This window comes from Sphaeramia orbicularis, chromosome 11 (genome assembly GCF_902148855.1).
Source record: "Sphaeramia orbicularis chromosome 11, fSphaOr1.1, whole genome shotgun sequence".
NCBI classification, from domain to species: domain Eukaryota; kingdom Metazoa; phylum Chordata; class Actinopteri; order Kurtiformes; family Apogonidae; genus Sphaeramia; species Sphaeramia orbicularis.
Genome location: NC_043967.1, coordinates 3,147,949 through 3,220,037, shown reverse-complemented (window position 1 = coordinate 3,220,037; position 72,089 = coordinate 3,147,949). Strand labels below are relative to the sequence as shown.

The 72,089-nt window shown below is 39.8% G+C and overlaps 1 protein-coding gene and 1 long non-coding RNA gene across 2 annotated transcripts in view; both read right to left on the bottom strand.

The window, feature by feature from the left end:
- LOC115428004 (uncharacterized) overlaps nucleotides 1-10,206 on the bottom strand; it is an 11,758-nt gene extending 1,552 nt beyond the window's left edge. The window contains exon 1 of the long non-coding RNA XR_003936570.1: nucleotides 10,196-10,206. This is a non-coding gene — a long non-coding RNA (uncharacterized LOC115428004). The remainder of the gene's footprint in view (nucleotides 1-10,195) is intronic.
- A 33,487-nt stretch (nucleotides 10,207-43,693) lies between these two features.
- Nucleotides 43,694-51,623, bottom strand: LOC115428785 (high affinity immunoglobulin gamma Fc receptor IB-like). Its single transcript, XM_030148003.1, has 4 exons — nucleotides 51,467-51,623; nucleotides 46,604-46,846; nucleotides 44,723-44,856; nucleotides 43,694-43,721 (listed from the first exon to the last, which is right to left on the bottom strand). Exons 1-4 carry the CDS (start codon nucleotides 51,621-51,623, stop codon nucleotides 43,707-43,709), a joined length of 549 nt encoding a protein of 182 aa, XP_030003863.1. The 3' UTR covers nucleotides 43,694-43,706.
- Between the last annotated feature and the right edge of the window lie 20,466 nt (nucleotides 51,624-72,089).

Sequence of the window (72,089 nt, the reverse complement as noted above, 5' to 3'; positions counted from 1 at the left end):
CCCTGACCTGTAGTGGGCCAGTGGTGTTTTAGTCTATATATGTGTGTGCTGAAGTCCAGGTGGCTGTATCAGATTGGTGGAATGCGTGTCCTGGGGATTGGCCAGCCTGGAGCGCATGGACCACTAATTGGTGGTTGGAAGACGGAGTCCGCCTTTAAAACAGCCTGTGGACAACCCAGCCCCGCTCCTCAACCTCGCCCTGCTCCCAACTAATGCCGCCAGTTTTGTGTTATGAGAGAGAGAGTTTTTAGGCATTTTGAATTCTGTATTTAATCACATTGTAATTAGTTTATGGACACCGCAGCACTTGTTTAGGGTGAGAAGTCAATTTTATTTTCATTACCTTTTCTCCTGTTTTTGAGTTAGGAGGCCAGGTTAGTCCTGTGTATTTTCATTTTATTTTTACTAGGGAAGTATAGAGTGTTCGAGTTGACTTTGTTTGTTATTTTTGTCACTGCTCACCCTACATTAAATAAACTGCTGCTCGGTTTTAATTTAACATTATCTGTCATGGTCTTCCTTGGGAGTGGGAATCGAGTGGGGAGTCATTTTATGTTATGCCTTTTTTTTTTTTACCCCTAGACTAGGGCGTAACAATATATATTGCTAATATTATAGAACCCCTAAAAGGGCCCTTAGCAGACAAAACCAGATTAAACATATTACACATAGAGTTTATTCAGCATTTATTTTGGAAACTAATTCCATTCAGTTTGGAAAGTAATTGATTCTTTTGATGAAAACTTGTAAACATTTATTTTACAAATTAAAAAATTAACTTATCATTTATGAAACAGTTCTGACCAGGTCATACCAGATCTCTTCATTTCCTATGTCCTTGTGGGACCTTCACTAACCCGTCCAGCTTAAACTCCACCTCCACAAGCTGCTGAGATGAAAATGACCTTTGACCTTTTCAACATGGCAGAGACCGAGGGATTGACAATGAGGATGATTTTATACATTTATAATATAGATAATCTGATAAAAATGCTGTATCAGATGAATTAAAACATCCAAAACTCTTTCACCCCAGTATCGGGTCACCATAAATTGTTTCAGCCATTTTTCATTTCACTACAACAAAAGCACTTGAACACATCACACTTGTAAATTTGAATTCACTAGTGGAAAGGTTCCTCTTCCTGACAGCAGCTGCATTAGCAGCGTTAGCAGCATTAGTTCATATTAAACTCACTAACTGAACTGAATCTCAACACAAACAGGAATTCAAGTCAAATTATTTTTTTTATCATTACACACTTCCTGTCTCTCTGTTCATACAAGTATTACAAGGCATGATAACAGCATCAGCCAATCAGATATCTACAAGTTTACATCTATTACTGTGATCACCATGGCAACCAGGAACCACTGTGGGATCAGTTCAAGTCTTTCCATCCTGTGATGCGGATCAGAAAAGTGATGAGTATCATTAAAAGAGCAGATGTATTTGTGAGAAGTGTTGTTTTGTTTGGATTTGTTCCTGATCAGCAGCTCAAAGGCACAAAGTGAGGAGTAATCCAGACACCAGTTGAGCAGGTGAAAGTCACATCTACTGCACTGACTCCAGGTTTCAGTCCTGAACATCAGTGGAAAACATGAAATGGGACTGAGGCTGAACTGGTCCTTCTATTTCCCACAATGCACTGCAGCTAAAGCTGAGGAGACCACAGAAGAAGACGCAGCCTGTGGATGAGGCTGAAGTCACGTATGCAGTGAAAACTTAGAGAAACAGTGATGAGTGATATTCAGCGACTGTTTGTGCATTTGTGCGTCAGTGGTGGTTTTAGAGTCAGAAACTTCACATTCTTTCAAAGACACTGTGATGTGAACAGGATCTGTCTGCGTTTACACTTTATATGAACTCACACACATTCACCATTAACTAGTGAGTCAACACACACACATCAGTAACACATGGGCTCTGTATGAGTCATTATAAAACACTTATGAATGTCTTAATGTGTACGAGCATGTTTTACAACGACCCTGCATTAAACTGACCCATGTTGAGCTGAACCACGTCCATTATCTGTTTTCTCCACTGAACCCTGAACACATTCATGAACTGAATGAGCTCTAATCTCCGTGTACATCTATAAGTTGTGGCTGTGCTGCTCATATCTGTGCACGTTCATCTACATGTGAATATTAATAACACTGTCATTAATGTGACAAACTGTGCACAACCCCACACACCAGAAGGATGATAAATGACCTCTGATCACATCTAAATTTAAAAAAATGAATATTACATTGACTGAAAACCTGTGGTTTATGTGTGGATCTGTTCTACCCTGGTTCCAGTGGTGTAGTGGTCCCTGGAGAAGTGGGTATACACTCAAGTTTTGCCTTTTTTTTTTTTTTTTTTTTGAAGTAGTCCAGAAAAACCCTGTTTTACAAACAGTGACATGTCAGACTACTCTATTTTACCCACAAACCCATCAGTAATATTTGCTTACTATTATAAAATGATCAGGACTTGATCAGGAGCAGTTTGTAGGTTTTACTGAAACATAAACAGCTGCATGAACGGAAATGGATTCAACATGAGGCCAGCATAGGATAACGTTAACCTTTCATAACGTTAGCCTATCATAACATTAGCCTTTCATAACCTTAGCCTTTCGTAACTTTAGCCTTTCAGAACGTTAGCCTTTCATAACATTAGCCTATCATAACATTAGCCTTTAATAACTTTAGCCTTTCAGAACTTTAGCCTTTCATAACATTAGCCTATCATTACATTAGCCTTTCATAACTTTAGCCTTTCATAACGTTAGCCTTTCATAACATTAGCCTATCATAACGTTAGCCTTTCAGAACGTTAGCCTTTCATGACATTAGCCTATCATAACATTAGCCTTTCATAACATTAGCCTATCATTACATTAGCCTTTCATAACTTTAGCCTTTCATAACATTAGCCTACTCACTCAGTTTAACTATTAGTGACAACATCTCTTCTCCTCTAAATGTGCAGTCATGTGACCAGTTGTTTAAAACAGTGACTCATTCTGAAACCACCTGAAAATTTACCTCAGAATTTTGCATTCCATTAAAGTAGGTTCTCTCGATATGTACCACTCACTTCAAACATGTTTATTCTGCCTTTCTTGTTCACATTTCCAATAATTGTGGTGACCTGTCAATCAACTGGGGTGGCACTGGTACCTGAGGTATCCAATCAGGTTCCAGAGGAGGACAGCACTAATCAGCAAGATTTTCATCAGCATGACCCGCCCTACTCTGCCTCTGATTGGCTCATCAGTCCTCATGCCTAAAGTCAACCAATCTAATCAGTGAAGGAGTGAGTACTAGCCAATTAGAGGTAGAGTAGGGCGGGTCATGGCTTCACCATCCTAGGGGAAAAAATGAGTAATTTGGTGCGCATCGGGGGGATTTAGAAGTGGGTATATGCAATGTTGACTGAAACATAAGTAGGTATACGCCGTATACCCTGGACTCCACCACTGCCTGGGCTACATGTTTGGATGTGAGGAACATGTGTGTGCGTATGTTCAGTTGACAGCCACACTAACTATTGTATGAATCAAACAGATTTAGTCTGGTTCAGTTCTGGTCCACACTGACTGGTCTTTACAGGAGATCTGGTCTGATCTGGTCCTCTCACATCACAGTGATTAACACTGAAATGAACTGGAAACGACTGTACATGTAGTCAGAGGTGTCCAAAGTATTCCCATTGATTCCTCAGGTAGAAGTATAGACACTAGGGTTGAAACAGACTTCTGTAAGAGATGAAGTATCAACTCAAATTTTTACTCCAGTAAAAGTACTAGTTTCAAAGCTACTTAAAGTATAAAAGTAAATGTAATGGGGAAAAAAATGCTGTTATGACAAAAGCTTAGGCCGTGCCACAGGGGAGGGGCCTATAGTGCACTACCCCACCTCCCCAGAAAACATTTTTCTAAAGACCATAATGACTTTAATGTTATATTAAAATCAATCAATCAATCAATCAAACTTTATTTCTATAGCACTTTTCATACATGTTACATGTAGCACAAAGTGCTTCACAACAAAACCCCCCACTGTCCCGCGGTTGCAAATAAAAATACAAGCAACAAAGTAAAGTTTACAGTAAGGGTTTAATTAAAAGCTAGACTAAAAAGATAAGTTTTAAGTTTACTTTTAAAAATATGAACACTCGTACTGGACCTCAGATCCTCAGGTAGGCTGTTCCATAATTTGGGGCCATAAAAGCTGAATGAGGCCTCACCATGAGTCTTAGTGTGGACCCTAGGAACAGTTAAGACAGGTGTCAAACATGCGACCCGGGGGCCAAATCCAAAGGGTCCAGTCCGGCCCTTAGGAGGAATTTGTAAAAATGCAAAAATTACACTAAGATATTAACAATCCTTTTAGTTCAGGTTCCACATTCAGACCAATTCAATCTCAAGTGGGCAGGATTCAGAAAAAACCCTATCATAATAACATATAAATAATGACAACTCCAAATTTTTCTCTTTAGAAATGTAAATATTTTCATGTATTTACACTAAAACAAAGTATAATTTTGCAAAAAAAAAAAAAAAAAGTGAATCACCTGAACAAATATGAACAACCCGAAATTTCTTAAGAGAATTAAGTGTAATTTTAGTAATATTCTACCTGTTACTAAATGTTTTGTGTATTTGTAGATCCACTGTGATCTGTAAGTTAAAATGTACATGTGTAAATGATAAACTGAGGCAGAATATTGTTAAAATGACACTTATTTTTTTCAGTTTGTTCATGTGATTCACATCTTTTGAAAGGATAGTTTGTAGATGTAAACCTTTTCATAATGTAAATTTACTTTTTTCACTCTAAAACATAGAGAAAAGTTTGGAGTTGACATTATATATATATATATATATATATATATATATATATATATATATATATATATATATAATGTAATTATTTTACTGGTCCGGCCCACTTCAGGTCAAATTTAGCTGAATGTGGCCCCTGAACTAAAATGAGTTTGACACCACTGAGTTAAGAGATTACTACCTGAGGACCTGAGGGTCCGAGAGGGCTCATACGTTAAAAGCAAATCAGATAAATAAATAGGGCTAAGACCATTAAGAGTTTTAAAAACCAATAAAAGCACTTTAAAATCGATCCTGAAGCTCACGGGATAAAATGTTAATGTTGAAACATTTGGGATGCACTAGGCAACCTGTTTGAGCCGCAAATATGAACATTAACAATAAAGGCATTTGAGTCTAATGCAAATGTAATAAAGAATCATATATGTGTCCTACTGAGTATAAACAGGTGTTTCATGGACCATATATGTATCCTGCTGAGTATAAACATGTGTTTCATGGAGCTGTAGATATGATGACTAGTTGAATGTAAGTATTGAAATGGTGCATAAAGTCAGGTGGATGGATCACATACAAACCAACAGGTTGTCAGAATGGTATATGTTGATACTTCTCATCCAACCACAATCAAATAAACTCTATCCAGATGGAGCGATTTATCTGGATAGTTTTTTTTTTTTTTTTGAACAATGACAAGCTGGAATGAAATTGGAGTAATGAGGCTATTTCTAAAATGTAAGCAGTAGAAGTGAAAAGTTGGCTGAAAAATAATTACTCTTGTAAAGTCTAGATAACCAAAATTTCTGCTTAAGCAAGGTAACAAAGTATTTGTACTTTGTTTCTTGACACATCTGCATCTAGTTCATCGTCACAGGTTTGTTTCATGAATGAGGTCCATCATATCTGGTCTGTAAACATTTGTGTGATACTTTAAATTGAGTAATCATTGATCCTTTAGTTTCCTTCATTTCCCTGGTGTCTAACACAGGTTGGTTGTACTTTACAGACTCCACATTTAGTCCACTGGTGGATTTTCTGTGGATTACACTCTGATTCCACAACAGAACAGTTCAAAGCTGCTGCTGTTTGTGCTTCGTCCCGTTGCTTTTGTCGTTTGTACCAAACTTTTAAGTGTCAGTTACTCATTGTGGTGGTAGAGCTGCGTCACATTCATCAGGACAGTTTTTGTGTTGAACTTTGCATTAACATGTTTAATGTGATGAAATGTTTGAGGTCAACTGTGACACTGAGCAGCCGGAGCACAGATGAGGAGATAATGAGGAGAACAGGAGTAGAGTCCTGATAAAAGACAGAGACAGTAAAGACGACAACTCAGACAAGAGAAGACCATCTGACTGGACATGGACCACACCGTCTACATCCTGGTTTTCATTTCCATGTGGATTCCAGGTAGGAACAGGATGGATGACACTGAAGTCTGGGACACAAACAGAGTGTGTGTGTGCTTTGACTGATGACAGGGTTTGAATAAACCACACTGTGGACAGACTGATGCATAACAGTGTCTACAGTGGAAACAGTGTTACTGCTGTTGGTTAGCTGGTCTATTTAATGTATTTGTCAGATGATAGAGAATGATGGGATGTTGTTTTGAGCCCATGTTTGAGCTCATGTTTGGATGTTGGATGTTTCACGGTGACTTATGAAGCTGATGTCGTGGTGTATTGACATCAGTTTGTGTTTTTCTTCCAGTTAGTGTTGATTTTCTATTGCAGTTGTGTTTGTTGGATGTAGACTCAGTGAGAAGTACCTGTGTTTGGGAACTGGTCACTTTTTTTGACCATATAAGGAGGTGTTTTCGACTGATGAACCCAATGTGTTCATGCGATATCCCACCTACATTCTGTTTCTGAGAAATGATATGAATGTACAAACACAGGTTTATCTCCATGGTTGCAGACGTGTTGTGTGTGTTTGATATAAATCACAGCGTGCGCTGATGGTCATGTGACTCATGATGTGCAAAGCCACCACTGATCTCGCACTCACTTACAGAGCAGGATGTAAATGTTTCTGTAGCGGGTATGGTAAGGACCCAAATGCAGTACAACAGGCAACAGAATCGGTTCAGAAATGTGTTTGTTAAAGACACACAGCACAGAAATCAGGGTAAAGCCTCAGTCACAAAGCTTCTTACGAACGATGGGTTTGTACGAAGTTATAAAGTTGTCGTACAGTTGATCGTACAGTAGAGGTTTAATGATTCTTCCTGTTTTTCTGATACTTGAACTTGATCAAACTAAACTGTTTTAGTTTCATCTTCTCATTGTTCATCTACTGCTGTTTATTCATGTCATATATTTGTATTTGAACCTTCATCAGTGTCACATGTGCTGGTTTGGTACTTAGACGACCTTTCTAAAAGTCAAACCACAAACACAGTTCATCCTGATCAGCATCAGTGTCCTGTTTCCTTACTAATGACAACATGTTTTATTTGTAATCAGTACTGTAGAGCTGCAACCGATTAATCGTTTAGGTACTTGGAGTGAATGCAAAAATTCACAATTTGATTAATCGACTCAAACTGATTGAAGGGAAATATTCTGTTGCAGTTTTTCTGAATTGAAGCTTCTTTGTGTGTCACAATGAGCGTCCGTGTGAAACACAACAGTGGAACCAGTGTTTAACAGCAGAGAAGTGAAGGAAACCAAGCTGTGATTCAGGAGAATTGTGGTTGAATGATTTTTTTGGATCACTTTGAGTCGATTAATCAGTTGCAGCTCTAGAAATCAGAATATTGTCCTGTTTTCATGGCTGTCCTTTGTGTTTTTCCTGCAGGGCTCCTGTCTGAAAACAACAGCACTTCAACAGGTAAGAAATGCATAAAGGAGGGATGTGAACTGGGCTGAAGCTGAACATCCTGGTTCAGGTGGTTTTCACCTGAACAAACTGGGGCCAATGCAGAGGATTCAGGAAGGATGGGTTTACAGAAGCTCCACTGAGCACGCTCAGCTCCTGTTCCTGACATTTGGACAAGTGTGGCTTTAAAGATCCACAAGTGAAGGAAACACAGGAAACAGGAAACAGGAGCAGACTGACTGATTGAATGACTCAGTATTTACACAGAAAATCTGTCAGTGGGACTGAAAACACTGTTCAGACATGGAAACCATATGTGGTCAATAATCCAGTCCATGTGGTCCAGATGGGGTGTTGTGGTTCTGGACTGGACTCTGACTGGTGTGTCTTATTTCTACAGAGTCCGTCCACTTCAGGTTGGTGGGAGGAGCCAGTCATTGTCACGGTAACCTAGAGATGAAACGACAGGATGGAAAGTGGAAACCAGTGAATGGATTACACTGGTACAGGAAGTTAGGAAACAGAGTTTGTGCAGAACTGGACTGTGGATCTGCAGTTTCAGTGAGACAGAGAAGGAGGAGATCAAGTCTATATTCTTGGATGATCAAACAAAACTGTGATGAATCTGCACTGAGTGACTGTTTCACATCTGATAAACACCACTTTTCATCCCTGGAGCTGAATTGTTCAGGTAAGAGCATTAACACTGAACCCTAATCCTTCCACTGTCACTAAGGGCTCCAGACTCTGTGGACTCTGTGGACGGTCCAAGACTTCAACTCAGATTTAATGTGAACTCACACAAATAGATCAAAAGAATTAGTCAGTCAATCAATAATATCCATGTCCACAAACAAACAGCTGATTTCACATTGTTTCACACACAGAAGAAACAAACACATACGGGTTCATCTCAAAAAATTAGAATATCATGAAAAGGTTCAATATTTTTTGTCATTCATTTCAGAAAGGTAAACCCATATATTATATCGACTCATTAGACATAGAGTGAAATATTTCAAGCCATATTTCTTGAAATTTGGATGTTTATGGCTTACAGATAATGAAAACCCAAAATTCAGTGTCTCAGAACATTAGAATACATAAAATCAATAAAAAACTAGTAGCACTTGGAGAGCGCAGACCTCCGCCAAGGCTGATCAGTGGGCCCCCCCACCCCCGATCACCACCAAAATTTAATAATTTCTTCCTTATCCCATTTCCAACAAACCCTGAAAATTTCATCCAAATCTATCCATAACTTTTTGAGTTATGTTGCACACTAATGGACAGACAAACAAACAGACAAACAAACAAACAAACAAACCCTGGCAAAAACATAACCTCCTTGGCGGAGGTCACAAATATTTTAAACATAAATGTCATTCTTCTGTAAAGTCTGTTCATTTGTATGAACTCAATACTTGGTTGGTTCTACTTTGACATGAATTCCTTCATCAGTGTGTGGTGTCATGGAGGTGCTCAGCCTGTGGACCTGCTCAGGTGGAATGGAAGCCCAGGTTGGTTTGATGGTGTCCTTCAGCTCATCTGTCATTGGTGGATCTGCTGTCTCTGATCTGCCTCTGGACAGTCCTCCATAGATTCTCTCTGGAGTTCAGGTCAGGTCGGTTTTCTGCTCCATCAGTCCCAGTAACACCATGGTCACTGAACCAGCTTTTGGTTCCTTTGACAGTGTGGGCAGGTGACAAGTTCTGCTGGAAGATGAAATCAGCATCTGCATAAAGTTTAAAGTCAGCAGAAGGAAGCATGAAGTGTTCTAAAATGTCCTGGTAGATGGGGGTGTGGACTGTGGACTTCAGAAAACACAATGGACCAACACGAGCAGATGCCATGGCACAACAAACCAGCACTGACTGTGGAAACTTCACACTGGACTTCAATGTGGATTCTGTTCCTCTCCACTCTCCCTCCAGACTCTGGGACCTGGATTTCCAAATGACATAGAAAATGGACTTTCATCTGAACAGAGGACAGTCAGTGCTGATTTGTTCTGCCATGGCATCTGAAAAGCTGGTTCAGTGACCATGGAGTTACTGGGACTGATGGAGCAGAAAACTGACCTGACCTGAACCCCAGAGAGAATCTATGGAGGACTGTCCAGAGGCAGATGAAAGACAGCAGATCCACCAATGACAGATGAGCTGAAGGACACTATTAAACCAACCTGGGCTTCCATTCCACCTGAGCAGGTCCACAGGCTGAGCACCTCCATGACACCACACACTGATGCAGGAATTCATGTCAAAGTAGAACCAACCAAGTACGGAGTTCACAGAAATGAACAGACTTTACAGAAGAATGACATTTATGTTTAAAATATTTGTTTTTACTGATTTTATGCAATCTTCTAATTTTCTGAGACACTGAATTTTGGATTTTAATTATCTGTAAGCCATAATCATCAAAATTTCAAGAAATGAGGCTTGAAATATTTCAGTCTATGTCTAATGAGTCGATATAATATATGGGTTTACCTTTCTGAAATGAATGAACAAAAAATATTGAACTTTTTCATGATATTTAAATTTTTTGAGATGTACCTGTATAAATGTGAGTCCACTACAGTCCAATAAAATCCACTATATAGTCCAAGCCCCCATACCCCGGTCTACTCCAGTCCACTAGAGTCCCTTAGAGTCCACTTCAGACTCTAGTCTCATTCCAGTCTTCTTCCATCTGTGTCCACAGACTCTGTCAGACTGGTCCATGGGTCCAGTGTGTGTTCAGGCAGACTGGAGGTCTGGTCTAACCAGTCCAGGTCCTGGTCCTCAGTGTGTGAAGGACACTTGGACCTTCGTGGTGCCCAGGTGGTCTGTAGGGAGCTGGGCTGTGGGGCTCCTGGGCTCCTCCAGGGGGCGCTCTCTGGAGCAGCGGAGGCTCCTGTGGTGCAGACGTTCACCTGTGAAGGCCATGAGTCTGCTCTGCTGGACTGTGGAAGCTCAGGGGCACAGACCTGCTCATCTGGAACAGCTGAGGACCTTACCTGCACAGGTGGGCGGAGCTTTGACTCACACCAGCTGACATCAGTTCACTCACTTTGAGCTCATTTATCTGTCACTTGTATTTGATCAGATCCTGATGATGTCAGACTGGTGGGAGGAGCCAGTCGCTGTAACGGTGAAGTAGAGATGAAACATCATGGAGAATGGAGAGACGTGGGAAGTGATTATTATTCTGACCCCTGGACCCTGAAGGCAGCAGATGTCATATGTCATCGACTGGACTGTGGATCTGCTGTTTCTGGTAGAGGGTCTCATTCACCTGGTCCTCAGTGGTCCATCAGCCCCATCTGTCTTCTGTCTACATCTACACTGATGGACTGTGTGAGAACAAAGCCTGAGTTTCAGGGCCCCACCCTGTTCCTCACCTGTTCAGGTAAATCTACTGATGATCCTGATTCTGTCAGAGTTCTTCCATGTATTCAGGTGTGTTTTATCTGAGCTGGGTCAAACCAAACCCAGTCAGACCAGGTCCACACATTGGACAGTTGGACTGAACCATCAAACACATGCAGCTGAATTCAGTTCCAGTCCATGAACGTGGTCACATGACTCTGCTTTCCAACAGGCTGTTGAACAGCTCAGAAGGACTGAGTCCATTAGTTTTAACTGGACTTTATGTTGGTCCATGTGCTCTTTTTCCAGCTCTATGTGGGTCTGCTGGACTCTGAGGACACCATGGAAACATCACTGACACTAAACCATCTCCTTAAATGCAGATGTTTGACATGAGCCACATGTTTCCAGTGGTCTGAGATGAACCAGTGCACAGGTCACTGATCAAACCCACTGCATTATGGTGCATTTACTGACCACTGGGATTCTGTGTGTGCATCAAACCCACTGCCTTTGAACAGACCCCACTCACACATACTGAATGTTCAGTCTGACTTCAGAATGACTGTGTCTCCTCCAGCGCTGACGTTAAACTAACTCTAACCTGTGACTGAGGATCCACAGAGTGGACCTGAGGCCTGTTTGAGTCCAGTCTGAATGTAGACAGCGCCCTCTGTTGGAATAGAGTTAAAAAAACAGCACACACTCACTGTGTCCTTCAGCTCCACATTCAACACTAAAGGGCCTTTTATTGGTGTGTTCTTAGTTCTGCTGTTTTCTTTGAGGACATTGTGGCTCTGGTTGAACTGGTCCATGAGTCCAGTTTAGTTCCTGTGTCACTGATGACTGACAGGAGGCTTTGAAAGAGTCCACCCCCACACTCCTGTCTGTCCAGGGGCTTTTGTGTCTTTAAACATGTGTGTGTTGTTGTGTGTCCACAGACTCTGTCAGACTGGTCCACGGTTCCAGTCGGTGTTCAGGCAGACTGGAGATCCGGTCCAACCAGTCCTGGTCCTCAGTGTGTGAAGAAGATTTGGTCCTTAACGACACCCAGGTGGTCTGTAGGGAGCTGGGCTGTGGGGCTCCTGGGCTCCTCCAGGGGGGCCTCTATGGAGAGGGGGAGGCTCCAGTCTGGACCAGTGAGCTCCAGTGTGAAGGACATGAGTCTGCTGTCCTGGACTGTAGAAGGTCCAGCTCAGGTGGGAAGACCTGCTCACCTGGAACAGCTGCTGGACTCACCTGTGCAGGTACCAAGGGGGCGTGGCTTTCATATGACAGACTTTTACACCGGCAGTGAAGGAAGGAGTGATACACAGGTCATTCCTTCAGTAACCCCCCCCCCCACACACACATATCACACCATGTGCATCTGCAAATATATAGTAAATATGAATATAATATTTAAATCTACATATAAATACTGTACTATAAATGTCAGATTTATTTATTTTTTTCTTTAAGATTTACATTCAATAATTTTCCCTTGGGATTAATAAAGTATTCTGATTCTGATTTCATGTTTCATAAGTGTATGTTTTCAGCCTGTCCTCCATGCAGTTTACTTTTATTTTCGTATTTGCCGCTGTCAGCTGTTTAATTTCCCCACTGTGGGGTCAATAACGTCTTGTCTTGTCTTTCTTAGTCTTTTTGTTTGTGTCTCTGCTCAGACCTAGGTGGTGTCAGGTTGGTGGGACAGCCGAGCCGCTGTGCTGGTACTTTGGAGATCCAACACCAGGGACACTGGAGACCAATAGGAGACCACTATGAACTCTGGGACCTGAAGTCTGGATCTGCTGTGTGTCAGTATCTGGACTGTGGATCAGCTGTTTCAGTCAACAGAACAGATGATTCCTCATCCAGACCACTGTGGTTGCTCTCAGTTTCTTGTATAAAGGTGACATCTGGACTGAGGGACTGTGTTGAACTAGGTGATCCCAGTGGTCGCTCATCTGCTGTGGACGTGGTGTGTTCAGGTACAAATGGAAACTGAATTCTCAGTGACCAGATGGTTCTGACTCTGATGTTTAAAGTTACATTTAATGAATCTGTTCATTTCATCAGTTGATTATTTTCTCTCAGTTCAATGTTTTGTCAAATGTGTCAAATATTGACCTTTGACCTTTGTAACGTCCAGATCCCAAATGAACGTCTTTATTTGGACCAGATGAGGCTGAAAACACAAACAGATTTCCCATTGGTCTCATTTAGGACAAAAGGACCAAATGTTGACATGTGAGACTGTAAAAGCACCACATGTTTGTAATTTTTTACCCATAATGCCTTTGAAGGTCAGCTGTGCTCTAAATGACCCATTCCTCATGTTTCCATTGCTCAGTGTTCATCCCATCCCAAACTCCTGTGGATCAGATCCATCTGTGTCTGAGGAGGATGGATTCTCTGACTGCTTGTTTGTGCTCATGTGTGCTGCTTGGTCCAATCATGTCTCTGTGTGTGGACAGATCTGCTGCCTCAGCCCAACATCTCCCTGTCTGACGGGGTCTTTGGGGTCTACCAGCAGGGGTTCCGGGTGCTCGTGGGCTCCGACTTCACCGTCATCTGCTCCGTCCAACCACAGTACCCAGGAGGCTCCTTCCATCTGATCTCAGACACCAAGAAGCCGCTGAACCGCACCCTGCCGGCTGTCAATCACTCTGCCCACTTCCTGTTGTCTGCCATGGGCTACGCCCACCGAGGGAACTACACATGTGTTTATCACGTGGACGTTTATAACCACAGCTTCTGGTCGCCTCAGAGCCCTGCCCTCTATCTCACTGTTGGAGGTAACATCAGGACAAACGCACACAAAACACCCACAATGCATCAGTAACAGTCACATGACCATGTTCCACAACATTCCCAGGGAGCAGAGTGAACAGGTGTGAGGAGAACCATGATGGTAGAACTGAGATCAGGTAAAGCTGGTCCAGTTGAACCTGTCACAGACTGGGCTGAACCAACAAACACTCCTTTAATCTGAGCTCAGTTCAAACCACAGTTGAGTTTAAACCCACAAACCCCTGCCTCCTGTTCCCTGTGGGTTCCACTCTAGTCTGGCATGGTGGTCTTTCAATAGGCCCTTTCCCACCAAAAGGCCCAGGAACTTTATTACCAGGAACTTATTTACCAGGAACTTTTGGGGTAAAAAAGTTCCTGGTAACTGCATTTCCACTGCACCCGAAAGTTCAGGGTAATTTATTCAAATCAGGTTGATGATGTATGAGGAGCAGTAACAGAACCTGTAGTCCAGTTCATGTCCATTCACAAACTAACCTCTAGTTCAATAAAATGACACAATACTGAAGTGGGCAGTTTGGATTTAATATTTTACTGGTTGTTGAATCACTTAATCCTTCTGGAATACATTTTAAATGAAGTTAACCATCATTGCATATCCTTAATTTGTACTTAAAAATGGTAGAACATGTATTTTCAGCTTCTCATTCCTTAAACTAAATCACATCTAACTTTCAGTGTGATGGATGGTTCTGTTTCATTTCTACTGTTTTACAGATATAGTCCAGGTTCAACCCTAAAGTCAGACACATTTACTGAAATGACTGCATTTAATTCGACTACATATTACTGATAAAAGTATTTATACTCATATTTTGATGCCTTGTAAATGAACAGACAGTATTAGGTTAGATTTTGTTTTTATTAAAAATTGAAACAAAACAAAGGTGCCTGGAGATTGAAAGGGAAATAAACACGTGTGAAAGGTTCAGGCTTTTGGACCAGGGTCTGGTCCAGCTAGTCCAGGACAGCCGGTCTGGAACTCCATGGTCCTGGTCCCTTTTTCGCTTTCCTACAGGAAAAGTAATAAAAATGCTAAAATGAATCACAGAACACATGATGACAGATTCCTACCAGTGTGATGTGACATGTCAGATCTCTTACCTGGGCTGTTGTAAACAGCAGTGGACGATGGACCAGGACACAAACGAGCCGCAGGTTCAGAAAAAGAGGCGAGTCCGTCCGGTCCAGTTCAGGTGGAAATCACAAACAAACAGAATAAATCAGTGTTCAGCTCACGGCAACAACACAAATACATCCAGTTCTCTGATTTAGGTTTAGTGTCAGACTGTTGACCAGTTAGTATTAGCATTAGTATTAGCATTAGCATTAGGTTAACCCCACTTCACTTTGGACTGAACAGCTGATGCTGCTGACTACTGTTACAGCATGGAACCAACTAAACAGTGAATATTTCTGTCATATACATACCATTGGTTTGTTCGACAGTTGGATCCACTGCGACCGTTGTGATCCTTTAGTTTCTTTTAATCCTACATAAATTTCTTCTTCTTTCCTCGTATTTCTTTAGGCTTGTGTCTTATATTTGGCTCCGACAGCTTTTACTCGCTCGTTTTGTGTCGGCGATTCAAAGTCCGTCTGAATTTCCTCATCGTCTGTCCACTTGTTGTAGCTTCTCTTTTGGTCCATTTTCTGAATGATCAAAATACAAAGCTTGTGGAAATTAAATGAGTTAAATATTGGCGGTGAACAGAATGCGGAAATGCTGCCAGTCTAGTCCACCACTCAGCCTTCTGCAGCACATAGCTCTGCCCCTTAAAGTTCCTGGTAATCTGGAAAGTACTACCTCCCTACCAGGAACTTCTTTGGGGTAAATTCGGGGCCGGGGGAGGGTCGGTTACCAGGGTAATTTTTGATGGAAACGCACCAGGAACTTTGAAAGTTCAGGGTAATACAGAAAGTTCCTGCAAAAGTTCCTGTGGTGGGAAAGGGCCTAATGATCAGCAAGTGGAAGCTAACTAGGCTGGTAAATATAGTGTCAAAGGTGGTTGGGGTACAGCTAACCCAGCTGCAGGACATACATGTTAAATGGGTCAGCAGTTAGGAAAAACAAATTTTAAACTGCCCTGATCACCCACTTTTTAGGGATTTTAATTCCCTCCCCTCTGGTTGCCATTTTAGGCTTCCTCAGTTGAGAACTGGACGGGCTAGGGATTCCTTTATTCCTGTGGCTATTAGGAATCTGAATTCACTTAGCTGATATCTACAAATTTTTTGTATAATTATTTATTTATTTTTTAATGCTCATGGCCACTATGGCAGTTAACTTGTGTACTGTCCTATTGGACCTTTTTCATTTGTGTTGGGAAGGGAGTGGCTCCATTGTGTGTTGTCCTGTATTGTGTAATTTTATTGTGGTGGCATCTGGTGGTGCTGTTTCTGTGTATGTGTTTTTGTGTCTGTGCTCATGTGTTTATGACCCCTGCTGCACACCAAATTTCCTTTCCTAAGGATAGATAAAGTTGAAAGTTGAAGTTGGAAAATTGAGGTTGTCTTGTGATGCTATTACCTGGGTTTCCGAGGGTATGTCCAAACCATCTCCATAGTCCGATTTCTTCTTCTATTGGATTCTGTCCACTTCTGTCCCACAGTTCTACGTTTGTCACCTTGTCTTGCCATTTCATCTTAAGGATTGTTCTCAAACATCAGTTGATGAGTCTGGACTTTGTCCAGGACTGTCTTTGTGTCTTCCATGTTTCACAGCCACATAACAGAACTGATTTCACATTTGAATTAAAAAGCTGTATCTTTGTGTGTTGTGACACCTTTCTCTTTCCAGACTTGTGTCCATTGGGTGAATGCTGTTCTTGCTTTACAGATTCTTGCTTTTATATCAGCTTCTGCTCTGGCTTGTTTGTTAATGATACTCCAAAGGGTTTGAGTCTTCCAGGAATGTTTCATCCACTGTGACAGGGTTACATGATATTTTGTCTGACTGAAGAACTTTGGACTGTCCTGGATGTATGTGTGGGCTGTAGGTTCAGTTCATCTGTCTTTGATTGTTTATACATGTGTATGAGACAGTCAGGCAAGACTGTCCACAAAGTCTAAGTCCTCCAGTTGTTGCCATAGTTTCCACTGGACTCCATTTTTTCTTCCTTTGGTCGGTTCCTTCATGATCCAATCAATTGCTAGGGTGAACAGAATTCTTGTCGTACTCCTGTCTGTACGTGGACAGGTTGTGACAGTTGTCCTTTCTGTGCAGTTGGTTCCGTGGTCCATGGCCTTCACAACATTGACTAGTTTCTCTGATATTCCATAGTGTCTCATGAGTTTCTCCAATGTTTTACTGGTTTATGCTATCAAATGCTTTTTCACAGTTGTTGAAGTTGACTAAAACAGGTTGGTTCCACTCTAGAAACTGTGGGTGCTATTTGATCAACACCTGACCTGTTCTGGTCAAATCCAGCCCGGTTGTCATGGAGCTTGTCCTCTGCTGCTGGTTTGATCCTCTCTGATATAGTTCTATTGAAATTGTTCCAGGTGTGGACTAGAGTGTTCTGCCTCTGGAGTCATTCCCTTTGCTTTGGTCTTCCGTCTTTAGTAACTTGTCCTTCCTTCCTTCCTTCCTTCCTTCCTTCCTTCCTTCCTTCCTTCCTTCCTTCCTTCCTTCCTTCCTTCCTTCCTTCCTTCCTTCCTTCCTTCCTTCCTTCCTTCCTTCCTTCCTTCCTTCCTTCCTTCCTTCCTTCCTTCCTTCCTTCCTTCCTTCCTTCCTTCCTTCCTTCCTTCCTTCCTTCCTTCCTTCCTTCCTTCCTTCCTTCCTTCCTTCCTTCCTTCCTTCCTTCCTTCCTTCCTTCCTTCCTTCCTTCCTTCCTTCCTTCCTTCCTTCCTTCCTTCCTTCCTTCCTTCCTTCCTTCCTTCCTTCCTTCCTTCCTTCCTTCCTTCCTTCCTTCCTTCCTTCCTTCCTTCCTTCCTTCCTTCCTTCCTTCCTTCCTTCCTTCCTTCCTTCCTTCCTTCCTTCCTTCCTTCCTTCCTTCCTTCCTTCCTTCCTTCCTTCCTTCCTTCCTTCCTTCCTTCCTTCCTTCCTTCCTTCCTTCCTTCCTTTCCTTCCTTCCTTCCTTCCTTCCTTCCTTCCTTCCTTCCTTCCTTCCTTCCTTCCTTCCTTCCTTCCTTCCTTCCTTCCTTCCTTCCTTCCTTCCTTCCTTCCTTCCTTCCTTCCTTCCTTCCTTCCTTCCTTCCTTCCTTCCTTCCTTCCTTCCTTCCTTCCTTCCTTCCTTCCTTCCTTCCTTCCTTCCTTCCTTCCTCCTTCCTTCCTTCCTTCCTTCCTTCCTTCCTTCCTTCCTTCCTTCCTTCCTTCCTTCCTTCCTTCCTTCCTTCCTTCCTTCCTTCCTTCCTTCCTTCCTTCCTTCCTTCCTTCCTTCCTTCCTTCCTTCCTTCCTTCCTTCCTTCCTTCCTTCCTTCCTTCCTTCCTTCCTCCTTCCTTCCTTCCTTCCTTCCTTCCTTCCTTCCTTCCTTCCTTCCTTCCTTCCTTCCTTCCTTCCTTCCTTCCTTCCTTCCTTCCTTCCTTCCTTCCTTCCTTCCTTCCTTCCTTCCTTCCTTCCTTCCTTCCTTCCTTCCTTCCTTCCTTCCTTCCTTCCTTCCTTCCTTCCTTCCTTCCTTCCTTCCTTCCTTCCTTCCTTCCTTCCTTCCTTCCTTCCTTCCTTCCTTCCTTCCTTCCTTCCTTCCTTCCTTCCTTCCTTCCTTCCTTCCTTCCTTCCAATCCTTTGATATTTATTCTTTGTCTTCAAACACATGTTTCATAGACATTGTTTTAAAGGTTGTTTCTATTGTGTTTCAGACTTGGTGACACATCTGATCATCAGGGTGGTGCTCATCATCCTAGCTCTGCTCGTATTTGATATTTGCCTCTTCTTCTTCTATAAGGTACGTTCACATCTTTACTCAGTGGATTCATTGGACTTCAGACTGAGTCACAGACATGAGTGTGAACTGGACATGTCTGCTGCCATGTTTTTTCCAGGTCTCTGTGAGGCGGATCAGAATGAAGGCGGAGACAAACACAATGACAGTTTATGAACAAACATCCCAATTATAGTCCCGCTTTTTCAGTGTGAGTCCAGCTGATATTTGGATCGGATCAACAGTTTCACAGCTGAAACAATAAACTGCTTCATTCTGTTCTGATGCTTCATGATCTATCAACGTCTCAGCTTCTATTCACACAGTTTATACACATGTAAATACGGCTTCATTCTTACAATATTCTGACTTGTTTTTGAAGTTCTTACTCAGAATAGTCCAGAGTTCTTCACTCTGTGTATGATGCTTTTATTAAAACAGTAGAACAACATTTATACTAAATATGACTTTTTATGTGTAAAAATGAGACTTTGACTCCCTGGTCGTGTTCCTACACCTCCATCCATGGTTGACTGAAGAGTTGAATTGTGGGTAAACCTGGAAGATCTCCAAAGCCACATCCAGATGAGGTTCCATTTCATCACGTCCAACATGAACAAGAGTTTCTTGTGCTTTGAGTCGACCAGACTTTTCTGTCCTACATTCATTGTACAATCTTAATGTTCATTGTGTTTTCTTTGTGTGGTGGATATTAACACTGTTGTCTTTGAAGAAACTCCTGATTTTTTGGTTTTACTGTAGATTGATGCTTCCTGTGTAAATTCCACCATTTGTCCAATTCTGGACTGAATGGAAACACCATTGCTTGTCCAACGATGGATGGACCAACTGACCTGCTGAGATTAGATCTGATAAATCTATCATTACTTGGGAATGGAAACCGAGAAAAACTTCTGTTTATGTTTTATTGGATTTTCATTTGATCTGCGTGTCAATAAAAGTCTAATAAATGAATTTTATTTCAATAAAAACAGGACAGACGGTTGTTGTTTGCTGGTTGAATCCCAGACTGACACAGTTTTGACAATGACTTGATTGATGGTCATGATAAAAACTCATGTGACGTGAACACATGAAACAGACAAACAACTGATGATGATGTGCATGTGCTTTAAGTCAATGGTCCCCAACCTTTTCTGTACTACGGACCAGTTTCATGCATGAAAATGTTCTGTGGACCGAGGAGAGGTGCGGGGGTTCCAATAACAAAAACCTTTGTCAGTTCAGAGCATGTGATCTGAAACACTTACGCTGTATATCAGGCAATTACAATGATTCTACAGGAGAATATCAACTTACCCTAATGCAGAACCAGTGGAACCCTGGGCTGGTTTGCCTGAAACTAGACGGTCCCATCTGGGGCTGATGGAGACACACACTCCAGGTGTGTTCTGTAGGTCCAGTCTACTCTGGATTCTTGGTAACTGTCATCCAGAGAACCCAGCCACACAAAGATTTGAGGTTGGAAACAGAAGGAGGACTTTCAGGGCTTTTGTGGCGATATCTGCATATTCTGCTTTGACTTGAATCCAGAATGCACAGAGGTTTGAAGTTGTCTCAAACATGGATGGATGTATCGGAGCAGTTTGGAGGAGCTTGTGTGTCACCTGTTGGGATCAGTGGCAGCACCAGGATTTCAAAAGTGGGGGGGCAACTGGAGGGCAAAGAGAATGTTTAGGGGCAGACAAAAAAATTTCATGCATAGCGAAAGTAACAGTTTGCACTTTAGCAGCTGCAAGATATACACACACACACACACACACACACACACACACACACACACATATATATATATATATATATATATATATATATATATATATATATATATATATATATATATATATAATGTATATTGTATAACATATATGTATATTGTATAACATATATGTATATGTAGCCTATCTGTTAGCCTTTATATAGAGGGCAGTTTTAGGTAAAATCAGGTAATACTTAATGTATTCAAGGTATTTGTTAAAAACTACAGCATGAACCATTCAGACTTTCTGTTATGATTTTTTAATAGGTACAATTACTTTCACATATTTCTCTGGTGGGGCTTTGGACAGTGACCAGCTGGCCTTTGAGAGAACCCTCTATAGATGCATGCATGGGGGGGGGACTGTCTGCCTGGTTGTATTATAAGTGGATCAAAATGTGTTATGTACGCTTTCATTGACAGATTTTTAATATTTCTTTGTTGCCTGAATTTTCCCAAAGATTTGCCCGAATTGGGGGTGGCAATTGCCCCCCCATGCCCCCCCTTGGTGCCACCACTGGGATGAACGTGGGACTGGGGCAGGAATCCTCATATTTCCTTGTAAATGCAGCTTTCTGTTTGCAGGCAGTCTGTGACCCTTCTGCAGACTCATTGTTTCAACGTTTCTCCCTGAAAAAGTTCTCCAGTGAATTTTGTTTTTGGCTCCTTTCTTTAGCTTGCATTTATACTGATTCATGAAATAGCGCCAGAGTCAAGAGCGGTTGTGAGGCGAGGGCGGAAACGGTCACTTTTCAGAATAAAATCTCCGCAAGACTAAAGGAAACAATTGCTTTAATATTACCCACAATTTTTTTTGCTTTGCGGCCTGATACCAAATGATCCATGGACCGGTACCGGTCTGGGGACCAGGGGTTGGGGACCCCTGCCCTAGCCTATCCTATGCTGAATACACAGGTAAGTTTACCATCCCCCCAATTAATTATTTAAAGATAAAAATTTCCCAACAGTTCAGTTATTTACCACATTAACAAAATATAAAAATATATATTTTATTAAATGAACAGTGGACAATTCTAAAATATCCATAAGGTAATTTTAACAGGCCGTTCACTTAAAAAAACCCTGCTATTCTTGCCCCAGTGGTCCCTCCCGGAACCTTCTTAAAGGTGCTCCAGCACCCTGGGGACTCTTTTTGCTGGAACACCTGGGACCAGACACAAAGACACAGGCAAGTTAATTTTCCATACAATTACCCCATCTATCTTCAATATTACCTGTTCTTTTCCTGCATTTTCCAGACCACATCACCACCAAGAGCGACACAATGAAAAATAAACACTTTAAAACATAATGTGCTACAATTGCTAATTGCTACATTACATGACCTAAGCGGTTTTAATCTCTGTTAATTACTAATTCTATCAATCCATGTCAATAATTGGTGTAAAATACAGTTCTTCATCTTTTCATGGTCATCAGATATGACCCATTTGGACGTTCAGAGGCTCCGTTGTTACCGTGGAAACACCATCATCTTCTACAACATTGATTCCCCAGTAAAACCCATGGAGTTGGATCAATGACAGTGGATGGACACACTGGGTTTATGTTCAGTTAATGATATGTTTGCTGAAAAAGTCACCTTTTCTTCAGTTTTCTCCGTTTCTGATGTAATGTCTACTTTTTGTGCTTTTATGAACATCTACATGATCAGTAAATTAAATCTGGGAAAATACCTGGTTTATACTGAAAAACAAATATATATAGAAGACAGAATATTATAACAAATAGTTAAATAGAGAGAAAAAAAAAATCATTTGGGAACTGACACAAAAGTAGTGTGATGTCTTTAGGCCAAAGACATAACTTATTTCATAAGTTGTATATAATCACTTTCATAAGTTAATAATAAATAAACATATTAAATCTATGTTAAAATCGGTTAAAATGCAGTTGGTTTAAGAATTGATAGGAGTGAGATGTTACCTCCTTAAGGATCTTTGTGCCCTAGGGTGTCCCATAAGTCTCCATACATAGGAGACATTATACATTCCATACATATATGGTTCTAACATGTATTTCTTTATTTTTCTTCTTTATAGTTCTTCAGCAGTGGAGGACATGCATTGAAATGTGTTCCAGACAAAATGGCAGTCATATAGAGCATATTATAGAAATAAAAATGGTTTATGTCAAGAAACGTTTATTTTTCCTATGTATGGAGACTTATGGGACACCCTGTATACAGAGTGAGCGCTCTTTCGTAAGAGATGATCTTTGACATACAGTATATTCGCCGTTCGCTATTTTCTGTGCAGTTAAAGTTTAGGAAAAACTCATGTATGCGCTAAATGTGCTCTACTACCTTTGTGTCTTGGGAAAATTTTCGTCTTTGTAAGTGTATACGTCCGTAAACAATATTAAGTTCCAGATGTTGGTTGTGTAATACCTTGAATCTCTTCTGTGAGCGTGTACTGAAGCTAACGTTGATGCTATTCGAGCTAGCGATGTGAGTGCATCACATGTGTAGTGTAATTAATAATAACTGTCTGTTAGTAATTGAAGTTGTATGTATTTTGTATGTTGCAGTTACAAAAAGTCAAGTAAAGGAGAATCTCCAAATCAGAAAAGAAAGCCTTGTTTGGACTCTATATTTGTTAGCTGGCTGTGTAGCTGCTCAGTCAGGTGTTGTGAGGACAGCAGTAGCACTGGGTTCACATGTTCACACTGATGTTCCTGACTCTGACCAGCAGGGGTCAGTCTAGCACCAGAACACACTTAGAACCAGAACCACCAACGAACCAGCCCAATGTATCCACAGACTGACTCTGTCACTGAGTAAAGGATAAAACTCATAGTTTCCACATCTATATTACAGAATCATCAGGTTTTCTTCAGAGTAAAACTCGTAGATTCTTACTTGAACAGTCTGTCACATTCTGTCTACTGCTGGCTCCTCCCACTCCTTGCCACACCTCTTCAGCTGCCAATCACTTCAGCCTGTGGTTCCCAGCTGTTCCTCATCTGTCAGCCTATCAGCAGCTCCGGTTCACTCACCCAGGACCAGATCGTCATCGCAGCGTGCACGACTCTCCAGCACTTTTCTTCGATCTGACTTCCTGGATTCGCCTGTTCCTGACCACGCCTCCTGATCTCCGCCCTGGTAAACCCAAGGGCCTCATGTAAAGACACTTAGGTGGATTTCATACTGAAACCTGGCATACGCTTACATCCAGAAAACTCCCTACGCTAGGGGTGGGAAGATTATCTGATTCGTATCAATACCCCGATGCATGTGTGTACGATCCCAGTGCACCAGTAGAGAAGCTGAGAGTGACTGAAAAGTTTGGAATGATATTGCGATGCATCGGTTATTGAATGTTTGTATCGATAAAATTCGATCCATTCCATAGAATTTATTTTTACTTGCATTTAAAGTGTTACTCTTTATTTGGGTAAAGTTTTTCCTTCCTTCAGACCCACGTTAACGTGCACCGCAGATTTGTGGATGTGTACACTGTACACTAACAGTCTGAGCTCCGCCCATTCAATGGGCACATGCTCCGCCCATGAATACTGTAGTGTGAATGTGACAGACATAGGAGGTGACCATGTGGTTTATGAAAGGGTACTTTTTCTAGATCAGCTGTACTGAATACTGCAGTACATACCACAGATACTTCCTTAAACAGTGTCATACATATCTAACAGCACATCCCATAATACTTTGCACAGGTGTGTCTTTCTGTTTTACCTACATTACAAATACATTACATTACAAATGGATTCAGTGAAAGGAGCAAGAAGTTGCGTGTTCGAAACGACTTTGGAAACAAAGTCCTAACTTTTTCACTGACTATATGTGAGGCACGTGCTCTGAAACTGAACTAAAGACACTTAGTGAAAAGTCAGGGTTTTATTTTATAAATAAATAATCAGCTCATTGAATTGTACTTCATTTTTTTTTTTTTTTTTTTTTTTTTTTTTTTTACCAGAATGAATTTGTTGAATCAGAATGTACGTAATCGCTCTGTATCATGATTTGGGTGTGAATTGTAACGCATCACATCGCATCACAAGATGCCACACACATATCTTTAATAGATCCGATCAGAGATCCTGTATCGAGATGTGTATTGCATCGGCCTTACAACTAAGTGGTACCATTGGTACATGTGGGTGACTCAGATCACCGCCAAGGTAAATATAGATTTAGTATTTGTGTAACTCACACATTTTTTCATTCTACAGGTCATACAGTAGTCTGATCACAGCCAAACAGGTTCATGTGTAATCATGTCAGGAAATCAAAGACTCATGTTTAATCACTGTTTATTATTTTCCTAAAGACAATGAGGCGGGAGAAGATGGTGAGACACAGTCCCAGTGGGACAGTCTAAAACACTTATTGTAAAAAAGCTTAACTTAATGGCTTAAGCTTAATGTCCAAAAACAGTGTCATCACCAAATTATACTTGGACATGTGTAATCATGTCCACTTTCACCCCTCAAAACATCTAAACCATGAAATTGGTGATGAATGATCACAGTTTTTGGGCATTAAGCCTCGTTAGGCTTTTTTATATTAAGCTTTTTAGACTGTCCCGCCTCCTGTCACAGACCAGGGGATTCCTTCACCTCCCCCATGTCAGCTGATCCTCCAGTCTGCCGCCGTGAGTCCTAGGAACAGCTAAGATCCTGCACAGAACCCTCAGACTCCGAGGCAAGAACAAAGTTTATATATATATATATATGTATGTATATATATATATATATATATATATATATATATATATATATATATATATATATGAAATGCTAAATAGGACTGAATGTCAGACAACCAAAGGGGATGTTGCTTTCTGGACAGCTCACAAACAACTGAGCTGGAAGGTCATGGCAGGTGAACCTGATAATTTATCAAGTTCATATGGTTCATATTTTTGATATGGTTTATATTTTTATATGGTTTATATGGTTTATAGAATTTATATGATTTATATGTTTCAGTACAGCGCAGTTGTTTAGTTGCTCAGTTGTTTATGCCTTTATTGTTTCAGATTATTTGTATTTTTTGACGTGAACACTGAATGTCACTGTTGTATTTTTATAACTACTGTGTCTTCACCTCTGCTCCTACATCACAGATAAACTGTAGAGGAAGAGGAAGTGGTGGTGTAGATGTGAGCTGGATTTACTGTGATAATCAGACGTTGATATTCAGACGGTGATGTTCAGATGGAGGTCAGCGCTGCCTGCTCCACACTGGGTCAGGACTAACTCAAATACAGACTTCTATAAACCAGACCTAACCTACTTCTGTCTAACCTCCTCTGAGCTTTGTTTGTTGCAGTGACACAGGTTTTCATTCTTCTGGGGACAATTTACACCAAGGAAAATGGTAAGAAACACAACATCAGAGAACATGACCTAAACAATGAACTAATAATAAAATCAAGGCAAGAACTTAATTTATTTCCTTTGAATTAAAGATTCAGTTACTGAAAACATTTAGTACCACAGCAGAATGTGATGCCTCAACACCAGACATGTATTGTTTGATTTTATTTTCAGACGCTGCTTTTCTTCACATCAGTCCAGACAGACTTCAGTTCTTTGAATATGAGTCTGTCTCTTTCCACTGTGATGGTTCCACTCAGTTAAGACGGATCACAGATAGCATTAATAAAGAGGAGACCCCCCCCTGTAATGGTGTGAGGACGCGGACAGGACGCTCCTGTACGTTGGACGCCTATTCATGGGACAGCGGACGGTACTGGTGTGAACCTGAACGGGGAAACGCCGTCAGCATCGTCGTCACCGGTTTGTCCTTTTTAATTCAACTCCAGCTGTCGTTACTTTATGTCCTTTAGACATTCCTCATGTGTCACTGGTGAAACTGTCCAAGATGTAGAGGGTAATGACACTTACGTTATCACTGTCAGGACGCTGACGCTTGTAACAGAAATATAAGTAGAACTCAAATAATCTATAGTCTATAGTTGCTTTTCCATTGACCCTCAAATTGCGTGAATATAACTTGGCTATAAAAATTTGCCAAATGGAAAAACAGCAATTCTAAAACTCTCGTTTTGGAACCCGGGGTTCGTAACAGGTCAGTGAGCTAGTATGTTAAATATTGTCTCATGAGAATTTAGTTGTTGTGTCCAGATGACAGTGATTGTTTTTTTTATGATTAACTGAACTATTTCAGAATGTCTAGATGACTAAATGACTGTTTTAATCATATGTGTTAGATTTGACAATGGTTACAATTTGATTGGTTTCCATCAGCGTCTCTGTGATAGTGATCATATATGATCGCTACCATGACTTTAATATTTTAACAAAATGGTCTTTGTTTTCTAAAAGTAATCAGGTTCATGTCTATCCCAACATCTCCAGATAATGAAATCATTCCCTCATGATGAGTTCAGGCTTCTATGGAAATAACAGTTTTTTTCTGGTTCAGATGGTTCTGTCATTCTGGAAAGTCCTGCTCTGCCTGTGATGGAGGGAAACAACGTGACTCTGCGCTGCACAAACAAGGAAAATACACAAAATCTACTAACGACCTTTTACAAAAACAGCCACATCTTGGATGGAGATTCTTCTGAAGTGATGACTATTAATAATATCTCCAAGATGGATGAAGGTTTTTATAAGTGCAGCGTCTCAGGAGGTCAAACATCAGCAGAGAGTTGGTTGGAAGTCACAGGTAATAATAATAATAATAATAATAATAATAACAACAGTAATAATAATGATAATAATAATAGTAATACTGAGGATAAAGTGAGTTCAGAAAATGAATGAATAATAATAATAATAATAATAATAATAATAATAATAATAATAATAATAATAATAATAATATACAAATGTACCTGTGTATTTACAGCTGCTAATGTAAGGCTGTCAAACATGCGACCTGCAGGCCACTTATTTTGTCAAGAAATGTCGTTTTTTTCAGGTTATTCACACCTTTCTTGTTTGGATAGTTTGTTGTCATTATTTGTAGGTTATTGTGTTCTTATTTTCCTGGTTCTGATCCACTTTAGATCATGTTGGTCTGAATGTGGAACCTGAACTAACATTAGTTTGACAGTCCTGGTCTGAAGTCTGTTCATTTACGTCTGTTGTGTTCAAATCCACAGAAACCACCGTAAACCCCCATGGATCTGTCCAACATGTCTACACTCCTGTCTTCACCGTCGGGTCTCTGCTTTTGCTGCTGTTGGTGTTGGTTGGATTTCTCCACATTAGGAAACATGGAGGTACATGAGGAAATTCACTCTGACTTAACCCATAAAGAGCCAGTACTACTTTTGTGAAAGTTCCCAAATGAATTTTTCTCCATGTTTAACCTTTCTTAAGTGATTTATTACCATATATCATAATATTATCCTCTATATTTTGCATTTTTTCAGTGAAAATCTGCTTTTTTCCCATATTTAACTTACTGAACATGTACTTGAATCATCATTATGAGATTACATTTAAGGGTTATTACATTGAAAACAGAGAAACCCGAAGTCTGCATAACTAATTAACTCAAGTCTGTAAATATGACAGATACTTGTGATCAAACATGTGTTTAACAAGACCATGTTAAACACAATGAACAGTTGGACATTTGCAACACTGATTACAATATTGTAAATAGTCGTTCATCCCATAAAGACCCAGGGCTACTTTTGTGCTACAAATTATTTTTTTCTCTGTATTTAACCTTAACCTCCTAAAAGATTTATGTCCATTTATTATAACATCCTCTATATTTTGTATTTTTCACTGTAAATCATGTATTTTCCTCCATTTAATTTCCTATATTTCATTTAGATGTTCATGAAAACTCATAGTTAATTCAAATATTATTAAATCAAAACAGAAAAAAACTGAAGAAAAAGTGAGTTTTTCAATAATCTATTTCATTAACTGAACACAAACTTAGTGTGTCCATCCACTGTCACTGATCCAACTCCATGGGTTTTACTGGGGAATCAATGTTGTAGAAGATGACAGTGTTTCCATGGTAACTACAGAACCTCTGAATGTTCAAATGGGTCATATCTGATGACCATGAAAAGATGAAGAACTGTATTTTACACCAATTATTGACATGGATTGATAGGATTAGAGGATCAACAGGAATTAAACAGTTTAGATCAGGGCTCTCAAACTTGTTTTCTTTCAGGTTCCACATTCAGCCCCATTTGATCTCCAGTGGGCCAGATCAATAAAATAATAGCATAATAGCCTAGAAATAATGACAACTCCAAATTTTTGTCTACATTTTAATGTAAAAAAAACCCCCCATTAAATTATGAAAATACTTTTAAAAACTATCCAAACAAAAAAAAAAAGATGTGAACAACCTGAAAAACAATAATTTCTTAAGAAAAATCAGTGCAATTTTAACAATCTTCTTCCTCCACTTCTCATTTGTCCATGTGCATTCTGGATCAGATCTACAAAGACACTAAACACTGAAGAACAGGCAGAAAAGAGTTCAAATTGGGCTGAATTTTCTTTAAACATTTCAGGTTGTTCATATTTGTTCAGGTTATTCACATTTTATTGTCACAGGATAGTTTGTAAATGTAAATATTTTCATAATTTAATGTCATTTTTTGCACTAAAACAAAGACAAAAATTTGAAGTTGTCATTATTTATAGGCATAATGTAATATTATTTTTTCACATCAAACTGTAGGTTCTTCTGTTATTATTTGACTGTAGATCAGATTGGTCTGTATGTGGAACCGCAACTAAAATGAGTTCCACAGCCTTGACTGTGGAATTTTTGCACTTTGTAAATTCATCTCAGGGTCAGGATTGGAACCTTTGGGGTCCGCATTTGGCCACTGGGATGCATGTTTGAGACCCCTGGTATAAGCCCATTCATACACAAGGAAATTCAAAATGCTTTAATAAGGCAGAGAAACACATAAAATCACATTGAAATCATAAACTAATACTAGGACAAAAGCAGAATAAACATGAAACTAAAGGAAAGTGCAGAAAAGATAAAAAGAAATAAAGAAAGAAATTAAAACAAGAATAAGAGACATAATTTAATGTTATTTTTGGCATTAAAACCAAAACAAAAATTTGAAGTTGTCATTATTTATAGGCATAGTGTAATTTCTTTCTTTCTTTCTTTTTTTTTTTTTTTATATCAAACTGAGAAGAAAATCTGGAGTCATTCTTTTTTGTAGATTATTATGTTATGATTTAACATGAGCTCATATTGGTCTGTATGTGGAACCTGAACTAAAATGAGTTCTACAGCCTTGACTGTGGAATTTTACACTATGTAAATTCATCCCAGGGGTCGGATTGGAACCTTTGGGGGGACGCATTTGGTCCCTGGGACACATGTTTGAGAGCCCTGGTTTAGATCAATAGATGCTTTTGATGCCCGGTGGCTGTTCGGGTCTGTATGGGTTAATTCTGGATTAATTAACTGTCTTCTTTCAGCAGCATACTGTTACACACACACACACACACACCTACACACACACACACACACACACCTACACACACACACACACACACACACACACACACACACACACACACACACACACACACCTACACACACACACACACACACACACACACACACATACACATACACACACACACACACACACACACACACACACCTACACACACACACACACACACACACATACACATACACACACACACACACACACACACACACACACACACACACACACACACACACACACACATATTTTCATGAAATATTTTACACTATTCCGTGTTAAAGGTTCAATAATACTTGTATTTACCAGTCCTCAGGTCTTTGTCTTATGTTTCCACAGTGTTGTGTTTTTCTTCAACAACACCTACAGCTGCTTCAGAACCTGTGGGAAACGGTCCAACCGGTGAGGACGACTGAATGTATTATATTTAAAGACCTTCACACACACATTACACATGTTCCATTCATCTGTGCTGTTTAGATTCAAACACAGGGGTGTGTTCCTGTTTCAGGGGCTTTGGCAATATGACATAAAAAATACATATAAAATATGACAGACTAACTGTCACTGTTATAATGTGTCCATGTGATGATGTTTTTCATCTTGTCTTGTGAAGCAATGATATGTAGTACTGTGCCCAAGATGAATTTCCATCAGGGGACAGTAAAGTTCATTTATTTTACTTTTGCTTTACAGTTTGTGGAGGTGATGCTGCAGACGACGCACACGAGGTCACATATGCATCGGTGGTTCTAAAACAACCCAACAAAGGTCACTTTAAATACAAACTCAGTATTATGCATGGACTCTTTCACAGTGTGAATATAACCTGTGGTTTTGATGTTAGATTATTATGAGTATCATCTTAAGATCCTTATTCTGGTTCAACTCACAGAACTATTTAACCGTCAGAGATGCTGCTAATGTGTTAAAGCGTTCGTTGAGGTTTTAATGGAAAGACGTTTATAGATTTTAGATGTATGTTTTCAGCCTCTGATGAGCATGACTCGTGCTGTTTAGTTTTAGACGCTGCACAAGTGGCTGGTAACTGGCGCCTCCACCTCAACATGGACCACAGTAGAAAACCACAGACAGTGAATGATGAAAGGCCTGTTGTACTGATGGTTTCACATGTTCAAGAACACTGTGCAAACATAAGACGTAGATCTGAAGACTGTTAAATAAAAGTATTATTGAACCTTAAATACTGAAATGTATGAAAATAGTGTAAAATACTCCAGGAAGAATACATATGCATGTGTGTAACAGTACATGGCTGAAGGAAGACGGTTAATGAATACAGAACTAAAGGCCTGTTGTACTGGTGGTTTCACAGGTTCACACCATCAACTCACTGAACTTCTGTCTCATTCAGATGAAGACACACCCTCGACTCCGCCTCTTTACTCCGTTGTAAAAACATTGGTGAGGCATGTACAACATCACACACCTTTGTGTCTCCATGGAGACGTTAGAGTCATGTTTTATATCTCATAAAAGACCTGAATCTTCTTAATGCAGATTAACTTGATCTTAGTTCATTTACTCCTGCTAATGACGATTGAATCTAATTTTGTTTTGTTTACTCTGAAATACTACATATAGTCTATATAATGTGGATATATATATAAATGATGCCATATGTAAACTGGTGGTTGCCATGGATACACATTTTCCTGCTGTCCAGACAAACGTTACAATGTTAGATGTGAACATACTTTTTGTAGAATCTGGTTTGCTAAAATTTCTTGACATTGTATATTTAAAAACAATGGAATTTATGTTTCACGTTAAAAGTAAAAACCTTCCTTTTTGTATTCAGAAAATCTTTAAGTTAAGAAAAGGACATTATAATTTAAGAGGGATGTTTGTGTTTGAAAAGTGTAAAGTAAGAACAAACGTTAAATATCACAGTGTTTCAGTTATTGGTGTCAAGCTATGGAACGAATTGAAGGATGAAGTGAAATTGTGTAGCTCACTGTTGAGTTTCAAAAAGAATTTAATTGGTCAAATTATGAAGGGCTATGAGAGTAATATGTTTACAAAATAACTTATTACACTGAATGTAGTATAATTTAAGTTTAAGTATTTTTCTGTTGCAACTTAAGGTGTGGACATGGACTAAGGGTGTAAATAGGAGAAGCAGAAATAAGCCTCCGGCTTCAGCTTCTTCCTTTTTCAGTTACAAAATGTGTTAATTTTATGCTTGTTTGTTTCTTTTTTAATATGTAGGTGTTTTGTTTTGTTGTCTTTTTTATATGTGTGTGTTTTGTATCTTGTATTTAACTGAAATAAACATTCATTCATTCATTCATTCATTCACATAAGACAAATCTGTCTGAAATGAGAAGAAAGTCCAAACATTATGGGTAAAATGAAATGTGGCCTAATGCACCTAATGTTTCATCCTTTGTAGTATTATTACATTCATAGTTCATCAGGTAAAGTTCAGTGAAAACACACAAACACACAAGAGTTCACATTTTGTCTCAAAGGTCAAAGGTCACACAGCATCACCATGACCATTACTCGTCCATCTGTTTCTACGATGGTTGGTAGTTGATGTGTTTTCCTCTCCATCACTGATGACATAACTCAGACCCAGTCCAACTCCAGGGGCAGGACTCACCTGTCCACAGGTAAACCAGTTTGAATAGGACTGGGTTCCACTGACTCTGTGTTTTCTGTTTGTGTCTTTACAGTCCACAGAGGAGACGTGTGACTGAAGGACCACTTTCAACCTGTTACACCTTACACTCACTCATGTGTTTATTTACCTTTTTTATATTTTTACAACAGTCTAATCTTTTAACCGTTGTTTTATTTTTGTTTTAGTCAAATTTATTTTGCAGTGTATTGGAATGTATGTTTCACTCAGTGTTCACTAGGGGGCACTGTCGCTTTACTGTTGTGTTATTGAGACGAAAGAACAATAAAGTGTTGTCGACTGATGAGACACAACATCCTCCATGTGGTTTACAACAGATTTTATTACTACATTTACTTTCCTGTGTGTATGTGTGTGTGTGTGTATGTATGTATGTATGTATGTATGTATATATATATATATATATATATATATATATATATATATATATATATATATATATATATATATATATATATATATGTGTCACAGTAGAGATTGAAATCCAGTAGGATTCATAATCCTACTAGGACAGATAGGAATTTCAGTTTGTCCTAGGACAAACTGAAATCCTACAAGAAATTAGGATCTGAAGATTAACCCTAACCCTAACCCCCTAACCCCTAACCCTAGGACAGATAGGATTTCAGTTTGTCCTAGGACAAACTAAAATTCCTATCTGTCCTAGTAGGATTACGAATCCTACTGGATTTCAATCTCTACTGTGATATATATATATATATATATATATATATATATATATATATATATATATGTATATATACATACATACATACATATATATATATATATATATATATATATATATATATATATGTGTATGTATGTGTATGTATGTATGTATGTATGTATGTATATATGTGTGTGTGTGAGTGCGTGTGTGTGTGAGTGCGTGTGTGTACAGTAAGTTACACATGAATACACACCTGGTCTAATCCTACCTGATACTCAGAACACATTATACACATATGTGTATTTAAATTCACATTCTTAGGGCACCATAACACCATGGCATTATGGGTATGAATGAGTTTTTATTATTGTGTCCTGCATATATGCCCAGCCCTTACATGGGCATATGAGACACCAAAAATACAAACCAAAGACCAAAGACCAGACATTAGGCATAATAGATATTAACAGGACAATACACTGACCTATTTAAACAAACACATCTGCCACTTTGTCCAGGGTAAAAAGCAGGTAAACGTCTTACACAGACAGAATACCTGAAAGTCCACATGTTCCAGACACCAGTGTATGAATGTTCTTCACAGCCTGATAAGAGAACCACAGGTTAGAGGAGCACAGTTATATGTGCACTGTGGAGGTTCTGGAGGAGGAACACAGGGATGGTCTAAAGCAGGGGTGGGCAGTCCTGGTCCTGGAGGGCCAGTAACCTGCCTGTTTTAGATGTTTCCCTCTTCCGGCACACCTGCAGGTCATTATCAGTCTTCTGCAGAGCTTGATCATAGGCTTATCATGTGAACCAGGTGTGTTGGAAGAGGAAAACATCTAAAACAGGCAGGATACCGGCCCTCCAGGACCAGGACTGCCCACCCCTGGTCTAAAGGACAGACAGGGGTCTGCTCCCAGTGGAACCAGGTCAGATGGGGTTAAATACACAGGAGGAGATGTGGATGATTGGACGCAGGTGTGAGTCGTTAGCCCCGCCCACTCACAAACCTGAGAGAGAAAACCAAACAGGACGTGTCTGTGCGTCACATTTGGACTCCTGACACCTGAAGAGCATCAACCTCCAGTGTCACAGTTTCATCACCAGGGTAGAGACGGAAAAAGGTTTAAGGGAGACCTGAAATAAAACACAGACCATGGAGACCCCAGGACCCTGTAACACCTTAAAGTTAGGGTCAGGGGTTAGGGGTTAGGGGTCAGGGGTTAGGGTTAACTCTAACCCTAACCCATCAGGGTTTGGAGGCAGTAGAACAGGCTTCCCTCTGGAACTGGAATCCACTGGTCAATACTGGACTTCTGAAACATTCTGTCAGTAACTACTGTCCCTGTGTGATTACTGAAGAAACAAACATCTACTGCAAAAGACAATTCAAACATCCAAGGAAAACTGTGATTCTGTGTCAAAGGCTGGTCTGTGTAAAAAAAAAACAACTACATTTATAATCACACACATGAACCAAATACCAGGAAGTCCATTAGTGGTCAGATGTGTAACCAACCAGAAGGGGGAGCCAAAGATCCATCTGTGAAGGACTTCAACAGCACCCAGGAGTTAGAAATGATGGTCTGTGACCAACAAATAAAGGTCAAATAATAAAGGCCTAGCACCATGTGTAGACGTTATAGAAATAAGGGATAAAAGTCAGAAGATCCAGAACAAATGATCCAGAAGGACAGTTTTTGTCTTCTATTAATGTCTGATCTTTAAAGTGCAGTTTTGTGTCGGACTTTTTTGTGATATTAGTTATTTTTTCCCTTGTTAACATTCACCAGGTCACCACTCACCTATTTCAGGTTCGTTTACACCACAGTGTTGATCAGAAAACACCAGTATTTCCTCTGTCTTTGTAATGACCGGACCTGGACATGTTCATCCACAGACTGAACCACAGCCTCGTGTTAGTGTCGTCATCAGTGTGAATGAAAGTCTAACGCACAAAGTCAGTGTCTTCACCTAAAACCTGTGAAAAACAGCTGTTGAGGTCAAGATAAAGTCCACCCTAATGATAAACCCATGGTGGTGTAAACAGGACCTCAGAGGGATGGTTATGTTTCTAGAATGAACAGGTAGTAGATGATGTTCCACTGGAACTCTTCATTATTTTAGTAGAAAGAGTTTAGTTGATGTGAGTAGAAGGTGAGTGTATTTAACTGAATATTTTTGTATTTTTTCAGTGTGACCCTCTATGGGAAACATTTGTTCAAACACAAATGCAGGTTGATGTTAAGACAAGCAGATGTTCGGTCTAAAAACCAAACTGTGAAACCTTGGTCCTGTGTGAATGAACATAAACTGAGTCAGAGACGCTGTGGTCAGAGTACACAGGCTTTATGACGTCTAATAAAACCATTATAGACACAGTGGTTGAACAACATGGACCTGCTGATGTGTTCAGAAACACAACAGTCACAGCTCATTACATCTAGTTATTATAACATCTATTTATTCACCTCATATTACAGAAAAACATGCAATAAATAGCTTTTACATCACCGATACTAAAGTCAGAGGAAACTTTGTCAGTTTTACCAAAAGTACAGGACGGAAAGAAGTTTTAACATCACAACTCTGAATAAAAAGTCATTTTTATAACATAAACATATTTTTTATTATTATGTAACAGTTTGTGCTTTAAATGGATCAGTTGTAAGTGGTTCTGTCCATTTCCTGTAAAAACTGTTTCGTCTCATTCAGTCATCATGGCTCTGTCCTGTTAAAGCTCTGTAGAAATTAGAACATGGAGACTTTTAAACAGTTTTAGTTTCACACACTTAAGTTTTGTATTGAAAATAATGAATCAGTGAACATTTTTACAAAAGGTAAGGTTTCAGCAAATACAACATATGATTTCATTGTCAATGTTATTGATCATCTGTGACACGTCCAACCCCCCCCCCCCCACACACACACACACACCATTTAGGGGCTGGATCTACTAAGATCCAAATTTGCATGTACTGATTTGCTTGCACAATCTAAAATTTTGCGTGTGGGGTTGAACCGCGGTTTGTGGGTGATTTACTCAGACTGCTTGCACAAATTACAACAGCGGCAAAGTCTTGGAGACCGGCCTATTTAAATGAGGGTTTGGTGTGCACTACTGGAGACAATACACTGTAAAAACTGCTGTGGGATAAACCAGCACTAATGGAACAGAGACTGAATGAACCAGAAGAATGGAAACGTAACAGCAGAGGAGTTTAGTCAGAGAAGGTTTTGAGGACTCATTCATGCATTTTTCATTCTAAAAGTGTGTGTGTGTGTGTGTGAGGGTGTGTGTGTGTGTGAGGGTGTGTGTGTGTGTATGTGTGTGTGTGTGAGGGTGTGTGTGTGCGTATGTGTGTGTGTGTGCGTGTGTGTGTTAATCATTTTTTAGAGTGTACATCTTCGATGATTCTGTAAGTACACTCTAAAAAATGATTAATAGGCTCAACGTAAAAAAATTGAGGTAACAATTTCCATTAATCTTTTTAAGTTACTTCAACTTGGCAAATTGCTTAAATGCCACAAGACTTCTTTAGTTAAACTCTATTACTTTAGTACAAACAACATGATTTGCTTTTTACTCTATGAGCTTAATTAAGTCGAACCAACTTAATTTTAATTGTGTAAAAACTACTCCGTTTAGTTATATTGACTTATTGTTTTACTTTTATTCTACTCCAAAATGTTCGTACAAGTAGTTTCTTTAATTTTTTGAGTTGGTCAAACTTATTTCTGTACATCAGAAGAAATTCCACATGGAAATTCCAGTTGTATGACTGACCTGTTTAATTCTCTGCGCAACTAACTTACTAAATTTGTCCACCTGTTAGCAACTCAAATGTACACAGTACTATTGTTCTCATATTTTTGCAGAGATTTATTTATATTTATTAAGCAGTGGGGAGTTACATTAAGCAATATAACTGCAACTGACAATGAACAGGAAAGGCACTGTTTGGCCTATGGCTCTGACTCATGGTGCAGTTCTATAAAAATAAAAAAATAAACACAAAAAGGCCAATAAACATTAGCATGCACACCTTAACTCAAAATTAACACCAACATCACAACCCTGCTGAACCCCTGCACATAAAAGAACACGTTTTCAACAATATACCCGATACCCACAATGCAATGCAGCAAATACGCGACAATATATACTACAATTTTAAATTAGAAAGGAGCAAAATGTGTATTATTCAGTCCTTGAATAATTAAAACTACTGTTGCAGAAACAAAGCTAAATTCTATCAAGCCTTAAAGTTTGGTAAGTTCAGTGCAAAATCATGTTTCTCCCTTTTTTTTCTGTGCTTCCCTCCTTTTCTTGTGGTAGGCGTGGTCTGTCAGCAAAACATGTCCAGGCTCGTCAGCTTTGTACTCAGCTTTTAGAGGAAGCTTACAAGATTTTTAAGCTGTACTAACTTAATATATTTCTTTGTTAAGTTAAAGGCAGAAATGTCTGTTCAAAATCAATATGTTATTAAGTTAAGAGTGTTTTCCTTGTTTTTCATTTAGACCAACTTAATAAAATAACTTACCATCTGATTTAAATGTGTACATGTAACAAACTTAATTTTTGTAAGCAGAGAAAGCTCTTGATTTTAAGCTTAACTTACTAACCCCATGAATCATTTTTTAGAGTGTAGCTAGCATATCCTTTTAATTAGCTTTTATGTGCTGTTGTGTCATGTGTGTAACGTGTGTGACATTTTCATGGCTACTGTTTCAGGATCATTATCTTCTGTCAAGTGATGTGGGGGAACCAGGGGGAGGTGGTGGAGCTGAAATCCAGCTGCCTCTGGCATTTCAAATCCTCCACCAACAACTGTTGCAGTTCCCACCTTTTGCACAGTTGCACTTCCCTGGTCCTCCACATCCAAGTGACGAAGAGGGAGAAGAAGAAATGGTAACGTATGGAAATAAATGGAAGACACCTTGTGTACAGTATGTTGGTAATGTGATTGTTTGTGTTTTCTCTAAAGTACATGGCCGACGACGAGCTTGGAGAAGAAGAAGAAGAAGAAGAAGAAGAAGAAGAAGAGTGAGAAAAAAAGTTAATAAATATTTAATAAAGAAAAGTAAATCAATATTTAATAAACCGAAGTAAAGAAATCTCTGTGTTTTGTTGTCTTTTTTCTTTACTTCATAATCTGGTAGTGATGTAGTGTACAAATTAAAAAGTGAATAGTCAGCAGTGGGTCTTAAAACTTGTATTTATTCACTCATAGACACAAGACATTCTTATCTATAACAGGAACTTTGAAATGATACAGTGAAAGGAATACAGGCCGAAAAGCCTGTTAACAGGAAGTGAGTGGAATCAGTGTGTTTTCAGATCCTGTGAGGAAAATGTGTGACACACAAGGATGAAAGTTGCTACAAACTGATGTAAGGACATGAAACATAAAATATTTGAAATTCAAACAGCTAAGTTTTGAAACTTATGAGATATGACAGTAAATGTGTGTATTTTTGCACATTTTCAGTGTCTTTGTGGCTGTAGAAAGCTCATTTCTTGACACAGATGCTTCAAAATTACAGGAGATGTGTAGAATTACGTTGTAATGACACATTTTAAGTTTCAAGTCTAAGCCTTCAAAAATCACAGAAAAACAATAAAATACCCCTTTTTATGTGTGGGGTCAAAGGTCAGGTCACACTCTTTTGGCCCTATTGAAAGAACGGTTCAACCCACAGACTTCAGAATTTCATCAAAGTTACATAAGGACTTGACAAGGAATCCCTGTAAAAGTGGTATTTTTTTCTTCAAGAACCTCTGAGAAATGTCATAAATAGTGTGTATGTTCCTTCACAACAGGCCGTTTTTTTAGTCGGTGTCCTTCCTTCCTACACCCGTAGTGTAATGCAGACACTTGAAACTGTCAGGACGTTATCACACTGACCTTATGATAACATCCTGTCAGTTTCAAGTCTGTGGCTTCCATCGTTGCAGAGAGACAACTCAAAACAGGGTCGACCTGTGGTGGAGGGAGGAAATTAGAGGAGTCAGTGTGTTTGTCGTTTCAGTGAAGGCCTGTTCAGACGCAGAACTTTCAAAATGATCACAGAGTACCACAAAGAGTTGAGGAAGAATACTTGTGAAAATTAAAGATTGAGATTAAAGTCCCTTGGAGTAATGTCCAGAACTGTGTGGACCTTCTTTCCAACAAAGCCTCAATTAGAACACTTTTTCTGCCCTTGTACAGCTGTACTCTAATGCCGACATTTGAAAGTCACCTGATGTATTCAGATAAATGTTTTGATGACACACTGAAAGTTTCAAGTCTTACACTTAAAGTATGACTGAGAAATCTAAGAAAATAGGGTTCTTTCTGTGTGGGGTCAAAGGTCAGGTCACACTGTTTCGACTGTCGTGAAAGAACGGTTCTACCCACAGACTTCAAAATGACCACAAACGAACATACACACTTAAAGAATGACATATGTGAAAATGACAGCTTTAACTTGAAGCATCTGTGAGAAATGACAGGAAATGTGTGTTTGTGCTCCCTGAAGGCCTCAGTTTTAAACGGTGGTCAGCTGTGGTGAAGCCATGTTTACATGTTTACAGGTGTCGCTCCAAACTCTTCACATATGGAGGCGCTCATGTTGTGTCAACATGCTGTGAATGTGACCTCAGAAACATAAAGCCCATTAGAGTTATTCAAGGAAATGTGCGTTAAGGCCTGCAGTTTGCCTTATCTTCCATCCCATTTTGAGGTGGGTTTCATGTTTCCCTTTGACCCCCAGACTTCAAACTCAGCCCACATGTACAGGGTGACAGACTGATAACATAATGTGACTATGAAGCCTTTAACCCAACTTTAACCCACCTGAAAGAAATGTGTGGGTCATATGAGGTTCATCTGTCTGTCTGTCTGTCTGTCTGTCTATCTGTCTGTCTGTCTGTCTGTCTTTCTGTCTGTCTGTCTGTCTTTCTGTCTGTCTGTCTTTCTGTCTGTCTGTCTGTCTGTCTGTCTTTCTGTCTGTCTGTCTGTCTTTCTGTCTGTCTGTCTTTCTGTCTGTCTTTCTGTCTGTCTGTCTGATTTACAGCCCCAATAAGGACAATATTTCTATCTGTGTAAACATTGTTTTATATTCATGTTGTTATTGTTTCAACTATTAATGCACACTTGTTGTATTTATGAAATATGTGAGGTTTGTTTTGTTTCGTATTAAATGTAACATGTCCTTTTTGTTCCCATACATGGTCTGATTTCTTAGTATTACAGACATTATCAGGAAAAAGGATCCATTTTGGAGATGCGTGATATTGCTGTTTTGCTTCAGCAACTGAGAAGTGTTATCACTGAACGTGGTCCAAAATGATTTTCTAGACACGATTGTGCACTTTACTGAGTCAGACACAGCTATTTTAAAATAAACCCGAAGTGGGCAAAACAGACAGGAGACCAGAACATGTCCTTTATAGTCAGATTGTGTTTATATGTGAAATATTTGTAACTCATGTAGGATGGCATAATGCCTGACACTGAAGTTGCTTAAAAGGCAAACAAAAAATAAGCTAACCTTTTGCGGTAATGGTCATATTTTATTGTTACTTTGTATAGACTCAGGAAGTGAGGCTTCTGGGGACCCAAACAATGCCCCTGACTCAACCACCCTTGACAACATGGAAGGCGCTTTGGACACAACCACACTGAACATCAGCAGCACTCAACCAAGACATGGTAAAATATGACATCCAAAGGAAAACTATTGTGATTCAAAAATGCAAGTTTATTCAACTCAGGTATGGGAATATATGAATGCACGCCTTTACCATAATACATGTTCTTATCCATTCTTAGAGATTCCCAGCAGGACACAGCACTTAAAGAAGGTGCATCCCAAGATTCTTCAGAAAGGTCCAAAGGAAAGCAAGGTTGAAGCCCATTTAGCATTCAAATGAAATATATCATCTTCTATTCTATCTTGAATTTTTCCTGTTAGTTGAGCCATTGTTCCATTATTGAAAGATTTTCTTTTGTTTCTATTTGCAACAGCTGGGAAGGCGAAAACCAGGTGGACAAGTGACGAAGCCAAATCAGTTGTGTTAGATTTTATAACAAGCTGCAAAGTAGCAGGTAAAAGGGCATGTGAGTCCTGCCTCAAAACAGAGCTGTTAACTCTGAAGGACAGAGACTGGGCTGCCATCAAATTCTACATTCACAACAGAATCACTTCATTACAAAGACACATGAACAGACAGAGCCATAACATGCAGACCATGGTCCAGGTATTTGCACTTTTGACATTTTTGTTTACATTTTTGTATTGCTGTGCCTTTATATTACGTTGCACAGTGCTGTCAAATGTTCAGATTACGCAGCATATCATACGTTTAGATTTTTTTGTAATACACAGTACCTGCTCTGATGTGATTTACAAAAACAAGTTTAAGACGATAAGGCCATACCATGCTCTCTGTTTCGACAAGCGCTAGAAAAAAATGCAGTGAACCCATAAAGACCCAAACATCCACCACCAACCAAAACCATCCACTGATGTAAAATGTTAAATAACTGTTGATCCACTGATCCCATCAATACATGGTAATAATTGGTGTAAAATACAGTTCTTCATCTTTTCATGGTCATCAGATATGACCCATTTGGACGTTCAGAGGCTCCGTAGTTACCATGGAAACACAGTCATCCTCTACACCATTTGACCATACACTGGTCAAACCCATGGAGTTGGATCAATGCCAGTGGATCACACAAATGTGGCACTTAAATCACATTATGCAGGTCTGAAATTAACTGCAGTGTATTTCAGACCTGCATAAATCTTAATCACTGAACATCAAACTAACCAAAAAAAATTCTAAGTGGGAGCAAGGTACTTTGAATTGGATGTCAAAGTATTATTTTCCCTAAAATTGAGTCATTTGACTTGGTATTTACTACAGCATAAATGTAAAGAGCTCTTTTTTCTCTCTCTCTCTCTCTCTCTCCTGCAGCCGAGGGGATGAGGATTCCAGTTGGGGAGCCTATGTGGGGAAGATGTTCTCAACAGCCAGCAGCTACTTCCCAGCTCAGGTATCTGGTCTGATGAGCCAGGACCGGGCCTTCGCCACCGTTCACCTCCTCGCATCATCAGGCCACAAGAACATGTGCACCCTGGCCATGTGAGCTTTTGTCATTGTACTTGTTGGTGTGTGACTGTAGGCTCGGAGAGTTGACAAAGCTTCAACATTTTGTACGATCCTGAGACGCAAGATGGGGAGGTTTTTAAGTTCAGGAGAACTGGGACAAGTATTATAGCTATACGAATAATTGTTAGCTTGAATAGTTGTGGTTTACTTTTAGATTGCACTAAGGTTAGTGGACCCACAACTCAACACGAATGATTATGAAACACTTGACCCAGTGGTGTAGTCTGTGTGATACGCAGGTATACGCCGTATACCCACTACAAAAGGTCCCAAACTTCCGCATGACCACTGAAAATGCGCAAAGATACGTATCGGCACGGTTTTGTGACATAGCTTTCACTTTACCGTTCATAAATTCCACTTCTCTGTGGTACAAAGCGGACACTTTTGGACCATATGGGCTTCCGCCAAGCGTACCGTTACCTGACGTTTACTACTAAGGAAACAGTCCAACTGTACGGAGGGAAGGACCGGTCTAACACTAGACAGGGAAGGATTGTGTTGAAAAAATGAAAAGAAAACAAAACTGTGGCTTCGGGGGACAGTCCAGTCCAGTGCCTGCTGCTAATGCTAGTATTACTGTCAGAGTCTGATACTGCAGAGGACACAGCAGCTTCAGCTGATGGTCCAGAAGGACCGTCTGATGACCACACCGTCCTACCTGTACGTGTAAATATATATGTGATTAGACAAAGAGTCACTGGAATAACTGCAAGTGATCGGCACATTGAATTATATCAAACACTAGCTAACTGGTGGTTTGGTTGAATTTAATGAGGTGCGGCTTCTGCTCTGTGTGTGTGTGTGTGTGTGAGAGGGTGTGTGTGTGTGTGCGTAGGTGTGTGTGTGTAGGTGTGTGTGTGTAGGTGTGTGTGTGTGTGTGTAGGTGTCAGGTTCAAAACCCCTAGATATAAAGAAAGACACAAGAACACACAGGAGTCAGGTATCTCTTGCTTGCGAGGAGAGTAGTTGACAGAACACTGCTCAGTTACAATGTCCCAGCTCACTCTGAGGGTCCTGCCCTCGCTCTCCTCATTTATTTCTTTTGGGTGTTCCCTAGTCACATGGGTGTGATTAGTCTGAGGGTTTACATATTGATCACATTGTTAGTACATGGGTGCATGATTATTTTCCTCATATTAAATGTCAAAACTGAATCGTCCAGACGCATCTGTGTAGCCTTTGTGTGAACTTCTGCTTTCGATCAGACGACATGGGTCAACTGGTCTCCGAGGCATGGTCCCCATCCTCCGAGGTGCTTTCACTTCTGCAAAACCTGTAAAAGAACTCTCAGAGCACTTTGCCCTCATTCAACATAGCATATAATAACATGATAAGTATGGCATGAATGTGATAACTTATGTACAATTATTCTAACAGTGGGGGGGTGTTTGTGTGTGTGTGTGTAGGTGTGTGTGTGTAGGTGTGTGTGTGTGTAGGTGTGTGTGTGTATAGGTGGGGTAGTTGAATTGAAAGACTGTTGTGCACATACTTCAGTCCCATTGTGGCCTAATGTCAGTGTGTATTTTTAATCGTGGAAAAGAGTCTTGTAAAGTGTGTGTGTGTGTGTGTGCGTGTGTGTGCGTGTTGTTTGTGTGTGTGTGGGGCGCATACATCTCAATTATTTTTTCTTCCGTCACTCCAAAAATGTTCACACGAGGGTGAAAGATGCATTGTGTGTGTGTTCCATGTGTGTAATTCCACATCCAAACTGTTTGCTCCTCTTTTTCAGACATGTTAAATTCAGACACAGTTTCTATCAGTAAAATTGCTTTGGGGTTTGATAAATGACTTTGCGTGTGCTAAATTAATATATTTACATTTTCTCCTCCTACCATACACACAACTGCATGTAAACGCCCCACATTTCATATTCATTGTGTCAAATGTATTACCTGGATGCAGACGCACTATTTGCACCTTTGACAGACACAACCCTTAGTGTCACTGTTAGTAAATCAGATTGTACATTTTTGTTGCATGTGTAATGAGTTTGCACACATTTTAATACATGCAAACATTTAGTAGATCTGGCCCTTAATGTTTTATTCTGCTTTTGTCCTAGTATTAGTTTATGATTTGAATGTGACTTTATGTGTTTCTCTGCCTTATTAAAGCCCTTTTGAACTGCCTTGTGTATGAATGGGACTATACAAATACATTTCCCTCATCTTACCAAACTGTCAGTGTCAGTGGGTTATTCTTTTAACCAAACTGGCATTTCTGAAACTACTGATCTATGCTTTCAGCAGATACATTTGTAATAGATTTCTTTACCTGTGTTTTCCTGTCATGTTTCCGTAACATCAGCAGCAGCAGACCGACCCATACAATGGTCCCAACAGTCCTTAGGAGTAAGTAGAGGAGAACGGGCACCTGGTCAGAACACAGTGGGATCTGTGGGGGATCATCTGGAAACAACGCAGACAGTAGTTTAGTTCTCACTTCACAACAGCTGGAGTTTTAGGTACGTTAGTCTTTTACATACACGATGCTTCTCTGATCTGAGGGTTGTGATCTGTGCTAAGGTGACATATGATCTACTGTTCAGCAGGTCTGATGGTTTTAACACAGGTTCCAGACCAGTGACTTTATTTCAGTCCATACTTTAGTGTCAGTTAGCACTAACAGTGGAGTTCACCTGCAGAGTTTAGAGAAGGTGGTATTGAGCTGAAGCTGAAGAAACCATGAAAACGAGTTCTTTGGTTATCAGTGCAGTAAGACCAAAGATGAAGGGAACAGGAGTTTGGTACAGACGAAAGATACAAGTACTGATAGAGATATAGATACAGGTACTGATATAGATACTGATACTAATACGGATACTGATACTGATATGGATACTGATATAGATACAGGTACTGATATGGATACTGACACAGATACTGATACTGATATGGATACTGATACTGATACAGATACAGATACTGATACTGATAGAGATATAGATACAGGTACTGATATAGATACTGATACTAATACAGATACTGATACTGATATGGATACTGATACAGATACTGATACAGATATTGATACTGATATAGATACAGGTACTGATATGGATACTGACACAGATACTGATACTGATACAGATACAGATACTGATACAGATATAGATACAGGTACTGATATAGATACTGATACTAATACAGATACTGATACTGATATGGATACTGATACTGATACAGATACTGATACTGATATAGATACTGATACTAATACGGATACTGATACTGATATGGATACTGATAGTGATACAGATACTGATACAGATATTGATACTGATATAGATACAGGTACTGATATGGATACTGACACAGATACTGATACTGATATGGATACTGATACTGATACAGATACAGATACTGATACTGATAGAGATATAGATACAGGTACTGATATAGATACTGATACTAATACGGATACTGATACTGATACTGATATGGATACTGATACTGATACAGATACAGATACTGATACTGATAGAGATATAGATACAGGTACTGATATAGATACTGATACTAATACAGATACTGATACTGATATGGATACTGATACTGATACTGATACTGATACAGATACTGATACAGATATTGATACTGATATAGATACAGGTACTGATATGGATACTGACACAGATACTGATACTGATACAAATACAGATACTGATACAGATATAGATACAGGTACTGATATAGATACTGATACTAATACAGATACTGATACTGATATGGATACTGATACTGATACTGATACAGATACTGATACAGATATTGATACTGATATAGATACAGGTACTGATATGGATACTGACACAGATACTGATACTGATATGGATACTGATACTGATACAGACACAGATACTGATACAGACACTGATACAGATACTGATACTGATATAGATACAGGTACTGATATGGATACTTTTACTGATACAGATACATATACTGACACTGATATGGATACTGAAACTGATACTGATATAGATACTGATACTGATACAGATATAGAAACAGATAAAGACAAAGATATAGAAACAGATAAAGACAAAGATATAAATACAGATATAGATACAGATATAGATACAGATACAGATGTAGATACTCCATTGATAAGAGGATGAATGTTTCATTTGTCGAGTTTCTCCAGGTGCTTTACCTCTGACCTCCAGCAGACTCTGTGCTGACTCTCCAGCTCCATCGATGCTACATTTGTAAAACCCTTGGTCAGATTTAGAGACGCTGTGGATGGTCAGGTTTCCAGTTTGGACCTCTTTGATACGGATGTCATTCTTGTAGAACAAAGCTGAGATGTTGGTAGAGGACTTGTGTTTGCAGCCTAAAGTCACAGGATGTCCCTCCATGACAGGAAGGTAAGGACTCTCCAGGATGACAGAACCACCTGTTCAACATGATGCGATTTCAAATACGTCAGACTTGGATTTTATCGTTCAGTTTCAAGCATTCACCATCTAATCATCAACACACTATCTAATATAGTGAAACATGCTTCTGTAGAGGGTCTGCACATGACGTCACCACTAGCAGAAGTCACCGTGGCTCCGCCCACTGAGTGTCAGAAAGAGGGAGATGAGTGACAGCGTTGGCTCCAATCCCGTCTGAACTGAAGAAAAATATTTAATAAAAAATGGGGCAGAGCTGTTGTGAGATTGATTGTATTTTCAGGTTCTTAAAGCAGTGGGAGCTATCGTTTTACAGACACCGAAAGACAAAGAAAAGAGAAGGAGATGGATCCACAAATCCAGGAAACCAAACCTAGATCTGTGGATCCTGTTTGGGGTCAGCTAACATTCACTGATGCTGTATTTTTGGGTCCAATCAGACCTGAAATGACCTGTTGTTTTGGCTAACGTTCCTTCTTAGTGCAGCTCTTGGTTTCATGATCAGATCTTTCATGGTTTTTGTCTTCATTTTGTGATTGTGAACCTTGTGCTCCTACATGATTAGTAAACTAACTGAAACTGAGGCCAACCTAGTTTTACAAATACAGAGGAACTGGAGAATAAAGCTACGACGGAGTATTAGGACCACAGAAGAAAAGAAAAACACTGGGCACTACCAGAATAAAGTCATAAAATATCGATTTAAAACCCATAATTTTATGAGAATAAAGTCGATGTGACGGGGTTCCTCAGAATGAAAGGAAAAATAATGGCGTAGTCGAAAAAAAAAATATTTTTAAGCGTTTTATTGTGCTTGTCTTCCCAGAGTGCAAAAGTTAGTGCTCAGTACAAAGTAAAAAAAACCAAAAAAAAACCCATTTACAATCATAGCGAAAAAATACTTCTTCAGTGTATCTAGCTCTCTGTTACCTTCAGTGTAACCAGCTCAGCATCCACTGACCCATGATGGAGACAGGCCCTCTTTTAAAACCCTAAGGCTCCTCCCCCCAGGTAATTAACACCCCAAACTGGCCATATCTCCCATACCATTCAACATACCATATGAACATAATCACAATAAATTCTCTCAAAATATAACACATGTAATACCCTTAACAACGGGTTTCTAAAACAACCAGGAAAAATAATAAAATTATTCCAGTGCAAAACTGGCACTTTACGGTGACGTCACCAGCACGTCGGCGGACCACGTCCCGCGCATGACGCAACTTAACCCGGAAGTCAGAGAGGCGCTCGGTTTGACAGTGGGAACATGTGAATGTGGGATGCATGCTTCATGAAAAGTTTGGAGGTGGCAAACAATGAGAAGAACAATGGATTTACAGCAGTCAAGTGTGCACCCAAGACTACTGCCATGACGGTCTAACGGTAAAAAGGATGAAACGGAGCAAACGGACAAAAGATGAAGTAAATGGACAACCAGGTAAAGAGCGTGTGTATGTGTATGTTTGCGTGCTTTGACTTATCACAGGAGTTTTCCTGCGGTACCTGACGGGGCTCTTCCGTCACAGTCGAATACAAAAAGAATCACAATGTTACGAGAATAAAGTCGTAGTTATAAAAACAATTCTAATTGAACAAAAATGTCATTCGTTTATGAGATTAAAGTCGTCATATTCCAACAATAAAAATATAATATTACCAGAATAATGTGTTAATTTAAAAACAGGTGGTGTAAATCTGCTAATTTCCCAGAATGCAGTGGTGCCCTGCTGGTCCACAGCAGTAGTATCTGTGTTGGATAAAGGACTGGATCTGAACTAGACTCAGTAAATCTGCTCAGTCCCAGTAGATCATGTGTATATTCACTGGGGTCAGTCCACGCTGGACTGGAAATGACCTTTGGATCAGCTGGTTCTGGGCCCTAGTTTTGGACCCTTTGGATCAGCTGGTTCTGGGCCCTAGTTTTAGACCCTTTGGATCAGCTGGTTCTGGGCCCTAGTTTTGGAGCCTTTGGATCAGCTGGTTCTGGGCCCTAGTTTTGGACCCTTTGGATCAGCTGGTTCTGGGCCTAGTTTTGGACCCTGGTTGTCAGTCCTGATGAAACCATGTATATTAGTTTCAGGTCCAAATAGCGCTGATCCCCTCCCCCCTGGATCAGGTCTGGATCCTCCATTTGTGTCCACATGTCAGTGTTCATGGACCACTTGTTCTTTGGTAGCTCGTACAGATCCATGTCCAGTCCAACTGTCCTTCATTTAATTTCAGATTTCCCATGTTCCTTTTCTCTGGCTGTGTTTACTGCTATACTCCGTCATGTAGAACAGGTTGGTTTAAGACACTCAGTCTGACTCAGAGGGGCGTGGCCTGGGGGGGGAAGTGACGTATGTGCATACCCTCTATTTAATACTTTTTGATTGCTACTTTAAACATATTTAATGTCCATGTCCAACTGCAGATACAGTTTTATAAATATTTTTATGTCGGTTTACCATCACAGGCTTTAACCAGGTTCTGAACAGTTCCTCCTCCAATCACTTCTGCTGAAACTTGCATTTTTCCATTTTTCTGACATTTGCTAATATTCCCTTTGCTGTTTCTCCACAGCATGAGCTCACTCACAGCATGCTGCATTCCAAGCATCCGGTGTTGGGACTTTGTGTATAGGCCATAAACAATAGTTAATTAAAGGGTTCCACTTGTCAATCATCACACTATACTTCTGATCACAATGATTAAATGTATATATAGTCAAAATAAATCGTGAATAACAATGATTTTTTTTTCATTCAAGTGTGTTTAATTTTTTAATGCCTCTGGACATGGAAGTTAATGCTTTTTCATGCCATTTAAGGCCCTAATTTTCCACAAAATCTATTTAATGGCTTTTAATGCTTTTTAATGACCTGCAGAAACCCTGTGACAGTTTGTGCATGGTTGGGTGTGAGTCTTTATAATAATAATAATAATAATAATAATAATAATAATAATAATAATAATACTAATAATAATAAATAATAAATAAATAAATAAATAAATAAAAATTAATAATAAACAATAATGGATTAGATTTCTATAGTGCTTTTCAAGGCACCCAAAGCACTTTACATTATTGATCCATTATTCATTCACTCACACAGACTAGTACAGACTAGGACAGACTAGGACAGACTAGGACAGACTAGTACAGACTGCACTCTCAAAAATAGAAGTATGAGATCAGAACATTTATGTACCTATAAGTACATTTTTTAAGAATGTTCTCTCAAAAGTACAATATTGGTCTTTAGGCCAGAATTGCACCTTCAGACTATGAAAAAGGGTCCAAAGTTCTGTGAAGTATAAATGTGTACTATAATGTACCCTGCAGCATTAAAAACTGTGTGTAGACCATGAGAATAGGCTATAGGCTAGGAGAACTGAACAGTAGGACCAATTATAGTTCAAACATTAGGCTTAGCACATTATTTATTATATATCATACTGTATTTACTCTATATTATATTTAATAATAATTTGTGTTTTAATTTAATAGCCCAATTAGCTCAATGATAATAGCCTAATAGTTTACTTAGCTTATTAGAACCTCTGATTATTGCCATAATCTCTGTTTCATCAAGTTTTCATTCACACCTCCATGTCCTGATGTTGTAGCTTGCCTATGCTGTTTTTTTTTTTTTTTTTTTTTTTCTCAATTAGGCCACCGGTTCAAACTTTAAACATCATGACATTATCAACTATATGAGAGTTTTCTTTCTATATAAAGTATTTAAGGTAAAAAAAAAAATGGACCATTTCAAAAGGGTACAGAAATGTCTGTCAAAAAAGTACACCCCCAGCGACAAGCATTTGTACCCTTTTCAGTACAAGCTGGTACCTCTGTTTTTGAGAGTGCAATACAGACTAGGACAGACTAGGACAGACTAGGACAGACTAGTACAGACTAGGACAGACTAGGACGGACTAGGACGGCTCCAACCCTTTGGTTATTGGACGACCCACTCTCCGTCCTGAACCCAGGCCACCCATATCCTCTTCAGTAAACAGTATGAACCTGATCAGACTACACCAGGTTTATGTTCAGTTAATGAGAGTTTGGACTGAAAAAGTCCCTTTTTCTTCAGTTTTCTCTGTTTCTGATATACTAAACCCCCAACTTTAATCTGAGTTTTAATGAATATCTACATAATCAGTGAATTAGATATAGGAAAATACATGATTTACGCTGAAAAAATGTAAAACTAGAAAAGCACTCGGAGAGCGCAGACCTCCGACAAGGCATATCAGTGCCCCCCCCCCAAAAAACCACCAAAATTTAATCATTTGTTCCTTGTGCCAGTATCAACATTTCCTGAAATTTTCTTCCAAATCCATCCATAACTGTTTGAGTTATCTTGCACACAGACAGAAATACAGACAGACAGACCAACCAACGCCGGCATAAACAGAACCTCCTTTAGCGGACGTAATAAAGAAGATAATATTACAATAAATGGTGATAAATCAATTAAGAAAGGATAAATATAAAGTAAAATTCACATGGGAACTGACATAAAAGTAGCACTGGGTCTTTCTGGGTTAATGCTCATGTTTTTGGCGCCTCAGATGGAATGTGCAGATCATAACCATCAGTGTAAACAGTAACAGACTAAACTCACCGGTGACTGTGATGCTGATGTTGTTGCTTTTCTTCCCATTTCCAGTTTCACACCAGTAGTCTCCACTGTCATCCACGTACACATTATGGATGATACATAAAGACTTTCTGACGGCCCCCCCAGGACATGCAGACCTGGCCTTGTGGATCTGCCTCATCACCGCCCACCCCACTGATCCATCCATTCCCTCACAGCTGACAGAGACGGACTCATATTCAAAGAACTGAAGTCTGTTTGGAGAAACGTGAGGAAAATCTGCAACAACATGGACGGACAGTCTGTAACAAACATCAGGCTCAATATTTAATCAAATCTAAACGTTACTGCACATGCTCACTGTGTTATACAGGCTGAGGACTATTTACTTACATGTGACATGTTTTTTTTTGCTCCTTATTTACACTGACTTGAGTCAAATGAGTAAAAACTCATAGCTGTGTTTTAGGAGGTGAGCCCTTTAACCCAGGGGTCTCAAACTCAGATCCTCGAGGGCCAGTATCCTGCATGTTTTAGATGCATCCCTCTTCCAACACACCTGATTCAAATGATAAGCCTATCGTCCAGCTCTGCAGAAGCCTGAGAATGACCGTCAGGTGGACTGGAAGAGGGAAACATCTAAAACATGCAGGATACCGGCCCTCGAGGATCTGAGTTTGACACCCCTGCTTTAACCCCTGGTGTGTCTGTGGTGAGTGTTCTAAATGTATGATTTATTTGAAAGATTCATAAAAATTCAACTGTTTGTTCAAAAAGAAAAAAATCAAAATGTACTGATAGAATAGTCCTTTTCATAGACATCTGAGCATGCTCAGTTCACCCCCCACCACCAGTGGTATGAGGGGTCAAACACAGAGCAGTGAGTGAGACCGACTCACTATAAAAATAGACGGTTTGGGCTTTTTTTTAAAACACTGTTTTCATTGTGGTTGTGTGTGTGTGTGTGTGTGGGGGGGGGTTCTGTTGTTTCCAGTGATGTGGTGATTTTCTTTCCTTTCCTTCCTTCCTTCCTTCTTTTTTTTTTTTTTTTTATCTTGTGTCAAAAAGCAACTGCTGGACTGATTAATTTAAAAGAGCAGCCCAAAACTAACACTACTGGGCCCAAATTCAAATCCTTGTTGTTGTTCAGTGTGTTCCAGTTCACAGTTGGTGTTCAACATCCTAAATCTCTTATTGATGTTCATTCTAGTGCCTTATTTAGTCCAAACCTGTCAAATTTCAACTCCTCTCTTTGTCTTTTTCTGTTCTTCCCCCTGTTTTGACCCTAAACCACACAGTAAAACAAAACCACTGAAGAAAAGGAACGCCAGCACAAACTCACAGCAGCTTTAATGAACCTGAAACAGATGCAGATTCACAGCAGAACCTTTACCTGGAACCAGGGCTCAGGGGTTAAAGCAGTGGTTCCAACCTTTTTTGACTCATGACCCCATTTTAACATCACAAATTTCTGGCAACCCCAGACATTCAAAACAGAGACTTTTTTTTGGCTAAAATTAATTTGTTTTCGATCATGTATTAGTTTGCTATACTACGTTGCAAATAAATGTTAATTTTATTGGACATTTAGTCTATATAATGTATATTATTGTGGACAGAGGCAGTAAATCCAGGTGTAGATTACTGCACAAAGGGAGAATTGGATTTTCCTTGGTCAGGATATGTACAGTCAGTCCAGCTGTGATTATCAAGGAGGACAATTAATACTGAACAAACAAGAACTGAAACTATGAATTATGAAAGAGCTGCAGCATCTGAAACTGACCACAATGAACATTTGACAGATAAACAGAACCACAGTGCTGCAGTTTCACACTCATAGTTTGTCATGTCTTTTATGGATTGGATTGTCTCTGTCAACTCACCATATTTTTTTTATTAAGTTTTTATTTTTATCAATTACTAGAAATTTCAGGCAACCCCATTTGAATTCCAGGTGACCCCACGTGGGGTCCCGACCCCAAGGTTGAAAAACACTGGGTTAAAAGGTTAAATAGTGAAAGTCAACTAAGCATCTTTGTACTTACTGTGTTTTTGAGCAGCAGAATAACTGTCCTCAGCTTGTGCAATAACATGCAAAAATATATTCATCACTAAAAAGACAAAGAAAAAAAAAACAGCTGCACATCAGGTAGAAATATTAGAAATGTCAATGTGGGTTTGTGTGATTAAGTTCAGAAAACCCATTGTTTTGTTCAAGCCTTTAAGTTTATCATATTTTTCTTTGTTCTTCCCAGGAATCTAAATTAAAAAAGCCATGAAGACGTTTAACTCAGTAATTATTAATTCCCGTTTTTCCTGTTTGACTTACATTTACATATTAATGTTGCATCAACATTAAAAGGTTCAGACGTTTTGTTTGACATTTAAATATGAGATGGAAGTCTGGACCTTTATTCAGTGATGGACTCAGTACTTACTCAGTGTGATGCTCAGATCTGTAGGCGTCATGTTGAGTCTCTGCTGTCTCCGAACATTCAGCTGAAGCTTTTCCTGTGTGGTTTCCTTTTCATGGTTCACTGACCGTGACAGGAACAGACACAAATGTCAAACAGGTGTCAAAAACTCTGTCATTGTTCCTGCGTAGAACAGCAGGCTGGACCTAAACCTTCAGAAATAAAATGTGTGATTCCATTTCAATCACAAATCTAACCCATGGACCTTCTGTCAACTCTAACTCTGGTTCCTCTGTCATCTGATTATTATTATTATTTATTTTTTTAAAAAATAATTTTATTTGTGAATTTTCAGCAGGATAACATGGATGCATCATACAATCTGTACATTTCTACTGTGTTTTTAAACACAAGTCCTCACCCCCAACTTAAATATAAACATAACCATGTAAATATATCTGCCCAAAGACATCAGGATTAGGAACAGGAGGCATATAGCGTTCATTCAAAGTCTAGATGTGAAACAAAGCAAAAGAAAAAATAAATACATAAAATAAGATTGAACAATTATACATATATTAAAAAAAAACAGGCAGAAATAAAATGTACCATACCTACAGTTATCCAGGTGATGAGTGATGATTTAGGGTTAAAGTCATGATATATTGCTCATTCTATCAGTCTGTGTGAATTTTAGAAAAGGCCGCCATGCTTTATAGAATTTTGCAGTTGATCCTGCTTACGTACGTCTCATCTTCTCCATATGTAAAAACCTCATTATGTCTGTGATCCACTGATCAGGTGTGGGAGGGGATTCCTGTTTTCACCTCAAAAGTAGAAGATGTGGTCCAAGTAGAGCAGCAAACACAATATCATTTGAATAATATTTTTTTTACATTTCTAAATGTTTACCCTTTGTCTTGTCTTTTTCAGTTCCTATTGTGGTAGCTTTTGCTGAAAACCTACTGTGACATGATCCAGACCAGGTTCTGCAAGTGATCAACACAGACCAAGCATCAACATGTACAGAGAGAATAGTATAGCACCACCTAGTGACCAAACTGTGCCTGTGGGTATGAACATTAAAATAAAACAGAAGTGACTTTTCAGACAGGGAGATGGTCTGTGAGGAAGCACCACTTTTACCTTTTGGATAAACCCTTAGATCAGGTGGGTCAAACTCATTTCTTCCAGGTTCCACATTCAGCCCAACTGGATCTCAAGTGGGCGGGGCCAGTACAGTAACAGCATCATAACAAAGAAATCAGGGGTGTCAAACTCATTTTAGTTCAGGGGCCAGGTTCAGCTAAATTTGATCTGAAATGGGCTGGACCAGTAAAATAATAACATAATTATATATAAATAGTAAGTAAATAAATACGTAAATTATATTTATGGAGTACTTTTCACAGACAGAGTCACAAAGTGCTTTACAGTCTGAAGTACAAATAAACAGTACAAATAAAAATACAATTAAAATACCATTAAAACACAATAAAATACAATTTAAGATACAATTAAAATATAATAAATACATAAAGTGCTATCAGTTTGTCGCAGCCCAGAGTCAGTTGGAAATTCAAAAGCCTGTCTGAACAGGAGGGTTTTGAGGTGTTTTTTAAAAATTCTCTACAGAGTCCATGGACCGTAGGTGTAGAGGCAGGTCATTCCAAAGACGCGGTGCTACAGCTTTCACAGACCTGTCACCCCGTATGCTAAAACAGGTGTGTGGAACCATCAGCAGGTGCTGTTCTGAAGATCTCAGGCTACGAGCCAAGCTGTAGGGCTGGATCAGAGAAGCAATGTATGCAGGGGCCTGGCCATGTAGGGCCCGGAAAGTTAGCACCAGAATTTTAGAATAGAATATGGAGCCAATGGAGTGATTTAAGGATGGGAGTGATGTGGGTTCTCCTGTTTGTGCAGGTCAGAAGCCTTCAGCAGAGTTCTGGACAAACTTTAGACGGGCCAGCTCCTTCTTGTTTAAGCATGTAAACAGGCTGTTACAGTAGTCTAAGCCAGAAGACACAAAAGTGTGGATGATCATCTCAAGATCATTTATGGACATCATAGATCTGAGTTTGGAGATGTTGCAGAGTTGGAAGAAACAGTTTTTGATTAGGTGTTTGGAGTAGAATTCTAAAAACATGTCCTAGTCAAAGATGACACCCAGATTCCTCAGTTTGGTCTTTACCGAGGAACTCAGGTCTCTGAGGTGATGTTTGATCCCTGGGATTGCACTATCCGGGGCAATGATGAGGGTCTCAGTTTTGCTGGAGTTCAGCTGGAGGCTGTTCTCATTTAGCCACTGCTTCAGCTCTGACAAGCAGTTGATTAAGGAACTCAGTTTGTGGGGCTCAGAGGAGTTAAAGGAGCAGTATATCTGGATGTCATCCACGAATAGATGATAGGAGACATCACTGTACTGTTGGATAATGTGGCCAAGTGGGAGGACATAGAGTAAGAATAGGACTGGTCCCAGGACAGAGCCTTGGAGCACACCACACAGTAGATCCGCTGAGTCAGATTGGATGTTATTGATTGACACGCTAAAGCTTCTGCCAGTCAGGTAAGAGGAGAACCAGTCTAGCACAGGACCTGACATCCCTACCAGGTCCCTCAGTCTCTCAATCATTATGGTATGGTCCACTGTGTCAAAGGCCGAGGACAGATCTAGCAGGACCAAGACCGTGGATTTCCCGGAGTCAGCCGCCATCAGGATGTCACTAGACACTTTTAATAGTGCGGTTTCTGTTGAGTGGCGTTGTCTAAACCCAGACTGAAAAGTGTCATAGATCTGGTGTGTCTCCAGAAAAGCTGTAAGTTGTTTAGACACTGCCTTCTCAAGGATTTTGGCCAATAGGGGGAGCTTTGAAATGGGCCTGTAGCTTTTGAGTTCAGTGGGGTCCAGTGTGGTTTTCTTTAGTTTAGGTTCTATGATGGCCTGTTTGAAGGAGCTGGGAAACAAACCAGTTGAGAGCGACAGGTTAAAAAACTTTGTGACCCATGGTCCAATAGTGTCAAAGACACCGACAAGGAGCTTATGGGGGAGGAGGTCTGCAGAGTTGGAGGAGGGTCTCATTTTGGATAAAAGTGCTGAGATGTCCTTCAGTGTCACAGGGTTGAAAGAGGCCCAAGTTTGAGGAGGGGGATCAGCTCGGGTCAGACAGCCAGATATGAATGTCAGGTCCATCCCATTCCTAGTCTATGGGGTTCAGTCTGACGTGGGTCCACCCTTTGCAGCTATAACAGCTTCATCTCTTCTGGGAAGGCTGTCCACAAGGTTTAGGAGTGTGTTCATGGGAACTTTGGACCATTCTTCCAGAAGCGCATTTGTGAGGTCCCACACTGATGTTGGACAGAAGGTCTGGCTCTCAGTCTGCGCTCTAATTCATCCAAAGGTGTTCTATGGGGTTGAGGTCAGGACTGTGTGCAGGCCAGTCCAGTTCATCCACACCAGACTCTGTCATCCATGTCCAAATGGACCTTGCTTTGTGCACTGGTGCACAGTCATGTTGGAAGAGGAAGGGGCCGGCTCCAAACTGTTCCCACAAAGTTGGGAGCACGGAATTGTCCAAAATGTTTTGGTGTGCTGAAGCATTCCCAGTTCCTTTCACTGGAACTAAGGGGCCAAGCCCAGCTCCTGAAAAACAACCCCACACCATAATCCCCCCTCCACCAAACTTTATACTCGGCACAATGCGGTCCGATAAGTATCGTTCTCCTGGCGACCGCCAAACCCAGACCCGTCCATCAGATCGCCAGATGGAGAAATGTGATTGGTCACTCCAGAGAAGGCGCCTCCACTGCTCTACTGTAGAGTCCAGTGGTGGCGTGCTTTACACCACTGCATCCGGCGCTTTGCATTGCACTTGGTGATGTATGGCTTGGATGCAGCTGCTCAGCCACAGAAACCCATTCCATGAAGCTCTGTGTGCACTGTTCTGGAGCTAATCTGAAGGCCACATGAAGTTTGGAGGTCTGTACCATTGACTCTGCAGAAAGTTGGCGACCTCTTCACACTATGCGCCTCAGCATCCGCTGACCCCGCTCCGTCAGTTTACGTGGCCTACCACTTTGTGGCTGAGTCGCTGTCGTTCCCAAACACTTCCACTTTCTTATAATCCAGCTGACAGTTGACTGTGGAATATTTAGGAGCCAGGAAATGTCACAATATATCACATATATCACAGTTCCACGCTGGAATTCACTGAGCTCCTGAGAGCGACCCATTCTGTCACAAATGTTTGTAAAAGCAGTCTGCATGCCTAGGGCTGGATTTAATACACCTGTGGACATGGAAGTGATTGGAACACCTGATTCTGATTATCTGGATGGGTGAGCAAATACTTTTGGCAATATAGTGTGCATATTTGCCAAGACTATAACAGTGTTATTAATTTCATGACATTCTGGTGTTTTTTTTTTTTTTTTTTTTTTTTTTTTTTTTATAATTTCTGTTTTGTTTGGAATGTTGACTGGAATAAATGATTAACAGCAGGATCAATAAAATAACTGATATACCTGAGATTGGAACATTTGTTTAGTCACTATTATGACAATTATGGCAATTATACCTAATCTAGACACTATATTCAAATTAATTCAAACTAACTACATTTAATAGAATAGAACAGAATAGAATAGAGTAGAACAGAATAGAATAGAACAGTAATATTAAAAAACACCAGTGCAACAGAAAAAAGAACAGGGCAAATACAAAATTTCAAAAACTGAAAATAATATAAGAAAATATAATAAAAATGTACAATTTAACAAAGTAACATAAGAATAGAGCTTAGTAGAATAAAAAATAAAACTGGATAAAATATGAATAGACACAGTTTACAGTATTAACAGTATGTGACAGTATGTATATCTATGAACAATATTAACAGTATGTATTACCATGAATAACACTGTGTGTGTGTGTGTGTGTATATATATATATATATATATATATATATATATATATATATATATATATATATATACATATATATGAAACAGTATGTATCTCTATTAACAGTATTAACAATATGTATTTCCTATAACAACAGTATGTATATCTATGTAAAACAGTATGTATACCTTCATCTATATAAAAATAGTGCATTTATTTTTAATAAATATTGAATAAATATTACGTTTTTATCACAGGACAGAAGATTATTGCACGGTTATGCTTATTGCACATGAGTCACATGTGTAGGATCTGTGTCATAGCAACAACACAATTTTTTTTTTTCTGTAATTATAAATAAATTTAGGCACTTGGGGGTTTAAACTCTGGTGTTTCTGGTAAATATACATGCGCTGATGTGCTTTCTTACAGATAGTATCAACCTGGTGGTCAAAGCACAGATCACAAACCTCATCAGTCAACCTGAGTTCTAATTCACTAGGATGATGGTTTTTCACGACCCTGCAGTGGGTAAATATCTGCAGACCAAAAGGATCAGGGTTCAGGCTGTTATCTGCTCAAATATGAGCGACTCGAACCTCTGGCCTTAACCATGACACTGGCTTTAGCTGGTTCATAAGGGACTCAAAGACTTCAGAAAGAACTGGACATTCACAGCATTAGTGTGGATTACTATTAGTGTTCTATATGTTCTGTTGTGTTTCTCCAGTTTCACCGGTTCTTTTATTTGTGCCTCCACCTGTCATTATATCAGCTGACTTTTATTTCCTAAACTACAACCATTGCTTTTGTAAATCTGAGCTGTGTTTTTTTTTTTTTTTTTTTTTTTTTTTTTTTATCAATGATTGACATCTCAAGGTACACAGACCTCAAGTGATTTCTCAGAGTTATGTTGAAATTAAAAAGATGCCTAGGCCATGATTTTTAATAATGTGGACATTAACAACCATGTTAAATATCCAGTATGTCTTTTGGAATTTTGAGAGTAGCTTAAAATTCTCTTGAGGTTCTGGGTCTGTTTTGCCAACTAGTAGAGAAATCATCACAGATCCACTGATTTTGGTTGGATTTTTATCATTTTTTCTGTGGAATGAGTATATTGTTTGGTGAACAGAATGGCATATTGGCTGATGTCATAACTTGGGGGAATAGTTGATTGCCAATGAAGTAAAGTGGAAAAAATTGGAAAAAAGTGAGAAAACACCTAATTTTTTTGCATTAAACTGAGCCAAAATCATGCAAAAATGTGTTTTAAGAATAATTTTTTCATTGAAGGTTGTCACCATATGTGTTTTTTGCATCTGGAATGCATTTATTGACAGCTTACCCAGTCCACTGAGGATTGAAGGAAAATTTTAATTTTTCAAAATTTTATATCAAAAAATGAGGGGTACAAGGCCACAATTTTTTTTCGCGATATTTCCAGCAGAGCAGACCCTCCAATCATTGGTCCTTAGGATCAAAATTAAGAAAAAAAAAACACAAATAAAAAGTATGGCAGACCATGTGAGGTTCAACCCATTTTATTGAGCTTTGGCTCCCTGACTAGTATGTTTGTGTTTGGATGTTAGCAGTGGCTGAGGTGTAAAGGTCAAAGGTTAACTCGGTGTGTTATCCCTTTCAGTGTAATGCAGTGGTTGAAGGCCTTCTCTACTGGCCTGAACATCAGCACAAACACTGACCTCCATTTATAACCTCTATCTGTCTACTTTATGTTGCTTAAAACAACTTTGGGCTCTGTGTGTTTAACTTCATTTTATTCATGTGCTTTCTTGCAATTAAACTTTAACATTTTAAACATTACAAAAATAGTTGACTGCAGATCGCTATACTGGCCTTGTTTATTCGTGATCTAATATGGCTTCTGTTCTGTCTTCTTACGGTAGGGGTATCTGGTCTCGTTCAGTGGCTCTATAGAATCAATGATTCGCGAAGCCATACAGTGAGTCATCGATTCGTGAACAATTTAGCGCGTCATCGATTTGTGAATGATTCAGTGATTTGTGAATGATTCAGCGAGTCAGCAATTCATGAACAATTCAGAATCAGTTCAGTGACACAGCCGTACTCGGCCCCACTCGGCCGCTCTTTCATTCAGCGGTTCACTACCTCAGCTCAGTTCAGCCATCGTCTGCAACTAGTCTCACAATACAATCAGAAATCTTGCTGTGGAGACGACCTGCTGCACGGTGCATCACAGCACTTCCACCTCCGACTGAATGAGTGATTCTGACTAGTTTATGTGATAACAAACAAATATTAGCAAAGTGCTGCTGAATCCATTCAGGTGCTTTGGCGAATCGATTCATCTCGTTTACTTAAATGAATCGATTCTTTGAACGATTTGTTTGTGAATCCCGGATCACTAACATAAAGAAATTAATAATTAGGAAAAAGACACCATGTAGTTAACCCTTAAAGACCCAAACCTCAAAAGTATCTGTCACACTTACAGACTTGAGTTAACCAGTTACAGACACTCTACATACATTTCCTGTGCATCTCGTGCGTCTTTTTTACATTTAAAATTTGAGGGTTATAACTATGACTTTTATGTATTTAGAAAATATGTGTAAAAGAAAAAAACAAAACTCCTTTTTTGAGGTTTATTGCACCGCAGTTTATTTAATTAGTATGAATTTTTGACATACATACAATTATATTTGGGATAAAAGGGATGTATTGATGTGTATAACAAATTAAAATGCTTCAAAAAATGCCACCAAAGCATATAAAAATGTACAGATATGCTCTGACGTGTTCAATGATCAGTCATAAGGGGCTAAAACCCATAAAATAAAACAGAAAACGACTCCTTTATACAACTCTGTTTTCTTTTAATTGGCGTCTCATCTGTTTGAGTTTATCTCTTCTCATGGTCATTGTGTTTAATACAGTGTCTGATTTTAACTGTATTTCCATTGAGATCTCCTGAAGTTCTGTTAATTGCTCTTTTCTCGCCAACATTTGTTTTTCAGTCTCACGTATAATACCAGAGTACTCCTGAACCTGGTCACTGTCGGCTTTTTCCTCCACTGCCTGAACCTTCTTCTCTAGGTCTTTTCTTTGTGTCTCCATCTCCTCCATTAGATGTTGGAGTTTGCCTCTCTGCTCCTCCATCTCCTTCTTCTGCTCCTCCACCGTCCTCATCATCTCCTCCACCTCTTCATATTCTTTATCTTCCTGTAGTTGTTCCTCAATTTCTGTGTGAATAAAAACACCATCAGTGGAAACTTGTGGAGTTCAGATCTGTCCATTCCTTAACCCTTTAACTGATGCAGTAGGTTCTCATTTGAACATCCATCAGAAAAACAGAAACAGAAAGACTGGACTGAGTTCAAAGGTCATGTGGTCTGATGAGTCCACACTGACCCTGGTCCACAGTAATTACCCATCATGCTTAGTGCCCACGGTGTTTTGACCTGGGATTGGTTTAGGTCTGGGTTCTGTAACGTTATGCTCTGACCCTCTACAACTACGTTGACTTTATAAAACAGATATATTCATGTTGTGTTTTAAACTAAAGGTTTGCATCTGAAATTCCTGCAGTTTTTTGTGATCTGTGTTTTAATTTGGTACTAGCTCAGTGTAGGGGTGATAAAATTTCTCCTCCACATGATCACGTCAGACCAATGTAGTGACTGCTTCTGGTGAACTAATGCTAAACATGGCTGCCTCCTGGTTCAGCAGGCTGGAACAACGATGCACAAAATACTCAAATAATTCCTTGAAAGGCGAGTGGAAGAGATCATAAACAATTATGTATGTGTCTTAGGGCTATAAGCAACAAAAATACAAACTGAAAATTGGATGACAATAAGAGAAAGAGTCTCCAAACCTTTTTGTTTCCATACCCGGGCAGAGCCAATGTATTGTCCTATAGACAATCCTACTGTTTTGTTACGAGGGATTCTTGTAAACTGTCTTCCCTAAATTTATACTTCTTCGACCCTGATCCTTCTAACAGTACAGTGTGGTGAATTTTAAAAGATTTGTTCTAACATTGGAGATTTAACACTGGTTATGTTCTTGGAAAGGCTCTGGAATATAAGAAAGATCTAGAACCTCTTAAGGTCTCTGGCATGAAGCTATGCTGCTGAACTACACTATGGGCTGGATCTACTACGATCCCAGTTTACATGTACTAATTTGCGCACACAATCTAGAATTTTGCGTGTGAGTTTGAACCGCAGATTGTGGGTGATTTACTAAGATTGTTTGCGCAAATGTCAACAGGTGCAAAGTCTTGCAGACCACCCTATTTAAATGAGGGTTTAGCGTGCGCTAAACTGCTCTGGGATAAACCAGCACTCCAAAAATGTTCACACAAGGGTGAAAAATGTGTTCTCTGCATCTCGTTTCATCATTTCTTTGTCTCCTAACCACCTCCATGTGTGCGCAATTCCACATCCAAACCTTTTGCACCTCCTTTTGAGACGTGTTAAATATAGACGCAGTTTCTATCAGCAAAATTGGTTTCAGGTTTGAACAATCACTTTGTGTGTGCTAAATTAATATATTTACCTTTTCTCCTCCCAGCACACGCACAATTGCGTGTAAACACCCCATATTTCATATTCATTGTGTTAAATGTACTAACTGGATGCAGACCTTTGAAAGATGCAACCCTTAGTGTCACTGTTAATCAGTTTGTACATTTTTTTTGCGAGTCCATTGAGTTTGCACACATTTTAATACATGCAAACCTTTGGTTGATCCAGCCCTATGTGAGATGCTCTTGTGGGTTGCTCTGGATAAAATCAACTGCTCAACAACTAATGCAATGACAGTGATCAGTGATGTTGGTTAGTTGGTGTGAATAGATCTTTTATATGAAGTCAATGTTACGTAGTTGTAGAGGGTCGGTGCGAGCTTCAATTTCTAAGCACATTTTCACGGTTCACTTTACGGCCTATGAACTGGAACAATATAAGACACTGTCCCTTATTGAGTTCTTTCAGACTGACCCATCTTAGACTGAGTTATTACATCGCAGTGTAAGAACTTATACCTGTAAGTGTGTTTTGTCTCAGTTTCCACAAAGTGATGGCTGTTGCCAATAGAAAAATAAAGAGGGTCACCAGGAGGATACTGACACGAGCAGGAGCATCTGAGGTCAAATATAAATGATCTGAAACATAGAACACAGAGAAACACAGAGCTGAGGTGATATAAAACATGACCACAGATGAAGCCGAAATACTTCCCTCGCTATCCTGTTTCTGAGCTCACTCTTTGTTCGTTAACAATCAATACAACGCAAAATGCGTTCATGCGTTAGTTCGTTAACCCCAACGCAACGCAAAATGCACTATCCCATTTCTGGGCTAGTTGGTTTAAAGTGTGAGCTCATCCAGTTCCTCATTCCAGGGCTGATTTTAACGTTTTAATTTTATTTTCTGTATCGATATATGGATAAATATAGATTAGTTCTCGACCAAGTGTGTGTGGCTTTGAGAGACGAATGAATGAATGAATGAACGAATGAAAGAATGAATGAGAACCGTATGGGGCCAGAGCCTGTGAACTGGTGCCACACACAACAGCAGGTGTGTGTGTGTGTGTGTGTGTGCGTGCGCACGTAATGAGATATGAGCGTGTGGATGAGAGGAACAGAACAGTGTTCGTTTTTTCTGTACAATCTGTTTGTCCTGCTGTCGCCGTGGTTACGACCAACAGTTACCATTTAGAGTTCTGTTAAAGTCACTAGTGAGGAATAACTGGGGTCATCCTTAGACGTCCAGTCGGACGCACGATATATATGTGTAAATAATTCAGGTCAGTTCAGTTCAGTAAGGGGGGGGGCACATGCAGACAGCGGAGGGGCTCCATCTATAGTCAGATAAGGGGGAGGAGGTCCAGACAGGTGAGGGTAAGGGAGGAGGTCCACGGTTACTGATATCCTATAATAGTTCTTCATTCTAACCATAATGCTGTCAGATCAGATGACTGGAAACAGCTGGAGTGGAGGTGTTGTTCTGGGTTAAAACGTGAACGCACCTCTTTAGCACACCCTTCAGCGCTAATAGTGAGCTAACAATGGTTTAGTGAACGCAACAACCGCAGAAATGGATTTTGCGTCTGTCAAGCCTCTGCGTTCGCGACCCATCGTTCACTATTTAACCCAGAAACGAGCCCCAGGTCTGTTCAGTTCTGTTGTGGTTCCTACCTGAGACCCTGATCTGGGTCAGTCTGGTCTGGTTGGTCCTGTCCTGGTGGACTCTACAGGTGACTGTGCTGCCGTGTCTCTTGTCCACAGTCACTCTGCTGCTGACAGTATAGAGGTCATCAGGACCTCTGACTGTCTCTGGAGGTCCAGCAGAGACTAGGTGTCCCTCAGAGTCCATCCAGGACACCTCAGGTTCTGGATACCAGCCTGATGATGTACACTCCAACACCACTGACCCACCGGACCGGTCTATTCCTGTGATGAATGGTGAGGACGCAGCACCTTATCCCGACAAAAACAGGGAAGATATGAACTAAATGTTAGTCGGTCCATTTCTATGGGTGTGTTTACATGATCACAGTCAGTACTGATGGACATCTCTAGTAAAACTGCTATTGGATCATCAGACCAAACTATTCAGGTACAGGTGGTCTGTTTATGTAGTCACATCCTGTCCATTCATCATGATTACTCTACACCAAGTCATCTGATCACTATGTTTTGCATTTAGATGCAACTTGGGAGGCTCTTCAATGAGATCTTTAGGCATCAGCATTGACCAGTGTCCAGGTCAAATTGGTGTCAGCACATTGAATTTAATGACAATGTTAACCTGCATTTTTAAGGTGTTTTGGGGTCACTGCATTGTCATGGGGGCACATAGAAGCACATATGAGGTGTGTGTGTGTGTGTGTGTGTGTGTGTGTGTGTGGGGGGGGGTAGGTTGTGATACTGGGACGGGGGCAACAGGGGTATAGGTGCAGGTCTCACTGTCAAAAGGCTAAAGGGATGGATCAGGGGTCGTTAATACATTCAACATTCATGTTGTTAAATGCTGCATCTTTAGCTACATGCACAGTTTAGGGTTTGTCAGTACAGTGTTAGTGTGTTTGTGTTCATTAGTTTATTTAACAGGGACATTGTACAATACCTCACATTGTTGTAAATGCACCAGAGTTAGAATAATGGCTAGTTTTCATCTGCAGTTTATGGACACGTGTTGTGGAAGTCATTTTAAACTGGTGGATTTTCTTGTGGATTTTGACTTAGTGAGCTTAACGTGTGTGAAGTATAGTGTAAATTCCACCTGATGTGTCCACTATTGTTTCGTTATAATCTGCTCATGCATTTGCTTCAGTTACTCAAAGTCTGGCTGGACTCGTTCTCTACAGTCCTCATTAAACCTGTCTGCCATGAACCCTCTTATCATATAAATGATAAATCGTTGATTAAAGTCCGGCCATGTTCCATCTTCACTGAAATAAACAGACTCTGACTTCTTCACTGACTACCGGACCACCTCCCAACTTCTCTTATGTTCTGAGGTGTTAGGACCAAAACCATATTCAACTTCACAGCAGCGTTGACACCATCAACCACCATATCCTCCTCAACCCCCCCCCACACTGATGTCGGTCACCGCTATGGACTGGTTTCCCCCCTGACTGGACTAAACATGTCAGCCTGGGTAAGATCAGGTCCTGAGGAGCCCTGGTCACCTGTGGTGTCCCACCAGGGTCCGTCCTTTGCCCACTCCTCTTCATTCTGGACATGCTGCCACTGGGCCGTCTCATCAGCCGTCATGACATTTCCTTTCATCATTATGCTGATGACACACAGTTGTACTTGAAGGTTCACCCTAACCCCTCCTCTACCGCACCACCTTCATCATCATCATCATCATTATCATTATTATCATCATCCTCATCACCCCACCACCACTTGCCATCATCCCTGCCTTGAGGAGATAAAGCTGTAGATGAATCATAACTTCTTCCAGCTGAGCAATTCCCAAACTGAAGCCATACTAATCATCTCTACATATATTTGTTCATTTATTTGTTCATTCCTTCATCCATCCATCTGTTTGTCCATCCAATTACTTATTAATGTATTTCTGTATTCATTCATTCATTCATTCATTCATTCATTGTCTGGCCACACCTGGACATGAAGTCATATTAAATGGAGATCGTGCAGATGGTGGGGGTGGGGAACAGCCTCGGCCTCTTTACCCCACGGCAAGGGGGCTGATTGTTGGGTTCTGGATGGGGCAGGTGGGAGCTGTGTAGGGGTACCGCCAACCTGTGAGAGGGGGAGGGACTGGCCTGGGGGTCCTTCGCTCCTTGTGGGGGGGATCTAGATGAGGGGTTAGGGGTGTCCGCCGGGGCTCCAATGTTGGTAGCCCAGCGGTTCTGGCTGTGGGGCTGTGCCATGGGGAGTGGGCTGGTGGTTGTCTGTCCAGGTCATCCCCGACCAGCTGCTGGTGATGGTGGGCGGGTCAGTCATGACTTCCCACGCACATATCCATGCACGCACGCACGCACGCACGCGCGCACACACACACACACACACACACACACACACACAGGCACATCCAGATGTATGTCTGCTATTGACTGTTGCTATCAGTAGAGTTACACTGCCTTTGAATAGATAGATAGATAGATAGATAGATAGATAGATAGATAGATAGATAGATAGATAGATAGATAGATAGATAGATAGATAGATTCAACCTCAAAGTCACCAACTCGTGGCCCCCGTACACACATATTGGAGGCCAAATTGCTGAACAGGACAGGGTAAAATAAATAAATAAATAGAGATACAATGCTACAAAATGCACGTCATTCTCCAAATATAGATGATCCTGACTCTGTACTTTATAAATTAAAAAATTAAAAAAACTGCTAATGTTAATACAGTATTACTGCTATAATAGTGTTTATAATCATTTTGTGTGCATGGTAGGCTTGTAGAATGAAATAATAATATATGATGTCACTGAGACACTGGATGTTTGTGTCTGTCTTTGTCTTTGAGGACTGTCTTTGTGATTGTTAAGAAGATAGATATGATTTCTTCAAATAAAACTAAAACTATCATCATCATTATCCTCATCATCACCATTATTATTATTGCTATTATTATAATTACTATTATTATTATAATTACAGGGTGGGGAAGCAAAATTTACAATATTTTGAGGCAGGGATTGAAAGACAGTGTATGACCAGTTAGTTTATTGAAAGTCATGAGAATTTAAATCTTCAAATCATATTTTACTGCATTTCTAACAGTCTTGTTGTCTACCTCAAGTTCAATTGCCATTTTTCTCATGGATTTGGTTGGATCCTTTAGGATTTTGGATTTGAGAGCTTTAATAAAAGCTTTGGTACGTTTTTTGTTGCTTCCTCCACTTCCAGACTTTCTTGTAATAGTTTTGCTCATAGTCATTCTCTTCTTTCCATTATAAACAGTCTTTATGGACACTCCAACTATTTTTGAAATCTCCTTTGGTGTGACGAGTGCATTCAGCAAATCACACACTCTTTGACGTTTGCTTTCCTGATTACTCATATGGGCAAAAGTTTCTGAAAAGGTATGGATAATAGTGTTAGGTATGATTATGACATCAATATATGTTTGGTTTCAAAACAACTGACGTAGTGTCTGCTGAGAAAAAACAACTAAATGTTCATTGTAAATTTTGCTTCCCCACCCTGTACCTTATACTTTACCAAATGATTTCTTGGGAAAAGTATGCGCATAGTGAACTTTTTGTATGACTTACCGACAAGTAGTTGAACGTTAGATTCCATATCCTCTGAAACCATGTAGCATCTGTAGGTTCCATTATCAGAGAGTTTGACATCAGACAGGGTCAGTGACAGGTCTCCCCTCTTCAGTTTCTCAGTGGACAGAGATGTTCTTCCTTTAAAGCCCAGGTTCTGGTTCTGAAGGTCCTGACCGCTGTGGCGTACATGGACAAACCTTGGCTCCAGGTCAAGTCTCCCCCATTCCAGACTCTTGGAAGTAAGATCGTCTGCAGGTTCCAGATGACACGGCAGGACAACATCAGCACCGAGTAACGCCACCACCAGATGAGATGGTCCGATAATCTGAGACGTAGCTGAAAAAACAAAGATGAATGTCAAAATCCTGCAGTCAGATTTCAGTGGAAGAGAAGCCAAAGCTACAGAGCTTTTTCACCTGGGTGTTAGTGATTTACCTTTACAAACGTCAGTCATCAGGAGGATCACAATGAGCAGGAAAACAGCAGTGAGGAACCTCAGCCCACAAGTCAACACACTCTTTTTCAAGCAAAACATCATGGAACTTGGAAAAAAAAAAACAATATATTTGTCAGTGGTTGAACCGTCAGGGCCAAGACCTTCTCTACTGGCCTAAACACTGTAAGAAACACTGACCTACAGTTACAACCTGAAGTCTAATATTTGTTCCATTAAACTGTATTAATTTATTCTCAATAGACTATTCTCTTCTTTTCTTAGTGTTTCTCTTGACCGCAGTGCTTCCAGTACGTGGATGTGGATGGAAGATATTTTGTCCAATCAGATTTCAGTCTCTATGTGTTGCCAGGGTTGATGCTCCAGATGATGTACATGGTACAGATGTGGTTGTAGTGTAAAGGTTTGGAGTTGTCTGAACTGGGTTTACAGCTGTAGGAATAATGGTATTCACCATCGATACTACAAATGTCTCTCTCTTATTAATGCCACACCTTGTTATCTTGTGTTTTTTTGTATAGTTTTGATGGTTTCTATAATTGTGACATTATAGTGGTGGTATAAAGAGGTGGATTAAGTCCAATACGTCTAAGGTCGAGGTATAAAATGCACTGACCACCACTGTACATTTCAAAATGCGTGACAAAAATATCAAAATCTGATTTTCACTACATGTTCATAGTGTACCCCGCCATTGCCCATAAGTAGCTGGGATAGGCTCCAGCAACCTCTGTGACGCTACTGAGGATCAAGTGGGTTCAGATAATGAATAAATGAATGAATGAATGAATGAATGATTTTCACTTTTTTCATTGCAAATAAGGATCCTAAAAAAGCCAGTAAGAAACGTTTTACTGCAGAAGCTGTACATGGTATCCATAACAGTATTTCAAACAAGTGGTGCCAGGCACAACAAACCCCACCCCTCAGACGTATTGTAGCTTATTCTGGAATCGATCTAGCTGATGTCATCATGTCTATGCGTGTCAGTTGCCTCTATATACAGTATGTCCCAAATTTGAAGTACACTGAAACAAAGGAGTGGGGTAATGAAGTCCACAACAGAATGTAAAAGTGAAAAGATGCACAACTGATGTTTCTAACTGCAAACTTTGTTCAGAGTAGGTGATACATATCCACTTAGAGCCGCATCATCTATTTTGACTAGCAGCACAATTTAGTAGTTAGTTTAGTAGTAGTTTTCTTGTCTACATAGACAAGAAAACTACAGAGTTCCTTTTTTATGACGGAACTTTCATCAAGTTTCTTTTATCCAGTGTTTAGAGCACAATTTATGAAGTTGATGAAGACTTTAGAACCATTTATAACCATATATATATTTTTTTAAATTTGTAACAATTGAAAAAAAGACATTGAAATTGTTAAAGAATGGCATAAAAGAGTCCAGAGGCTACACTTTATATCTATGTATATATTTTCTGAAGTAAATGTGCCATACCTTTGTTTTCTGATGAATGTATTCTGATGTTGTTGAGACTGTGTCTTCTTTGTGTGTCCACTGGTTTAGTATCGGCCAAAGTGAAACCCACAAAGTAAATGATTAACAGGTATTTCAACACAGCTTCAATAAATTAATATGGCTCATATTCCACATCATCCAACTGCAGTTCAGATAACGACAATATGTTATGATACAAATCACTTGACCTTGTTTCAAGTTGGTTTCTGTCTTTGCTTGTAAACTATAACAATACTAAATGTTTACTGATCACAAAACCTACAGATGTCCACAATGTACTGATTCTGTAAATATTTCAACAATCAGTATCAATCAATCAAAAAATACATTTACTAAAGTAGACTAATGTAAGAAGGTAGACTAATGTGGAAAGATCGACTAATGCAGGAAGGTAGACTAACGTAGGAAGCAGTGTCGGCTGCTCGTCTTTCAGACAGGGGAAGCTCATTGTCGGCTTACATCAAAAAAACTGTCAAGTTATTTAAACATAAATTCGGCCCTCCGTTCCTTTAGCATTGTCTGCCATCGTGGGCACCTTGCTAGATAGCCAGTTCACTCCAACCTAGCCAACAGTATGACTGATTTAACTATTGCCAAAACTATATTAAACTCGGGCAAGAAATGATTAAATTATGTAACTGAAACAGGAAAATGTTGAAATTATGTTAAATTGAAACAAGGAAGTACAATGAGTGTGTTTTATTCACAGTGCAAGAAATGAACAAGTAATTTCGTAGTGGTTTCTCTCTTGATTTCACAAGCAGCATGTGCAACGGTATTAAACTGAACTCTGTCAAGTGAAGGAGTAGATCTCTAAATAGCTGTCAGTCAAACGGGATTCAGCCTCCAATCAGCACGTAGAAGCCTAGCATCCAGCTCGGTCAAGGTCCGCCCACAGCTCCATTCACCCCCAGAGATGCTGAGCGTTCGGGGGCGGGACAACATTGTGGCATATATCCAATTGCCGTCCAGTTTTGAGGCAATGAAAAAAACTGCTCCACTCAGTCCCATTGAAGTGTATGGACGCTGAGCATCTATGGGCAAATGCACTGAGCAGAGATCGAATGAGAAAAAACAGCGCAACAGGAATGTATGAGAAGTGAACAACATCAAGTCCGTTGATTTGTGATAAAGCTGATTCTGGACAAACTCGCCTGTGAGATGAACGTGTTCTAATACATTTGTAGTGAACGAAATGTCAACACAACTGGACATATTTGACCATTTGAGTAATTTTAGGGGAAGCCGAGCTTTCCTTGCAGTCTGTGAGAAATCACCTCTGGTAAGAAGGTAAACTAATGCAGGAAGGTAGACTAATGTAAGAATGTAGACTAATGTAAGAATGTAGACTAACGTAGGATGGTAGACTAGTGTAGGCAGGGAGACTAATGTGAGAAAGTAGACACAAAAGAAGAAATGTGGTGTGACGTCTGGATCAATGGAACCACCGGGACTCGACAGGAGAACTGGGTCCAGCTGTGACCACACACTAACAAGGTCAGTCTGATTCTTACTGTGGCCTGGTTCCACTCTGTTGGTCTGCAGTCAGACCCGGCCCCTTAATGTATGTCTACAGGAAAAGTCGCTCCACATCTGCTGCTTTTGCCTCTGTCACTAACCAGGTCC

What these genes read in the sequence shown, in the direction of transcription:
- LOC115428785 (XM_030148003.1), bottom strand. Translation starts at nt 51,623, where the DNA reads ATGAGGCAGATCCACAAGGCCAGGTCTGCATGTCCTGGGGGGGCCGTC. An exon ending in CATCAGCATCACAGTCACCG is followed by an intron (nt 46,847 to 51,466) that starts GTGAGTTTAGTC and finishes CATGTTGAACAG; the next exon opens with GTGGTTCTGTCATCCTGGAG. An exon ending in GAGTCTGCTGGAGGTCAGAG is followed by an intron (nt 44,857 to 46,603) that starts GTAAAGCACCTG and finishes CGTTGTTTCCAG; the next exon opens with ATGATCCCCCACAGATCCCA.